The sequence below is a fragment of the Pomacea canaliculata genome, linkage group LG13 (genome assembly GCF_003073045.1).
Source record: "Pomacea canaliculata isolate SZHN2017 linkage group LG13, ASM307304v1, whole genome shotgun sequence".
Taxonomy (NCBI): domain Eukaryota; kingdom Metazoa; phylum Mollusca; class Gastropoda; order Architaenioglossa; family Ampullariidae; genus Pomacea; species Pomacea canaliculata.
Window position 1 is genome coordinate 947847 of NC_037602.1, and position 60948 is coordinate 1008794.

A 60948-nucleotide genomic window follows, 5' to 3' on the forward strand; every position below is an offset into this window, starting at 1 on the left:
TACAAGAATGCTTTATGATCTCAAACCAAAGAGTGGGTACGTGTGCACCCTGTGAGGGGCTCCCACACCCAATCGAGAATCGTGCGCGACCTACTGACCGGAAATGATTTGTGTTTCGATGATCGTACATAGCAAGCTGCTTTTGGCCATTTCCCGTGTACCAAAGTTATTTTTCCTTGCAGGCTTCGCCATTACACTCATTTCAAACATGACAGTATTTTTTACATAATGCGACATGGCACATTCCTTCCACACCAATGTCTCTGGCTGCTTCTCCATTTGACGGACAAAGCTTATTAGTTAAATAACCAACTTGTTACTGGCCAAACAAGTGGCAGTCCACAGACATTATCACACAAGATGATGTTGACATGACATTTAAAGGTTTGATGCAGACTGAATATCAGCTGGACCGTTTTCATTCATCCTTAATTTAGTATTTTCACCACTCCATGAACACTAATCACTCTCGTGCCTTTATGTCAAAAGTTTAGACATTGTTTTCTTTTTTTCCTTTTTTTTGTTGTTGTTGTTGTCTGTTTGGCCAAGAGTGTTGATGCACAAAAAATTATTTTTAACTACAAAAGTTCCAATTTTAAATAATCATTATGTTAAAATTAAAATAATACAAGATATGTAAGTTGCAAAGTCTTTCAGTGGATTAGTAGCAACAACCTCTACCGACAGGACGCCAGATATGACTCCACTTCATGATTTGAGAAATCTGTTTGACCAGACGTTTAAACAAAGAAAGTAATAATAAATGAGATTGAGGTATGTCACAAGCCTTCTGCGCTATATTTTGTAATTTTTTTTTTTTTTTTTTTTTTTTTTTTTTTTTGAGCTAGGAAGGAGACAGGGAAAAGTAACTGGAAGGGGAGGTTGAAAGACAGCAATTACTGTCTGAGTGCGCGCCACACAGGGATGGCCGGCCGGGCTTTGTTTTTTTTTGTTGTTGTTTTTTTTTTTAATCAACTGGTGTTGATAGGTTGTTTTGTTCGAAGAACAAAGGAAAGAGTGTTTGAGTGTTTGGGATGTTGTTGTGTGAGTTTTTTCCTTGACGGGGGCGGGGAGAAGTAACAGTCTCCTCGGTGTCATCAGTGTGTCCGGACGTTTGTTCTAACAAGTCTTGAACCGACTTGGTGTTGTAGTCCTGACCGGACTGTGCACATCCTGACCAGATTTGTGTTATTTAACAAGTCCTGAACAGAATTGGAAGTTAGCCTTGACTGGACTGGGCACATCCTGACCAGATTTGTATCTGTTGAGGTGAGTGTGTATCTTTGTTGATTGTTCGGTGAGCGTGTATTTAATGTTTGAAGAATGTTAGTTAAGTTTTGAACTTGCCATTTAGCTAAAGACTTTTTTCTCCAGGTTTTTGTGGGGTTTTTTTTTTCTCACTTTTGTTGTTTGATCTTCGCTTATTCATCGTATCCGCCTCGGGCTCACCAACCAGAGCTGAATTAGAAATAACTTCAGGAAGAGCATCGGTGTCAGTGAAAACTTTGTGTTACTTTCAAGTGGACATATCTGTGTTACCTAGAAGTGGAAACTTTGTGTTATATTCAAGTGGACATATTTGTGTTACCTAGAAGTGGAAACTTTGTGTTACTTTCAAGTGGATACATTTGTGTTACTTAGAAGTGGAAACTTTGTGTTATATTCAAGTGGAGACTTGGTGTCATTTTCAACTGGAGATTTTTTTTTAGGGGGGAGGGGGAATTGAATGGTCGGAAGGAACATAAGATGTGTTGTGACAGTAGAAGTGTTCGGACTGTGGGTTCGGAAATTTGGAATTTGTTTTTTTGTGCATGGACCAGCTGTGGAATGTGGCAAACATATCTCACATAAAATACAATAGAGAAGTCCGACATATTTTTGCCAAACACATCAACTTATCTATTGTAATTTAACAGCATTGATGCTAGAAAGCTCTGACAAAATCAACTTTTTAAAAATATGTAACAATTTAACATCTACATGTCAGTCCAAATTTTAAAATGACAACATGACGAGGACGATGTAGTTTAGCTTATAGTTTACTTATTTTATGAAAAAATAATGTATATTTAAAACAAACTTTACCACAGACAGTCACAATAATGTCTGGGTTTACTGTCGTGTACCTTGCTGTATGTAGGTGTTAAATAATTTACTGTATCATCTCTAGGAGGGAAAACGGGGGATAAAAGATCAAGGGAGAGAAAGAGAACGAATGTTGGGTGAATAAAAAAGTCGTAGTTCAGAGACGTTAAGCAACCAGTTCCTTAGTGCACTAACCTCAAAGTAAGGTTCATTTCAGCTTCCCTACTACAGTTTGTTGATCTCTTACCTCCTCAGGCCACCACACGGCCACGTGATAAAGTGCCGATCGTAAATTCACGATTACCACAAGCAGACGGTGATAACAAGTACGCAAAATTATTCTAAAAAATAAATAAATAATTAACAGTTAGTCTGAGGCGCCCATCAGACCTAGAGTTCGTTCATAGGGAGCTATTTATCTGCCTGACATACACGGCACAACGAGTTTTCTCAGTTGAAAAGACAACATGGCTGGCGCGCTGGATGGCCGCTCATTAAGAACTCGTTGAAAGCCTCAAGAAACGGTAGCCGCAGTCTGCCAAGTGTGGATAGAGATGATTGCGGTTGAAAGGTCAGGGTGAACTCCTGAGGCAGCAAGGGAGGGGATGGGGAACAGAGAGGGAAGGAGGCGGGATAGCAGACTGGAGGTTGGCATGCGATGAGCCACGTCCCTGTTGATGTATTTAATGTCACTACAGACAGTTCACTGAACTTTGGTTTATACACAATGTTCACACAGGAATACCTGTATTCACCTGTATTCACCTGAATTCACGAAGGGAGTGCGGATTATTTTTCTCCAGGTAGGTCCGGCTGTCCAGCTCTTCTCTAGCCGATGTTCACACCTGTGTTATGGCAACAGGCGCCATTTCAGTGGAAGGTCGAGCTGACCAGCAACCAGTCTACACATACAGACACTGAGAAGTTGAACTTTGCACATAAAGTTTGTAACATATATGAGTATTACAAAATAAATTACAATTTATTACAAGCGTTACAACAGAAATGCAGTTAATTAGCATGCATTTGTGCCTGCGTGCACTCGTGCGTTTGTAGGTGTGTATCAAAGGGAGTGGAAGGGTGACAAGGGGTGGAAAGAGTGGAGAGTCAGAGAGAGGCTATCGCAGCAAGCTTCGTTAATCAAACCGACATAATTTTTTAAGAACCTACTCCTGGCCACACCACACTGTCGCACGCAGCAGGTCAGCTTGCGCGGTTGCTGGTGATCCCACAGGGACCCACGGGGCCCTCGCTGCTCATTTGTCACTCCGATCACGTGACCCACCCGCCACGCTCCGCCTCGCACCGTTGCGTTAACAACCCTTGTGCGCATGCCCGACCTCACCCAGCTTTGTTGAGCGGGTGGCAGGGCCATCGAATAACCATTACTGATCATTACCCATAATTTGTCACCAAGAGGCTATCCGGGTGGGAGTACGGAAAAGAAGGTAATTAAAAAAAAAAAGAAAAAAAGGTGTGTTGGGGACGGGATCTGATCTCACGGCTACCGACAACTTATAACTTCAAAGAAAGTCGTTTCCTTGTTGTCAAAGAGGTACTTGGTATAGAAAAAATCCCAAGACTACATTTGTGTTTCTCTCGCCTACTGGTTGCTAAAGAAAGGAAAGGGTGCTGTACTTTGAAACATTGTCTGACGGGAAAACAGTTCCAGTCTCGACCCTGGCAGTTACCCTTCCTCTCAGATTTTATCTCATCGAATGTCTCGCTTCAACAAAGGCTTCATTACCAATTTCCGGTAAGTGGATTATGACACTGCTATCTTAGGAAATAACGATGATGATACATTGAGTGGGCTAACTGTGAGTGGTTTACTGGCTCTAGGCTCCTAGAAGAGCTTTTTCTTGTCACTGGGCCAAGCGAACGTGGAAGTGAGAGCTGCTATGAAGTAGTAACCACAAGGCTTTATATCAGTTTCATAAGGTTTGATGTAATTTATATCAGCTGCAGGTAATTCTTTTCCGAACTGAAAAGGACGAAATGAATGTCTCTGCCCTGTGACTTATATGTCCTGCATGTCTCCTTTACAAACATTTCGGAACATCTGACTGCAAAGGTTCGACAGCCACAAACAAATCGCAAACGTCTCACTTTCGAAGAGGCGAACCATCTGTGATATCATTTGTTTTAAATCGGAGAGGGAATCAACACCACGATGCCCAAACAATAAGGAAAGTGGAGAAGAGAAGACAGAAGAAGAGGAAAGATACAGGGAGGAGGATACATGGAAAGTGTGGACAGCGCTGGTGTGATTAACTCCCCATGGGCTTTGAGGAACCGTGAAAAATGGACAGAACTGGTGGCGAGGTCACCGTTGGTCAACGAGCATGAAAGCTGGGGGTCACATGACAGTGATTTGTCACTGGCCACCTTACAAACTCAGCTTCATCTCCATGTTCCGGTGAGATGGTCGAGGAACTCGGGAAAAATGTGCTTCTGGGGAAGAGATGGAGATGAGAAATGATGTTACAAAACCAGATGCGTAGGTAGAAATAGTAGGTTGCCATGAGAACGCTGTGGTAGGTAGAAGTGGTATTCGAATATTAACGTCTCTGTGGTAGGCCTGTAAGTCCAGATGTAACTGTGCTTTCAACATGATCATAGACTTACAAAATGGTGGAAGCAGCACACACACACACACCCACTTATCTTTTTAGTCTTCTTTGTCCTCCTAGTGCCGCAACCATACCACCCCAGCGGATCCGGTTCTGGGCCGAGGATCGATCTCCTCCTGGTCTGTCTCCGAACCCTGCGTTTCACCTGTGGGTTTAAGTCCAGAACTTGTCTGGTTAAACTCGGTGTCAAATTGCAATCAAATCAAATTGTCAACCGTACACTGCAGTCTATGCAAAAACTTATTAAATACATTTTTTACTAAAACAAGGATATCGGCCGGCAGCTCTTCCTTGCGATGTAAGTGTAGAAGCAGGACTGAAGTATCGTTGGAAGTCAGAGAAACATTGCAGTGTACTGCTGACGTCAAGCAATGTCTGTAAGACACAATAACAAACACGTTAATGCTTTGTACAAAGCCAGGATAGTGTGTTTTCACGAGCAAACCTTCGATGTCGCAGTTGAAGATGTGAAATATTTTCACGGGTGAGTCCCGTGCTGTGTCTTGGTGACCGTTAGCACGGACACTTCGTGTCGAGTAGTCACTGGGTCAGTGGAACTTATTCTCTCCCTTGTCTTGCTAGTGTCTTGCCGTCCACACAAAGTCCCCGACATTATGGGATAGCAATTGTCATGAACTGTGCAGGACCGGCCATCTTGTCACTTATTTCTTGTTGGTGTTCTTTGTAGGTACTGTAGTCCGTTTTCGATGTCCTCCATTGACTGGGCAGGCAACTCTGACCACGCGTACAATGATGTCTGGAGGGGAGAGGATCGGGTAGGTTGTTGCCGTCTGTCACTCCGATCTTGTTCACTCCATTGAGTATGACGTGTGTGTTACTGGCAGTTGGAGGGACCTAGGGGGACAGTAGCAGAGTGTTTGTGGTCCGTCGTGCACTAGTCATCTTCGTTAACAGCAGCCTCGTTGTCGATGACGTCACCGGTTCTGGGACGTGTGCGTCTCGGTTCAGCGGATTTGTTAATTGTTGTAAACGGCGAAGTTGACTTCTTCATGAACTTTAGACACGTTAGTTGGTAACGGCTGCATAGCCTGGTGGTTAAAGACGAGGTCTGAAGACTGAAAGGTGGTGTGTTCAAATCTGACAGTGACGTGAGTGAGTGAAGTGAGTGAGTGAGTGAGTGAGTGAGTGAGTGAGTGAGTGAGTGAGTGAGTGAGTGAGTGAGTGAGTGAGTGAGTGAGTGAGTGAGTGAGTGAGTGAGTGAGTGAGTGAGTGAGTGAGTGAGTGAGTGAGTGAGTGAGTGAGTGAGTGAGTGAGTGAGTGAGTGAGTGAGTGAGTGAGTGAGTGAGTGAGTGAGTGAGTGAGTGAGTGAGTGAGTGAGTGAGTGAGTGAGTGAGTGAGTGAGTGAGTGAGTGAGTGAGTGAGTGAGTGAGTGAGTGAGTGAGTGAGTGAGTGAGTGAGTGAGTGAGTGAGTGAGTGAGTGAGTGAGTGAGTGAGTGAGTGAGTGAGTGAGTGAGTGAGTGAGTGAGTGAGTGAGTGAGTGAGTGAGTGAGTGAGTGAGTGAGTGAGTGAGTGAGTGAGTGAGTGAGTGAGTGAGTGAGTGAGTGAGTGAGTGAGTGAGTGAGTGAGTGAGTGAGTGAGTGAGTGAGTGAGTGAGTGAGTGAGTGAGTGAGTGAGTGAGTGAGTGAGTGAGTGAGTGAGTGAGTGAGTGAGTGAGTGAGTGAGTGAGTGAGTGAGTGAGTGAGTGAGTGAGTGAGTGAGTGAGTGAGTGAGTGAGTGAGTGAGTGAGTGAGTGAGTGAGTGAGTGAGTGAGTGAGTGAGTGAGTGAGTGAGTGAGTGAGTGAGTGAGTGAGTGAGTGAGTGAGTGAGTGAGTGAGTGAGTGAGTGAGTGAGTGAGTGAGTGAGTGAGTGAGTGAGTGAGTGAGTGAGTGAGTGAGTGAGTGAGTGAGTGAGTGAGTGAGTGAGTGAGTGAGTGAGTGAGTGAGTGAGTGAGTGAGTGAGTGAGTGAGTGAGTGAGTGAGTGAGTGAGTGAGTGAGTGAGTGAGTGAGTGAGTGAGTGAGTGAGTGAGTGAGTGAGTGAGTGAGTGAGTGAGTGAGTGAGTGAGTGAGTGAGTGAGTGAGTGAGTGAGTGAGTGAGTGAGTGAGTGAGTGAGTGAGTGAGTGAGTGAGTGAGTGAGTGAGTGAGTGAGTGAGTGAGTGAGTGAGTGAGTGAGTGAGTGAGTGAGTGAGTGAGTGAGTGAGTGAGTGAGTGAGTGAGTGAGTGAGTGAGTGAGTGAGTGAGTGAGTGAGTGAGTGAGTGAGTGAGTGAGTGAGTGAGTGAGTGAGTGAGTGAGTGAGTGAGTGAGTGAGTGAGTGAGTGAGTGAGTGAGTGAGTGAGTGAGTGAGTGAGTGAGTGAGTGAGTGAGTGAGTGAGTGAGTGAGTGAGTGAGTGAGTGAGTGAGTGAGTGAGTGAGTGAGTGAGTGAGTGAGTGAGTGAGTGAGTGAGTGAGTGAGTGAGTGAGTGAGTGAGTGAGTGAGTGAGTGAGTGAGTGAGTGAGTGAGTGAGTGAGTGAGTGAGTGAGTGAGTGAGTGAGTGAGTGAGTGAGTGAGTGAGTGAGTGAGTGAGTGAGTGAGTGAGTGAGTGAGTGAGTGAGTGAGTGAGTGAGTGAGTGAGTGAGTGAGTGAGTGAGTGAGTGAGTGAGTGAGTGAGTGAGTGAGTGAGTGAGTGAGTGAGTGAGTGAGTGAGTGAGTGAGTGAGTGAGTGAGTGAGTGAGTGAGTGAGTGAGTGAGTGAGTGAGTGAGTGAGTGAGTGAGTGAGTGAGTGAGTGAGTGAGTGAGTGAGTGAGTGAGTGAGTGAGTGAGTGAGTGAGTGAGTGAGTGAGTGAGTGAGTGAGTGAGTGAGTGAGTGAGTGAGTGAAGTGAGTGAGTGAGTGAGTGAGTGAGTGAGTGAGTGATGAGTGAGTGAGTGAGTGAGTGAGTTGAGTGAGTGAGTGAGTGAGTGAGTGAGTGAGTGAGTGAGTGAGTGAGTGAGTGAGTGAGTGAGTGAGTGAGTGAGTGAGTGAGTGAGTGAGTGAGTGAGTGAGTGATGAGTGAGTGAGTGAGTGAAGTGAGTGAGTGAGTGAGTGAGTGAGTGAGTGAGTGAGTGAGTGAGTGAGTGAGTGAGTGAGTGAGTGAGTGAGTGAGTGAGTGAGTGAGTGAGTGAGTGAGTGAGTGAGTGAGTGAGTGAGTGAGTGAGTGAGTGAGTGAGTGAGTGAGTGAGTGAGTGAGTGAGTGAGTGAGTGAGTGAGTGAGTGAGTGAGTGAGTGAGTGAGTGAGTGAGTGAGTGTCAAAATGGGGTCAAAGTTTATGGAGTTGGTTACAGATATGCTCGAAATCGAAATGGGTTTAGTGAAAGGACATCTCAGAGTGCTTGGAAAAAATAACAGTTTGTGGTCAGTAGCATATACAACAAAATGCTATTGAAATCGACACAAACAACAACAACAACAACAACAACAACAACAGAGTCAGACTGTGTTCGGAAGATTTTCAAACTGCAATTCGTGAGGTCTTGAATAAAACAATATGACGGCCTTCAGGTCCCACCTTGAAGCTGCTCCATTTTATCTGTTTTATTAGCGAGTGTTTATTGTGCAACAGGGGAGGGCACAGTTTTCTCTTCGTGGTCCGGTCTCAGAATTCAAAACTATTCGGCGGACCAGCAACATACCAAAAAGCATCGCCGTGACTACACAACAAACCTAGTGAAAACAGGATGGGAATGTATAACGATGTTTACTTACTTACAGAATTTAGTGTCAAAAGTGAAGCTGCTTAAAGTCGCTTACAACAATAAAAATGTAAACCGTCTTTCCTCTGAGGCAGCCGCCGTTGATGCTCTCTCACAGTTCCATCATAAATATCAGACGAATTATTTGTTACTTTTATACCTTATCTATTTTAGAATGTTACGGACTGATGATTTCTCACATTAAGTCGTATTTGATAAATTAACTTTCCTCCAATCTAACCCTAAGAAATAAAAAAGTGATTTATGTTTACCTCGCATTGTGGCTGACAGGCGGTCTACAGACTTCCACGAGCAGTACTTTGTCCACCTCTGTTTTACAACATGAAATACGGTGCATCAGTATACATAACTAAAGCTCATTTAGTCTCTGAAGTTGCCCTGCCCTATAAGGAGTTCTTGCCTTAATAACACACTTCAATGAGCATTATCAAGTTTGATTTAGACAAGTTTAAAACTGAGTGTGTACTGAAAGAGTTTCAGCTGAATGAAAATTCATTTTGTGTTGCAAATACTTTGAACAGTCTCCTGTGATCGGTCAACATGCTTAATAAAAGAATGAAAGAAAAAATTGTTACAAATAGCAGGCTGATCCAACAAGATGTAAACATGAAATTGTAAAGGGAGATTAATAAGTCGACTTCGTCTTCCACGATACTGCTAGCTTTGTCTCCCCTGAAAATACTGGGAGGTGGTGTCCTTATGTAAATGAAGAAAAAATAGTAACATCTATCTTCTACATCATCATCTTCTTCTTTATGGTATTTGGATTTGGGAGGTTAGCTGTCTTTTTTGAGTCCCTTGAATTTGAACTATTTTAACGGTAATGCGCTATCCTCAGCTTAAACTTCTCATCAATTTAAATATAACACAACCGGCATTTTTTTCTTATTAATCTTCGGTTTTAGTGTACATTTACATGGCTGGTGGCCGCATTTAATGAGACAAATATATCTTTTTTAAGGACTAGAAATGACATCTGAGATACCAAAGTTTCGGTCGCCGGTAATTGTGATACGGGTGCATAGATACACCGACTGGCGTTTCAGACACGAATCTTAAGACATGTTAATTTTTTGATTGTATGTGAGTGGCGAGAGGAAAGTCTTCTACTTTTACCCGCTTTCATATTGCTTAACAGCAGAAACATATAGATGGATGCCCGCTCGTAGTACTGTATATATTACACTTATATAGAACTTTAGAACTTTCATAAATATGTACAATACATGCAATATATATATAAATAAAAATATATGATAGTTTCAATTTAATTGTTAAAGAAGCATTGGAGATTTTCAGATGTATTTGAATACCTATCAAGTCTAATAGTCTTATGTAAAAAAAAAAAAAATCAGCCGCAACAGTCAATACATCGAGGTGCAACATCTTTGTATGTATATATTTATAGAACAAATCTTCTTGAAGGATAACATCGCAAAACCACGACTGGTCTCTGATACACTGTCTCTCCATCTGCTCATATCCCTGCAACATTGCCTAGCGTGTTAACAAAAATTTCAATAATCTTTTCCTGATAAAAAAGATAATATTAAGTACCAGCAAAGAATGTGGTGCTGACTGTTGTCACTGACTGAGCGGAGGATGCGACTGATAGTCTAGACGGGTGTGAGGGGTCGGGTGGGGTCGAGAAGAGGAAGATCTACAAGGAAGACGCTCCGTGCATGGTTTGTACTCGTAGCCATCCACTTGTCAACCATGTGGAACATTCCCAAAAGTTTGATAGGAGGTTATATTAGCCAGAGACAAACAAACACCCGATTCACGAGCCATTGAGTATTGACAGTTAGTATTGACAGTTAGGAAAGTGACCGGCAAAATAGTGATGTCTCAGTCTCCGCATGTCTTAGGTCAAGGGTGAAGCAGGAAACAATAAGGTGCAACTTAAACAAAAATCATCTTTTTAGAAAACAAAAACGCAAACAAGAAGCTGCGAAAATCTAGTTTGTTTACTATAAAGAAGTGATGCTAGCCTGGAAAATTTTAGACAATAAAAATATTTATTCATTTTTATTTAGAAAGAAAATGACCAGCGAAATAAAATTTCATGTCGAAGATAGTACAGTTTTATATTTTTATCGTTTCTGCTCCTTTCAGATTATGTTTTATATGTATCAGGCAGGTTTGTATCATTGTGTTTGTCCTCTTTATTTATAAGCTCTCTAAAACTGATATTTCGCTTCTGCTGAACAAACACCAATCACGACATTGTGCATATATCAAGACACAACAAAAGCCACCCCATGGGACTAACCACTGAATCTGAAGACATTGTCATACTGACTGTCATTCACCACCAGAGAACGACTCCAGTTCGCAAACAAACAAAACATCACGTGCACTGAACCAGTGTGTGTGTGGATGTGTGTGTGTTTGTGCGTGCGCACACTAGTACAGCAAACATTCGTAGAATCTTCTGTAACTCACGGCGAGACAAAGGTAAAATGTAGATAACAAGTAAATACAAAAACACTTCTTTGGCCTGTGTTCCTGTGTCCACGCTGAGTGCAGAAGATGTGAAAGTCGCTCAAAGCGAGTCAGCAAGGAGACCGAGTGTTTAACAGGCTGGTAAATAAGTAACAACAACATACAAACTTACACAAACAATAAAGTCTGAGCTTTGTAAGAAGTTTCTCTGCTGGCAGAAGTCTCTTTATAAAGACTTGCTGTTAGTACTGGAGAGTGAGTGAAGAACGAAAAAGTGTTTAGTGTCAAACAGATAAGTGCGACTGTACTCAGGAAATTAAACATCGCATAAATAACTGAGAAATGTTCACACGGGCAAGATAAATGGTGTGTGGTGTGTCCGTGTATGTGTGTATGTACGTGTGTACGTGTGTACGTGTGTGTTTCAGCAAACATTTCTTGAGAAGCAACATCTAGTTAGACATATAAGTAATAAATGTTCGAAGAAGAACCTTCAAAGACCAAAGTATAATTCTGTTCATAATTTGGATAATGGAAAACTACTGGAGCTACTGTCTCAAAACATCAATGTAAACAAAGGAGTGATATTCGCTGCAAAAATTCACAAAATCCATATTTAAGTAAGACATTTTGATGACGATGTTTGTCTTCTTCTTTTCTTTCCTACATTTTCACCTGCTTTCTTGTATTTAAGCTCTCCGTGTAAACGTGCGTAAGGGGTGTGGTGAAGAACCCACCCATAAATATACATTTTGAAATCTGACATTTGTAAAACAATTATCCGTGCTGTTGATTACTCGATTAAATAGTTTTGCACTTGTAGCAAAGATTTAAAAACACAAAGAGCGGGTGGGTGGAGTTCTTTAAGTAAACAGTCTATTTCTTCAAAGAGGTTCACTGTAAGTGTTTTTGTTACATCGTACTATTTATGAACAGTTGCTGTACTTAGAGATGAGATGTGAGATGTGAACAATAGCACCAGCGACGCCCAAGAACACTAGTCGTCATGACCACGTGGACACAAGTCCCGGTCTTCACCAGGTCCGAGCAGACCGTGTGGGACACGAAGCAGCAGCAGTACAGCGGCCCGTGTCTGGTGGTACAGCACACTGATGTACATACATCCACCAGTCAGGACAACAACACCTACAAACAGGTGAGAACAGCTGGTGGTACAGCACACTGATGTACATACATCCACCAGTCGGGACAACAACACCTAAAAAGTGTTACTCGATATTCACTCCAAACTCACTTTTTCTTTCAATGTGTGTGTGTAGCAGACGTACATCCTGTGAATTGTTCTCGTTACGAGGTCATCCACGACGTCATCGTAGTGTCAACAGACGAATGAAAAAAGGAGGAAGGTGAGGAGAGAGATCTGTAGCAACGGTGGTAGTCGACGTGATAGAGGTGGTTGTAGTGATGATGGAACAAACAAATTAAAATTAATCTCTTCTGAAACTCTGTTTATTCAGGTCGAGCACTGGTTAACTATTGTATGTTCCGGAGCACTTATTCCATTGTTCACCCTCCTCGGTCTCCCTGGCAACGTCCTCAACGCCGCAGTCTTCTACAGACAGGGGCTAAGGGAGAGAATCAACGTCTGTCTTTTCGCCCTCGCCATCGTCGATCTTACCGCTATCCTCGTCTTTCTTTTATTCCATGGCGAGGTTCTCTACTGGGAGGTAATCAAGCCTTCCTACGTTCTCAGGCCCATCTTAATCGGTGAGTTAACGGGAAATATATTTAGATGCCTGTAAACTGATTTGATCGAAAAGGATGAAATTCTCTTGCAAGTTAGTCTCCATGCTTGTCGTCACAATGCAAAAATAAATGAACCCACTTAAAATCAGCAACTTATTACACATTGTGTGACATTGTTAATGCCTATTGTTGTGTTATTGTACGGAACATCCTGCATTGTATCCTTCCTTGTCCTGTCTGTCTTTGATATTCATTGACTTACAAATTAATTGCATTGTGGCCATAACATGAAAAGCCTTCCTTAAAAATGATAACGTATTAAATAAGGCAATTTATTTATAATTTGTTTTCAAAGGCCTGAAAGGTTCTGTGTGGGCCTCTCAGTTCCTGTCGGCTGTGATCGCCAGTGAGCGGTGTTTCTGTGTCGTCAGTCCCTTCCACGCCAAGAGGCTGCTCAAGACGTCCACCATGGCCGCCATCATCGTCGTGGGTTGTACCCTGTTGACTGGGGGCATGTATGCTATCGCGGGGCCCAAACATATCCTCGTGTGTAGATTCGACCCCCTGACGAACATAACAGAAAATGTGATTTACGTGACGACGTAAGTTCATGTGAAAGCTATGTAGTGTGGTTTTACGGGAGTTAGGCAAGGGAGAAAAGCGGCAAAGGTGACAGTACAGTGTCACCAGACAAGGGAGACAATAGCCTCAGGAAATTGGGGATGATAAGACAACAGCGTATGGACATACTTGTTACATCAACAACGCACAAACAGCCGAGTATTTCAGTAACTTTCATAGTTTATGAGAGAAATTGCTAACAGGCTGCTGATAGTGTCTGCTGGCTGACAACAATTGTCTCTCCTTGCAGCTTCAGTCAATCATATCGGCGGTACGAGCAGACGTCCAGATTGATTGTTGACAAGAGCCCTTGGTGTAGTTGCGGCTAGTGCCCCAATGCGGGTGAATAGGAACAAGAAAGTTATCAAACAGTTTTGCCACATTGCACAAGGTTCACCTCACTGTGCACGTGCACACAAGAAACTGGACTGAGACGAGAATAATGTCGTCCCAGAGAAGTCAAACAAAATGTCACGATAAAAAAAAAAAAAAAACACAAAAAAAAGCAAACAAAAAACTAAACAAACAAAATAACCCCAGTCCAGGACATCACTAGGATCACAAGTCAAACGATGGACTCGAAATTCAAAATTAACTAAAAAGAAAAAAAAAAAAAACCCGACAAAATTTAAAGAAATCAGAAATAGCCCTCTCAAGGCGGTAAGGCGAAGGGACATCACTTTTCTCAAGCTTTATATAGATGTATATAGCTGTCATCTAGTATAAGGGGAGATAACTGAATTAGTACCAGTGTTCTCATATTTCTCTCGCTCGCGTGCGTCATTCCGTCCTCTTTTTTTTTTTTTGTCCTTCTAATGGGTGGCTGCTCAAGTTACCACTTTGTGTGAATGTACTCTAGCGATATCGCACTTCACTTCATATTGTAGATTTTTTTCTATAGGAACATTTCATAACCAGCAACAATAAACAAAGACAACGGCCTTCCGTTAATAATAATAACCCTTCCAAATATCGGTTAGGGAGGCGAAAGATGAGTTTTACTGTCACGATGGTAAGGTAGAACATTTGTATCCGCTGTAACCACACACAAACACACACATCGTCTACTTTGCTGTATCAATAATATATCACAAAAGTAATTAGTAACATAATTGGATCCTTTCTTTGTCCCACATGTCCAGATATTACCTGAACAATAAAGCGGTTATTGACATCTTCGACGTTTTTGTCTACGCCACGGCGCTACCGGTGATATTCCTCGTAGTCATCATCGTCACCACTGTCATCACCGCCATCAAGCTTCGAGCAGCTCTCGCCTGGCGTCAGTCAACGGCCTCCCAGACGAAACAACGACGAAGACTTCATCTGAGGGTCAAGGTGACCTGAAGATGACCCGCAAGGAGGCGAGTGTGACCCGGATGCTGATGGCCACGTCTGTCTTGTTCATCGTGTGCATCACACCCAACTTCCTGCTGCAGGTGACCACGCTGGTGGTGCCAGATTTCAGCTTTGCAGGACGATACAACAGTCTGATACTTGCTTGCTGGAGGATTGTGGATTGTTTCTGGATGATGAATTTGTCGTTGAGTTTCTTCATTTACTTTAAAATGGGGTCAAAGTTCCGGGAGGGGATTAGGGACATGATGTGCCTTAGAAAAGGTTAGAGGTCACAGGGGCTGACTGACAACTGATGGTGTTTGGTTACAATATTTTGAAAGAAATTCTTGTGATATTTACAGTGCTCTTTCGTGAGATCAACCACGCAATAATAATAATAATAATAAAAATAAACAACAATAATAATAATATAGTTTAAAATGGTGCTTAAATTGTTGCACTGGAGCACAGAATCAAACTACTACTATGGGAGAATTATGAAGAATGTACAGGTGTGACTATCTTGCCTCCTGCTCCACGAGATTTCTAGACTTTGCTGTTGTGCTCAGTGAAATGCAGGTTCTGAGCCAATCACTATTTATTTGTTAGGATCCATATTTTTAATCGCTGGATCCCATCGACATCATAGAAGCCACAGACTGAATCTGAACAGTTGGCATTCCACACTTACATAGCAAGCTGAGCAATGTCAGCAGGTCAAGAGAAATATCGGTTATAGACATCGTTATTCACTCAAATTAACAAACGGATCTTCGTGTGCAGGTAGGTGCCTTTGCACGTGACAGTCGTGACAACGACTTTTCCAGTCAATGTTTTGTCTGTTTAGACACGCCTGACCACTTTCTGTGGGATGTTTTATCTTTACATTTGCTCTCAGATGTTGTTTCATTTCTAATTTACCGAAATTCTCCATAAACCTGTTTCTTGATAGCAACTATACATCCAGCCCTAAGTGTGGACACAAGCTTCACCTTCTGTGGACAGACATAAGTCTTGTGTATATTTATGTTTGTGTTTATGTGGCTGTGCTTAGTTATACTCCCGCTTTTTTATAAACGGATACAGTTTGCTGTAAAGCAAGTCTACACACTTTTATTATTATTCTTAAATTGTCCTGTAAATTTTTCTGGTCAGTTAATAGAGTGGAATGATGAATATGTAATCACCGGTATAACACAGTATTGCCAAAGAATAAATTTGTAAAAGCTTTGCTTTGTCTTCATGAAACGATACTAAGGACCTCAAAATCAACTTTGCCTTCCAAGCTAAGGCTGACATGTCTTTCTCTCTTCATCTACAAATATTTGTCTGAACTTTTATAAAGTGTTCTTACTGTGTCTTCACAATTTGTTTAGTTTTTATACGGACAGCTAAAAAGTACGAAAACATCCCAGTAACAAAAATGTGTAATCTATACGTGTTTAAAATATTTAATTTAAAGCTTTATAATTCAAATTATGTTTAAAGTGCATTTAAAGTATAACCATTTATTCAGCATAAAGCTCTTTTTGTAATAAATTGAGTTGTGTGTATATATTTGTGGATGTGACTTCAATGGCAGAGAAAAGCCTGTGACATGGTGTGAGACAAGCAGGGGAGGGACTACTCTAGCAGAACATTTCTAATAATTTTTCTGACACACTGACAAGTCATTATGAACAGCTACTAATGATGAGACTGCAGCAAGTGATGACATAGAAAACGACAACGAATTTAATATTATGGTCTGGCGTTTTCATGGTCCTACTGGACGCCCAGAACCTGATGGCGGGTTGTAGTTGCGGCCCTATGCCCCGCTGGGGGTGGAAAGGAATGATGATGATGATGATGATGATGATGATGATGATGATGATGATGATGATATAAATTATTACATTGTTATATTACAATTCTAGTCCACAGCATTGTAGAGGAATTTCATACCACCTCCTGTGCATCTCAGTATCTGCGGCCTTGAACTTAAAATCCCAACATCAAACCCTGACACCTGGAGGACACCACAAACTCCTGTCTGTTAGTTAAACTGTATCTGTGTTGTGCTTTCATACAGAGCTGCCTGTCACTACCCTCAGGGTTAAATAAAGTCTTTTGCTATCTTAAGGCATCAAGTGAAGATTCCACTACTCGTCAAGTAAGATGTGACAAAAACTGAGTTGAAACTTCCCACCTCATGAGTCGTTAGTCCTCGTGGAGTACAAAAGATGTCGACAGTTTGTGAAACCACGGACTGACTACAACCATGTTCTTCAAGAATCTAAGAAAGATGTAAACAACGGTTTAAATCAGTGCAAGTGGACTGGCAGGTGACATCATTGAAAACGAAGTGGCAGCTTTACCTGCTGTTAGTATTCAATTAAAAACTATTTGCAAATCAAATATTTCTGAACACAGGAAATTAAATGAAGACCCTAGGAGGAGGTCTACATGTCACCAGGAGGACATGGCGTACATCAGGAGAAAGTGAGGAAATGTATCAGTGTACGTGCATCTGTGTTAACACAAAGCTTGTGTTTGTAAAAATACTTTGTAACCTTTTGTGTAACAAATCTTAAATCTTAAATTTCTAAGAAAAAATTCCTTTTTGTACGGATAATATTTAACGGAAATTTGAGTGCTGTTATGTTAATTGTAATTGTCAGTGCATATTTGTAAGTAAAATGGCCAACAAAATTATCAGCACACAACACTTATTTTACTGCTGATTACTACTTGACAGCACAATTACCGGATAACATAAGTATTCAACATTAAAAGATGTAAAAATATTGAATACTAATTAACTGTATTAACATTTTGAATGGTTAGGAATTTTCTGAATCTACTAAATGTCCAAGAGAAACTTTACAAAACAACTAAAACTTAAAAAAAAAAACAGCAAAAAAAAAAAAAAAAAACAAACAAAACCCAGAAGGCTGTTCTGGAGAAAACTCCATAGAATCTACAAAAATAACATTTGAGTCGAAAGGTTAATGAGTGTTTCTGTATTCTAGATGTGTTTACGAATTTGTTCAGTATTTATTTCTCCCCTCTTCATATCTACCCGCGCGCTCAACCTTGGGTGGGAAGCATGGTATAATTAATCAAAAGCCCACATCGTTATCATGAACTGAAGAATACTATAACCAATTAATTTTATTTGAGATTAGCAGTGTGACGGCATCCATTCAGTAATGTTTATTCACGGTAAATGTTCTGTGAGCATTTTGTGATGCTCCCTGCATTTAAGGTGGCACCAGAAAACTCTTCCATAGATTGGAAGCGTAGAGGTACAGTTTGTATTCACAGAGGTGTAGTAGGTGCCATCAGCAGAACCGACATACACTGGTCGTCATGGCCACGTGGACACAAGTCCCGGTCTTCACCAGATCCCAGCAGGACGTGTGGGACATGAAGCAGCAGCAGTACAGCGGCCCGTGTCTGGTGGTACAGCACACTGATGTACATACATCCACCAGTCAGGACAACAACACCTACACACAGGTGAGAACAGCTGGTGGTACAGCACACTGATGTACACACATACTCCAGTCGTCAATGAATGGTCGTCACTGTTGTCATCAAAGTATCCCCAGTGACAGTGAGGAGGAAAGGAAAAGGGGAGGAGTGATGGTAGTTGTAGACGGTAAGAATTATCATGTCGTGGAGAGTCACGAGTTTCACATCCTCTGAAACAATCTCTATTCAGGTTCAATACTGGATGAGCATATTGTCCGGGGCACTCATTCTCCTGGTCTCCATCATCGGTTTCCCTGGCAACGTCCTCAACGCCGTCGTCTTCTACAGACAAGGTCTGCGGGAGAGGATCAACGTCTGTCTCTTCGCCTTGGCCATCGTCGATCTCGTCGTCGTCTTTGTCCTTTTTATGTTCCACTGTGAAGTCTTCTACAGGGAGGTAGTCGGACCCTCCTGGGTGGTGATACCTTACGTAGGCGGTAAGTTATTTTGTTTGAATTTTACGACAGCTTCATCCCACCAGACAGAATAATCTGCGCTGCATGAAGAGTAAGGCCATTTCTTGTTCCTTTTCAAGCCCTGAAAGGTTCTGTGTGGGCCTCGCACTTCCTGTCGGCTGTGATCGCCAGTGAGCGGTGTTTCTGTGTCGTCAGTCCCTTCCACGCCAAGAGGCTGCTCAAGACGTCCACCATGGCCGCCATCATTGTCGTGGGTTGTACCCTGTTGACTGGGGGCATGTGCGCTATCGTGGTTCCCAAACATATCTCTGTGTGTAGGTTCGATCCCCTGACTAACATCACGGACAGCATCATCTACGTCACCACGTAAGTAAACAGTATACAGTATGGTGTAAATTAATGTCAATTTCAATATAATTATATGTCCCTGCTAATATATTAGATATATTTATATACGTAATAGTTACCTTCGATATAATTATGTAAACTGTAAGTAATGTAACCCAATAATACCTATGCCTAGATATTACATAAACAACAAAGTTATTATGGACATCTTCGACATTTTCGTCTACACCACTGCGCTGCCGGGGATCTTCCTCTTCGTCATCATCGTCACTACTGTCGTCACCTCCATCAAGCTTCGAGCGGCTCTCGCCTGGCGTCAGTCAACGGTCTCCCAGACGACATCGACATCGTCTGATGGTGACCTGAAGATGACCCGCAAGGAGGCGAGTGTGACCCGGATGCTGATGGCTACGTCTGTCTTGTTCATCGTGTGCATCACACCCAACTTCCTGCTGCAGGTGACCACGCTGGTGGTGCCAGACCTCAGCTTCACTGGCCGCTACTACAACCTCATTGCTGCGCCTGGTCCAGTTGTCGACGTCTTCTGGACGATCAACTCGTCTTTTCACTTTTCTGGTGTATTTCAAACTGGGGTCAAAGTTCAGGTGCTTTGTGAAGGACATGGCAGGAGGTGAAGAGAACGAAGTGACAGAAGTCGACAACATTCAGTAACAATTAAATAAATAAATAAATTGTTCTGTAAAGCTATGAAACAGCGACAACACTACAACCAAAACACGCTCCAACTCTACCTTGATGATGATGACGATGATGATTATAAGAAATAATAACAGCAACAACGATGATGATGATTATATTAGAGGAAGTGAAGCTGGGTGTTCAGACGCCACAAGCAGCCAGACTAAGCCCCTAAAGAAGGGCTTCAGCATGACTGGAGGTCAGTGATGACCTGTCTCATGTGGGGCTAACACACTATCGGATGTGTCTATGGTTGGTCTTCTGAGAATGAGATACTTTGAGTGAGTGGAATCAAGGAAAGGAATTTATTATAAAATATTGTGATGCTCGGATTAGCATCAGAATACATAGATGGCGTCTTATGCTTTGGTGGATACAGAATAATCCTTGGGTCAGGTGATCAGACAGGACACAGAATGAATGTTGTCGATGATTACTAGCACAGAGTATTTCCTCTACTTGGATTTGTGTTACTACACCAATGAACTGTGAACAGTGTTGTTGCTATTTAGACTGACACAGTGCACTTTAGTAGTAATGTTCACCTGCTGTCTTTATGACATCTAAATACCCTACTGTAAACACCCGCTTTTACCATCTAAGTATCGGAGGCGGACTCCTCCCTCCAGCTGACCTCTTGACCTCTTGACCCTACTCAAGGTGTGCGGCTGCTGGCTACATCTCTGTTTCCGTCTACTCAGAGGTAAAGAGAGAGAGAGAGAAAGCTGCAGGTGTTCCTCTGTTTTATGTACCACTTCCGGTCTGCTTGGTTCCACTGACTGAGCAATGCCATCAAAGCCCCTGGTCACGTGGTCAGTGCAAGTCTCGCCTTATTGGTGCTGTATTGTTATACTACTGATACTGATGACAGGTAGTGATGAGGCTAAAAACTAACACAAGGAACAACTTACACATGTACTCGCCCTGTAATTTCAGGAGTGAACACATTGTGATTGCCGGGGACTGTCCATGGACAGCACAGGCCTAAATATTGGATTTTGTGCATTCAACAACTTTCCCAATCTCAAATCTTGACATTTCTAAAAAAAAAAAAAAAAAATCTTGCCAATGTACCACACCTAACAATAAACACAAACTAACAACAAACCTATTTCTTGAGCAAACAAAACCTCCAGGCAAAGCGTTCTAGTTATTCATGTCAATAATAAGCATTAAACTCAAAAAATATGCAGTTTCTAATGTTTTATTTTGAATGAGTGTCGAAGCTGCTGTCTCCAATAGGCAAAGCAAACTTTGGCGGCAAATAATGAGATGTTGGAAATATCCTCGCTCAAACTATCTTTAGACTGCAGGCTGCATGTACCTTTGGCAGGCGCCTTCCAGAAATTGTGTGTTCATCTTACTTTCTAGTATTGTATTCAGAATCCGGTTTTACAACTATAATAATCTTGCTACAAACATGTCTTGGTAAGTCTTAGTTGACACATACACACACACAAACACATTCACATTTAATTAAACAGGTACTGATGCAGATTTGAAATTCAAGAACACACCTTTATTGCTCAGGTAAACAAACGACAGACGACAAGGTGTGTGGAACCAAAGTTCATTGCAAGTAATGGCGAGTGTTCTTGACTGCCAGTCCCACTGCTATTCTGTCCTGTAATGCTAATTTGGATCATTAATTATCAATCCAGTTTGTCCGAGAGATATTCACCTGAGATCCGATCAACCGTCCTTCACTTGTCTAGTGACTGCTGCACCAACCTCCACGATTCAACAGCTTGAGACATTTCCACTGTGTTTGTGCATCTGATTGAAATAAATGATTTAAAAAAGCATCATAATATATAACTTATATATACTGTATACACTTAATTGGACATCTTTAGGTGATTTCCAATGGCTTTAGGATGACTGAGACATAAACACTGTAAGACAGACTCTTGCTGTTGTTGGTGTAACATTCCACACAGACAACAAGTAGCTGCCGAACAAGCTTTTAAATGTTTTCTCTTCACTGTTTACTGTTTGCTGCTTGTTGACCACAAAGAGCCTATGGATGCTGCAAACTACTGATGACAACATGAGGTTGCAGTACTTGTAACAAGAGCACCTAGTAGAGCTGTGAGCACTTCTGTTAACATTATTCTGAAATCCGTTTTTACAGCACAATATGACTCCATAAAATAAATACAAATGTTCGAGGAAACTCAGAAAGTCTGAGGTCTTCCCCCAAACATTTCCATCGAACAGTTCCTACTCTATTCCTATTCTACACATGTCCTCTCATCTTCCAGACTTTGTTTTCTGTAAACAAGGACATTTTCCTCTTTATCTCAGTCTCATGTTGTGGAAATGTTATTTCCCTCTCGCGACATTTGTGGGAAATGAAAGTTACATCAATCCGCGCCGAACACGAGACAAGGTACAGTTTACATAAACAACTTACACATCCCGTAAACAAGTTTAGTTAATTTATACCCGTGTTCGTTCTCTCGCATACATCACTGCTTGTTAGCTGTCTTTATCAGTACCTCCCCAACCTACTCATTATCTGCAGCTGCTGGCGAAGCTGGACTCATTCCACTGAGAATGTATATACTTAATTTAATGTAACCCTGTACCTCCTATCAACTTCTTTTCTTCATAAAGCTTTGTATGCACTGGCAGCACATGGACATTGTCTCTCATTGTCTCTCATTCCTGTAAACACCACAGCAAGAAAGGAATTACTTTCTACAAATGTCTTCACACCTTTATGCGTTTAGTCAAAATAAATCTGATTTTAAATATGAAAATTGTTTACTGTCTAAAAGGCATCAGTAAGCCGAGCTAGAATACACGGATCCTTGTATTCACAAGAACAGCTTCTTCATAGCATCACAGTAGCTACCCATCCTCTCAAAGGACCTCAACACAGAAAGCATCAGACTGGTTGTAGAACAGTTTTCGTGTTTGTAGAAATTTTCCCTAAAAACTTTCTTGACCCCAGTGTTTGGCTGCCTGCACACACACTGAGCATCACATCAACACGACCGCTGAATCTTACTAAATATTCACAGATTGAAATAACTGTAGGTTACCGGTTATTTCTGTTGCGAGTTTGTTTTCCAGCTTTTATTATTTATTTTTTTAGAATAACTTTTCCACATGCTCTTTATATTATTGGAGCTGGTCGAGAGTGAGAAGGTGAGTGACTGAGACATTTTAAACAGCTGTCGGGCTTATAAACAAATGCAATTAACGAAGACTAAACAATAAATATAATCTGTTAAAAATACTGAGGAGGACCGGCTCAGGATTCCGTTCGCCCAACAAGACAAACATCCGGGGCGTTGAGAGCAGTTCTCTGGACACGTGCAGGACGTCCTCAACCCTCGCCAGGACAAAGATGTTTGCAGGTGGCGCTGGGCGGCTCCGCGCGGTGTTGCTTGTTAAAGTGAGGAGGGAATATTGTGTTGTTATCTGTTGATGTAGCTTTGAAGATCAACAACCAGTATCGCGTTCTTCTACCCGCGAAATCTGACGCTAACGACAGTGATGAGAATGACGATGACTATGATGGCGATAATGACAATGAGTTCATCCGCACTAATCATGGCAGACTTTGTTCTAGAAGCTACGTTCACAATCTCGATGAGCAGCCAGCAGATTGCAATGAATGTTGGCAGAGGTAGTGTTACACAGACGGCACGACACTGCGTTCACATGTACAACGGACGTTCACTTGTACAACGGACGTTCACATGTCAGTTTGTGGCAGTTCGCCTGTCAGGCCAGAAGCAGGTCGTGGGAGTCTCGTAACATTCAACCTAACGTCTTTCAGGAACGGACGGAGCAGAGAAATGTTGGCGAAAGGTTTGTAACAGGTTTGATGGCTGGCAGGAATGAGCTCGTGATGACGCAAAGCTCAACGGAAGGTTTTGAGTAAAACCTGCGCATGCGCAACAGACGGAAAGCACCGGAAGCGATAGATGCGGTAGATGTGGTAGATGTGGTGCTGAGAGTACTGAAGCTCTCAGTCTGTCATACTGTAAAGTAGTTTTGTAAATAAATGTAAATAATGACAGGAATGATTTTCAGGTAAAAGGCTTTGATTGGCTGTTTGTGTGATGACGAGCGCCATGCACTTCCTCGTCTTTGCAGTCATCGCATCAATGAAATATTTCGACGAACAGAAAAATAACATTTCCTGTTTGTAAACAAACAAAAACCAGGTTTTTTTTATCGTCCACATATTGGTGTTTCATCAGGCAGAGGATGTTTGACTGTCGAGCCAGCAGCTGTGACTACATCACGACTACACTAAACAGATGTCACGTGCTGTAATCAGTCTACTGTCACGTGGTCGCTTCCCTTGCCTTCCCATGAGGTCTGTACACGATAGCAAACCCCTGGTATTAAAGGTATGAGGGAACTTATAAAAGTGAGTTTAGTGATTCTTCTTGTTTGGGCAAAGTACAGCTTATGGACCCGTTCAATGTACTCAGGAACTTGTATTATAAGACTGCTTGCGAACAATTTTTTCCAGTTAATTACAAAACGAGGCTGGTGTGTACACAAAGTTGCTGGTTTAACCGCGTTTCAGATTAACTACTGGAATGAGGCTGGTCTATACAATACTTCCGGTTTAGTCACATTCATTTTTAGGCTCGCCGAGACTACGGACAGACAGCAATCCACATACACACGTCCCTGATGTACTTGCAATGTCTCGTTCTCAACTAATAGTAAATTCTCCACACACAGATTCCATAAAAGACAGATAATCGATGATTCCTCTGACGACACACAAGAAGTATTCTAGAGAGGGAATGATTATTGCTAAGACTTCAGTGTCTGGTAAAGTCCGGTTTAAAATGTACATGCAACAAATCTCTCTACACAAGCTGCACGTGAACAGCTTTCGTATAAAATGTTACTTGTGATTATTAGCTGATCTAAAGCATAGAAATGAAGTCTTATGCTACTCATTTTAGAATAAGTCTAACCGTTTCCCTGAACTTTGAACCCATTTTAAAATACACAAAGAAATTTACAGAGGAGTTGACTACTCGGAAAAACGAGACAAGATTCCACAAGGCGGATGTGAGGTTGTAGTAGCGCCCCGAGTAGCTCAGGTCTGGAACGAGGATGGTGGCCACCTGAAAGACGAAGTTGGGTGTGATGCACACGATGAAGGACATGGAGGTGGCCAGCAACATGAGAGTCACACCAACTTCCTTCCTCGCCATCTTCCCCTCCAGGTCGTCTTTCATCGTCTGGGGAGACTTTGCTGTTGGCTTGAATGTCGTTGACCGACGCCAGACAAGAGCAGCGCGCAGCTTGATGGCGGTGATGCACGTTGTGACGATGATGACGACGAGAAAGACTCCGGGCAGAGCAGCGGCGTAGACGAAGACGTCGACGATGTCCAAAATAAATTTGTTCCTCAGGTAATATCTAGTTAAACATCACAACATCTAAATTGTCAATTTAGTTAAAAATAGAAATTCCTGATTGTCAGGTCGGATGTAGTAAATACACAATAACTACTGAGACTAACAGCGGAGAACTTGGGAAGAGGCTCAGCGATGGTCTCATCATACAGACAGACAGCCGTCCACCAACAGTAAATGTTTTTTTTAAAGCTACATCCCTATTGTCAAACCATAACATCTCAGTGTTTTCTTATTTCTCTTCTAGATACTTACGGTGTTACATAAACGATTTCTTCGGTGATGTTTGTTGTGAGATCAATCCTACAGGCTGTTGTGTGTTTGGGACCCGCGACAGCGCACATGCCTCCGATGAGAAGGAGACAGCAGACGACGATGATAGCGGCCATGGTGGACGTCTTGAGCAGCCTCTTGGCGTGGAAGGGACTGACGACACAGAAACACCGCTCACTGGCGATCACCGCCGACAGGAACTGCGAGGCCCACACAGAACCCGTGAGACCTGTTAGCAGCGCATGCGCAGTAAACATGAACACACACTGGAGGAACTATAGACACTGTAGACAAAAAGGATTAGATGGTGCCCGTAGCTGTGAAATGTTCAAAACCAAATTTTTTTACAAGCGAAGAAATTTGCGTAAAATATTTTGAAGCACACCATCGTTGCCTATCGTAAGACTCATGAAGTCAAAGGTGAGAGATCCAACATTACCCTATAGACACTTGGGTCTTTTCCTTCCCTCCTGCTTCATGAACAACACGCATCATAAAACGAGGATTGAAGAGACACTCACCAGGAAGGTAGGTCAGCATGACGAAGGAGGGCGCCACCAGCTGCCTGTACACGTGCTCGCCGTAGGAGAGAAACAGGACGACGACGACGATAATATCTACGACAGCGTGGGAGAAGAGACAGACGTTGATTCTCTCCCTCAGGCCCTGTCTGTAGAAGACTGCGGCGTTGAGCACGTTGCCAGGGAGACCGAGGACGGTGAACACCGGAATGAGCACCGCAGAGATGACCATGGTCATCCAGTACTCGGTCTGAACAGAGCAAAGACACTCAGCGAGACGACAGTCCTGGGAGAAATCTTGAATCCAGGGAAAGACATTAAGGGAAGCTTGCCACACACTCACACAGAGATAAAAACAAAGGTGGCAGTGGTAGGCACACGCTTACATCGCAGATAAACTTTCTAAATAAAGATGGTTTCAAAACTGACATTAGCAACGATTCTGGAAGATCGACTAATGACAGTGTGTGTAGCTAGCGCGTATGAAGAAAATGTTGTTAAGCCTACAGACATACGATGTCTTTTCAAAGAACATTTAGCATGGATAGGAAACAAATTTCAAACTGAAACGGTTTAAACATTTCTTTTGTTTCACTGTTTAGGCTGGTTTCACTTGTCCGCCTCAGTGGCCCCTCAGTGAATGTGGTCCAAGCGTTCATGTAGGTGTGGGTCGGGAAATGAGTATACGAGGGTTACTAACCGTCACATCCATTCCTTCATTAAACCTGACCTTTCTCGTTCTTTCTTCCCTTTTGCATTGTTTTTGGTCTACCCTACGATATCCAGCTGTTGATTGCTTGTTGTCACTACTGTCTGTCAATCTTTGAGACTTCTCTGATCTTTGTCATCTTCATCTTTTTGTTGAATTGTTTGCGTAAGATTTACTTTGCATGGTGTTACAAGACCATTTATTATTGTGGTTATAGGAGGTTCTGCGGTATTTTTGGAGGTCCTGCAGTGTGTTTTGAATTTCTACATGAATGCTTGCTGATTAAGAGTAGCTGGACATACAATGTGTGAGGACCGTGCTGCTAATTCTGGAAATTCTAGGAAGTTGTGTGTTGTGTGGGGTGGGCGGAGGTGAGTGGTCAGTTTTACACACTCCCCCTTTGTTGGGTGCCAGTGACAATCGACAACAGATTGTGTGAGTCGAATGTTTCATTATTAGTTGAACAGAGACATCAGGTGTGTGTGAAACACAAAGAAAAATGTCACATCGCACGACTGGATGATCTTCCTTCAGCCCCACAGATGTTGAGATTTGGTGTCGAACTGGCAAAAGAGTGTTCTCAGATATTCATACACAAACGACAGCGCATGTCTGCTTTCAGCAAGACACCAGGCAACCTGGAGAGTCCTGCTGACATCCTTGTCGTCTGCTTGTCCACAGTCTACACTCTACAGACTTCCCATGTGTCACAGTCTGTCTGCGAGTAAACCAAGCTCACGCTGACCAATGGGGAAGCTGCTGACTGTGTCATGGCATCGCTCAATACTTTTTTGTCCAATGGGTTCGCCGCAAGACTTCAGCACTAGTCCTGCATCTCTTGATTGGCTCTTGTCCATTGGTCCGCCTACGTCAGTCATTAGAGTCAGTTTGTTTTCTTCGCAAAAGAGTCAGCAGACATTCATCTCGGGTAGAAACTGATTGAGACTGGATTGTAAGTAAACCATCGTTTCACAACCCGACGATTTGGTTCATTCAGAAGGTCAGTGTGTATCATTTTAGCCCAATGTACCACTTTCCTTAAACACTTCCTCATTTAATTTAATGATTAATCTAATTTCACTTTCCAAATTAGGAGGACTTTATGTTTTTTTCAGGAGAAGGCTACCCGATCTTGACATGCGGTTTAGAGGTAAAGTGACACCTGTGTGAGATACACGTCCATAAAATGACCTGATGAAGTTTTTACCTGGTCGCTCATGATGTCATCCTTGTCAACAGACGCATCACCGCTGTGCTGCACCACTTGGCACGGACCCGTGTACTGCTGCTGCTGCTGTATGTCGGAGACACGGGTGGATGAAGTCCCAGCCCACGTGACCCCATCGCTACTACATCTGTGACGACGGAAGCGATGGAACTTGGTGTCATCCCTGGCAGCGTTTCCTGGCAACGACTGTCACAGCCTGCAGTCAGTGTGAGTCAAGTAACCAGCAGCACAGCAAGGAAATGTTAACAAAGTTCAGAGTGTTTACACTCAGTCGTCAGTCATCTGACAGCAGAACAATGAAGAAAACACATGAAGTGTGGCACTAAAAGCTACAATATCTCTATCTGTAAAATCTATCTACAAATATTTATGTCTGGTACCAAAAGCTTCACATATTTTCAAATTACGTGAGCTTCCCAATCTACAGATGACATTTTTTCCCAGGGTAGTTTTCTGCAGACACAGCTTTTGGCGGTTGTTGTTTGTTTAGACAGATAGTGACAGTGGCTTATATAAGGCCACCAGGTGAGCTGGCACAAACTCATTTTATAATTTACACAAACACACACGCACTCACGCAATCACACGCACACACCAGCTACAGTAAAGCAGACATCATGGGGCACATAATCAAATAATTCAATTATTTCAGTTTTACTTTCAGCTTTGACCTCCGTCCTTTAAAAACCACCTAATCGTTGTGTATGCTGCCTGTCATTGTCCTCATCTGATGAAAGGGTAGAGTGCATGGTGCTGTGACAACATTGTGACAGTCATTACGGCAATCACGAGGCTGGATAATGACTGGTGTTTGCCAGACTAATAACCATTTAACAGGTGAGGCATCAATGTTTTAATGATAGTTGATGAGCTGTAACTGTCATACCGATGGAAATTCATTTGAAAATTGTTTTGTTTGGTTATAATTACATTGGTTCTTGTCCACAATGGAAAAAAAAAACATTTTCTTTAATTAACAGAAGCAAGAAAGTTTCTTGATTATATTTTAGTTTTCTTTGAGTAAATCGCTTTTTTATCTTTGATTTTTTTCACAGTCGGTCTCGTGAAAACAAAACAAAACAAAACAAAAACAAAAACCAAGCAAAAAACAAACAACAACCCCCCACATACAGAGTAATACACTCATATAGTTTCTGGTTTTTTTTTTCTTCTTCATCTCTTATTTTGTTTTAATCCAGGTTGTACAAACTGTCTGTGTGTCGGTGTTCAGATTGGAGTCAGTGTCGGTTGTGTGTTTGACATTGTGTTCACTCAGTCAATCGTCGAGTCTGTGAGGTTTGCATATTCACAATTACGAATTATTAAACCTTTGTCAAGAATAAAATGCAGCTACTTTGATATTTACTGATTATTCGATCTTCACTTTCGTACAGCTTAGATTGTTTACATTATTTGTGGACTTCCTCTCTTCTGTTTGCTGATGTTTCATCTTTGATCTACCCCAAAGGCAAAGTGTCGGCACGAACGACTAAAACGATTGATGGTACAATCCTTGAGTGTTCACACAGCTTTGCTCCTAATGTTTTCTCTGAACTTTGCTGTTGCACACACCGCATACACACGACATGATTTTTCTATCAGCTCAATGAGTTTACTGACAAATATATCAAAAGTTTACCTCGCCATACAGTCAATGGCTTTGTAAATATCTTTAGAACAAGCCAAGTGCGTTGTCGAACAAAGTTTCCACTTGGTTTTAGTTTGCATAGTTTTCCTTTGAACATGGTGCAGTGAACATGGCGGTACCGGTGATGAGCATCAATGACCTCCCTGTTGAACCTCGTGTCCGCTTCATCTTCCACTGATTTCTCCAAGGTTGGTGTTGTCACCATAGAGACAGACAGCTGACTCTAGGCAAGAGCAGCGAGGAGTTTGATGACAATGATAGATGTGGCGATGAGAATGACAAGGAAGATCCACGGTAGCACAGTGGCGTAAAGGAAGATGTCGACGATGTCGAGAATAAATTTGCTGTGGCGGTAACATTACACTCATGTGCTCTGGAGCTAAATATTGCTGTAAATATTAAACTTCTCTCAGTCTTTAGAATGCTGTGTATCGACATGGTGTATATGTATACAACAATGATTTTCTTTGCCTTATCTGTCACTGCTGAATGTTGTCTACATGGGAGGACTATGGGCGACGGCGAAATTCCAGGGACGTAACCGAAGGACGTCCGTGACTTGTCCACGCGCTGCATTACGTCCCCTTTCCTCCTGCTACTGTACACTGTGATGTCCATGCCAGTGGCATCTACAGCCAGCTTTGAGTTTTAAGTAATCACTGGTGTTAAAATGGTTTAGGAAAGAAGAAGAAGAAGAAGAAGAAGAAGAAGAAGAAGAAGAAGAAGAAGAAGACATATCACGTCTATCACATATCTGTTCTCACCTGTGTGTAGGTGTTGTTGTCCTGACTGGTGGATGTATGTACATCAGTGTGCTGTACCACCAGACACGGGCCGCTGCGCTGCTGCTGCTGCTTCATGTCCCACACGGTCTGCTGGGATCTGGTGAGCACCGGGACTTGTGTCCATGTTGCCATGACGACAGATGTCCCTGGGTCCGGCTGGAGCCTTCAGTCGATGTCCTCAAGACGCTGCGCGCATCACAATGGTACTTGAATGAGTTTGTGTAAAGTCGATAGCAAAGATACAGAGCTCGGACATTTTGGTGGAAAAAGTGAAAATTCACTGCAAATATCTCAGAACACCAAAGTATTCTATTATTGACATTCCAAATGTCTTAATTGCTTAGTCGCTCGTAAATGTTCTAATCCCATTAAGAGCAAGCACACATTTAATGTTTTAGATGAGAGTGAGTGCAATGGAGGAAATAAAAAAAAAAGAGGTCAGTCCTTAGCATGCCTAACACACACAAGTCCGAACAAAACAAATACACATAGTCATCGATGTTTCTTGTGAGAATTATTCAGATTTTTTCACCGAGTGCCTTGGTCTCAGTTTACAGCAGTTTACAGCAGTAGATTCATTAAAGTTTGCTTTGTTGAAATCGTAAATATCTACAATTATATGTATCTATTCCATTTTGTGGAATACTTTATTATTTATATAAATTGGTAGTTTTTGCTTTGAAAATGTGCAAAAAATAATCTATTTTGTGTGTATGTTGAGAAAATATAGAGACGTTTATGAAGTCTGTGTGGCGGTTCATCTGTTTGTTTGCTCGTCTGTACAAGAAGTTGACGCTAACGAAGCAGGAAGGACAGTTTTAGTCAATTGTTTTGTCAGAAGGAATAGCAAATGCCTTTCCTAGAAACAGCTGGCTTGATTGTATCCAAAGTGGTTTTACAGACACAAAGGCGTCCTTATACATACAGTCTTGTTGGCAAGTGTGTTTGTGTCACACGCTCACATGCACGCCCAACACTCACGCAGCCACCCGGACATTAGAGAAATCCTTGTCAGAACAAAGACAACAACATCTTCCTCTTGCAGACCCTAAGTTTTAATTGACACAAAATTATAAGATCATAATTACATAATTATAAAATTATAAGACCCAAGTTTTAATTATAACAAGAAATGTTTCAGCACTCGCTGAGTAAAAAATAACCGATAAAAGTAATGGAAACAATATTTTAACCCAGTTACAAAGATTAATACTTAGAATTACATGACACTTCTAACAATGAATATTGTACTACCAACAGTTTGTGTCACTGTCACTGTCACTGACATTGTCACTGTCACGCGCTCACTCACAAAGCTGCGTTCAGTCACTGGACCTGAAGTTGTCTGAATCCACAGAATTATATCTATAAAATGATATATTTCCTACAAATATATAAGAAAAGGCGCCACCTGTAGGTGACAGACGTTGACCTCTCAGTACTGCCGTCTCTGGAGTCACTCGTGGAGTCTGTCAAAACTTCCCTCGTTTGACAAAAACCTCCACAGCCCGCATCTCCTACGATTACCTGCTCCTAGGGTCATTTGTTTGCGCCTATTAATTGTCATAAAAGATATTAATAAGCGAAATCTATATAAAAACGCAAAAAATTAATCAAATTGTACAAAAGCCGTAGTTATAAGAGGTGGCAAAGCTGCTCTGGGGTAAAGAAACCTGAAGTAGTGGGGCGGGGTCTGCAAACCGCTTTATAACTCCGGAAACAAGGTTCTCCTTGAGTTCACCATTTTACCCCGGGACTAACTCCAGCTTCATAACTATGTCGGTGTGTGCCTGGTGCCAGACTTGTAACTACTCAGAATCGCGCAGCATTTTCGTACTTTTCTCTGTGAAAAAAGAAACTAATTCGTCAACAAGAAAACTGTAAGATAACTTTATGAGAGTACACAATACACAACACAGGTACAGAACAGCTGTACAGCTGTACTAACTATGAGGTAATACTGATGTCAGAAGGACTTGGTATAAGCGGCATCAACAGTCAGGTAAGTCAGGCGAGGAACAACAGGAATATATATATATATAAATATAAAGAACTTTAAACACATCATCTAAAGCAGATTTTTTTGAGAGTTTTTTTTAGTATTCCAACGCTTTCAATTGTTTCTGCACTAAATGTCAGATTGTGGTACAATTGTTTACTCATAGTTGCATCTAAACTGCACTTCCTACCGATAGAGGGCACCATGGTGCTGCCTCATACAACGCCTCGAACTCTGACCTCTGTGATCTGGTCTTTCTCCTGGAAGTGGAGAACATGAACCTCAAGACTGCTACACACAGACTTAAGTGGAAATATACTGGCAACCACCTAGATGAATAGAAACACATTGAGGAGAGAGGATGCTGTAGTCTGATCACCTCTGACCTCTGACATCTGACATAACAGTGAGGTAGCTGAATGCCTTCAATGACAACATCGCTACAACAGCAAAGATGTTCGTGTTGACAAAATAAAAGGACGCGCGAATAGTGAAACCCTCTTGTAGCATCATCTGGTTCTCTTGAAGGCACAGAAAGATTAGATTATTGTTTGTTATTGACAATGTGGTTTCCTTCTCAAACAAGTGTAAAACCCATGGCATCACACAAGTACCCGTGTGTAGTATTCATCTACAGCGGTGTTTGCGAAACGCGGGGAAACGATTTCTTTATTAGAAATTTTAAGGTAGATGCCGACCGTCTATAATTTACCGCCTCCAACATGTAGTTCATATTTCCTGTCTCTTAATTAAAGGTCTGGCAGCTACTTGCATCTCATAAACTGCCGGAACCATCTAAAGGACAATAAATACTTTAGACACCGATTGTTCAACATACTCTAAAAATGTCATCATCATCACGATCCGCATCACTTCGTTGGTTCGTTTTAGAACACGGACTTATTCCTTCAGAGAACACTGATGACTATTTTCACTGCTGCCTCTCCGAGTGTTTAACATGGTCCTTAACCATGTCCCTGAACTTTGAACCCATTTTAAAATACACAAAGAAAGTTGAAGAGGAGTTTATCATCCAGAAGCAGTCCACAGCTCTCCATAAAGAAACGAGAAGACTGTAGTAGCGGCCAGTGAAGCTGAAGTCTGGCACCACCAGCGTGGTCACCTGCAGCAGGAAGTTGGGTGTGATGCACACGATGAACAAGACAGACGTGGCCATCAGCATCCGGGTCACACTCGCCTCCTTGCGGGTCATCTTCAGGTCACCTTGGCCGTCAGGATGAGTCTTCGTCGTTGTTGTCGTCGTGGAAGCCGTTGCCTGACGCCAGGAGAGAGCTGCTCGAAGCTTGATGGCGGTGATGACAGTGGTGATGGTGATGACGAAACAGGAAGATCCCAGGTAGCGCAGTGGCGTAGACAAAAATGTCGAAGATGTCAATAACGGTTTTGTTTCTCAGGTAATAACTGAAAAATAAAAGACAACATAGTTCTGATTGACATAATGCATTGATCCTCATCCGGTGAAGGGGACATTGTGTGGCCACCAATCGCTGTGCTCGATGCCTGACAAACCATCAAAATCACCCTTAATGGGCCCCTTCCATATTCCTTTTTTTTCTGTCAAACATTTTTAAGTCTTAAAGCTCCCCATAATTTCCTGCTCATCCCTTGAATTATCTGACTTTTATCTCCCTTGTATTTTTATGCTGTAACTAGAGTTATGGCCCTCTTCCCACTGCTTTATATTATAATGCAGGTTACATTTACCTTACACAGTAAGGTCCAACGTGAACTTACGTGGTGACGTAGATGATGCTGTCCGTGATGTTCGTCAGGGGATCGAACCTACACACACTGAAATGTTTGGGAACCACGATAGCGCACATGCCCCCAGTCAACAGGGTACAACCCACGACGATGACGGCGGCCATGGTGGACGTCTTGAGCAGCCTCTTGGCGTGGAAGGGACTGACGACACAGAAACACCGCTCACTGGCGATCACCGCCGACAGGAAGTGCGAGGCCCACACAGAACCTCTCAGACCTTTAAAACAAACAACACAAATCGTTTTATTTAGTAAATCAATCCTTTCTTTGACGAAGCTGTTTGATGAGATACAACTGTTGCAATATTTAATCAACTACAGATTAACGGCGTTTGCTTTCACGATTTTAATGTTGCAGATGATCAGAAACATAAAATGTTTCAAATTTAATTTAACATAACAAAATAGTTGACTGGATTGATTAACTTTTTAGTTGCTGTCACTTTCTAGTTTAATAATACAACAGGGGCTATGTTTAGCTTTGTGAGTAAGAGTGTTACTCTTGTTGCTTAATTAAGGCAACAAGTATTCCTTTCGTGGTGTGGTATAAGTCTGGAATTAAAATTGACATGGCATGCAAATGGCAATTACATTTTGTTTTTGTGTAGACACGAATTAATGCGCAAAGATCAGGATGACTGGACACACAGACGAACACGCCCTACACACACACACGTTTCTAGATACAAAGCTAACTTTTAAAATTCAGTAAAATTGAAAAGCAACTTACCCCCTACATATCTCACTAACACCACAGGGGACCCGCTTATAAAATTGTAGAAAATATCAGAGTTAAATAAAAAAAAGACGATAACGAAGACAAGGTCGACGATGGCGAGGGCAAAGAGACAGAGGTTGATTCTCTCCCTGAGACCTTGTCTGTAGAAGACGACGGCGCTGACGATGTTGCCAGGATACCAATGATGGTGAGCAGGGGAACGAGTGCCCCGCAGCAAACAACGAGGATCCAGTATTGAATCTGAACATAAAGCAGTTCAGGGGAGGTAAGCTTGAGGGCAGTGGCCTCCCCTAGCGATGTATTCCACTACCACAACCACAACCACAACCACAATCACATCACGACTATTATTCATCCAATCTTCTCTCATCACTTATTGTCACTTTGAGGACAACAAAAGCGACTTAAGGGAGACAATATATTGAGGATTATCCCACTGATTTGAAGTTTCATGCAGCACAAACACTGGACACGTTCTAAGGCTTGTTATCTCCTCTCCAGCCTGGTTTCACCTGTTTGTTTGAGAGATCTTGTTGACTGGAGGATGTGTGTACATCAGTGTGCTGTACCACCAGCTGTTCTCACCTGTTTGTAGATGTTGTTGTCCTGACTGGTGGATGTATGTACATCAGTGTGCTGTACCACCAGACACGGGCCGCTGTACTGTTGTTGCTTCATGCTCCAGGTATTTCTGTCGGAACTCTCCAAGAGCGGGACTTCTGTCCACGTGGCCATGACGACAGGTGTGTGTGGCTCTTGCCAGTGAAAACACCTACTGGAAGAATGCAAAATATGTCATGTCATAAAGGTCGTATATGAAAAAACTCTCAGGTGAGTCTAAGTCATTAATGTCTTACTGAGTATAGTAAACTGCATTTGTAAGAAATAAATACACCGAGAGAAAATAATGGCAAGATTGTTAATCTAACATAAATCAAAGGTACACCAAAGATCAAAGAGAGTGAGTGGACATACCTGTGGAGATTACCTGAATGTTTTGCTCATCTCGCTCATTTCCTGAAATCTTTACTTTCCTCGTGTTTTATAATAAACACCTTCAACATATTTCCATCTGCTTAAAACTTCAGTAAATGCAATTATTCCTGTGCCTGTTATTTTACTTTCTCTTATTTTCTTCAATTAAGTGGCATTATTTTGAAGCTTTGTTTACTCGTGTGTGAGTGTGAGATAGAATTGCTTTAGCTTTGACTGATGTATTTCTATATTATATTTCTACAGGTAGTCACAGCCGAGCACCAGAGAAAACCAATTTAATTGCTATGTACCGAAAGATAAATTTTGTCACAAATAACAGATTTTGAAATGTGATATTTACATTCGAAAACTAACGAATATCTTTGTGCAAAGACGTCTTTATGATGTGCACACACACACACACACACACACACACAGACATCGAACAACTCAATAAGAAGGAAGGAGGACACACTGTTATTAGAAAAGACAAATTATAGATTGAGCACACCAGCACTTACAAAGTTTCTTGTGTAGATAGTGACATACGCATAACACACGTTGACGCACTCAAGCTCTTGTACACACATACAAACACTAAAAAACTTCATAATAAATCACGAACCAATCGTTGTTATTATTATTTTACTTTCCCAGGTACAGCGGGATTGATTTGTGCCACGTGTAAGTTTTTACCACATTTTCTGTCTCTAGTACAGACAGTAGCAGGTAAAACTTAACGGTGACTATTTAGTGATAACAAATGTAACAAGTTATTCCACAGTTTTGACTGTTTTCAATACATACTCAATTCGGAAGCAAAACAAAGTATAGACAAGGCGTTTTACTAGGAGCGGAAGGGTAAGTACACCAGTAGGTAGCTAAACAGATGTTCCTGTAGAGGAATTGTATTTCTCTCATTTGTCAGTCAGTTTACCCGCGTGTCCGCCCGTCTCGTGGATACAACAGAAGTGTAAAACCCTCAGTATAAACCTATTGCTGCTCTTTCGTGACATTGATTATTTTCTTTATAATCAGGAAAGACAGAGTGGTTACGGAATTTTTAAGATACAATCGTTTGCGAGGAGAAGTCTCAAATGAAAATGAAATTACAGTATTTTAATGATAATATTAGTGGTCTGAAATGTATGTTATACAAATTTTGAAAATGAAATTGGTGGACCATTTTGGCAGGAGTCGTGGCTGGACAATTTATATATATACTCATAAGATGTCTGAAAATTGCAATAAAAGGAAAACCTGTTTAATTTTTTAAATTAAGAGAAGTCTCTTCAGAATTAGTGTAAATTATAGTTTTCTCTCTAACATGTCTACAGAAGTGTATTTTTTCGTAAGATAAAGCACCTTGAGTAGACCACGAGGCATGTCGACCTACCTGTCACCTGTCCACACATACAACACTGTCAGTGAGTGAAGTCCGTTAACACTGTAGCAGCAAAAGGTGATGTCAATGTTATAATAACAGCCGACGATACTATGACAATGACAATGACAATGACAATGACAATGACAATGACAATTCTTTATTTACGAGGGGTATGTTTAGCCGGTCATTGACAATTGGTAAAGCATGACATCTTTCATAACAACAATAAATTAACTGGAAGGGAAAAGAGATTAGAAACATTTTGTGACATTGATACAAGTTTTACTTCTCTCTGTCACTGGCAGGATCTGTGGAGGGACGTGTGTAACGATTCTGAGTGAATGTGTTCATCTGTTTGTCAAGGAAGACAAGACATCACCCTGTTGTCACACTAGTCTAATACACTCCGATATACATAAATATGCAGCGTGTGACTGCATGGGTAAGTTATTTATTCCTACTTGTAGTCATCTTAAAACGGAAACAATATGGTGGTCTGGTGCTAACTTTTAATTAACACAAATGTTGTGAGAAAAATCGAACACTTTGGGTTCATGTCAGACACGATATCCCACATCTACACGGTAAACATGTGGGAATCAGAGATATCATTTGGTATTTCACATTTTTAATTTATTTCTTGTCATTAGGCCAGTAGCTATAAAATGTATTTTAAAAGCCCGAAGAAGAAGGAAGACAGAAGCTTTTCCTGGTATTTTGCAACTAACCTTACATATTTATATCAAGAGCCAAGAAAAACACACATTTGCTTCTTTCTATTATTATTATTATTATTATTATTATTATTATTATTGTTATTATTATTATTATTGTTGTTGTTGTTATTATTATTATTATTATTATTATTATTATTATTATTATTATTATTATTATTCACAGGTTGTTCTCTATTATTTTAACCTCTGACGACCAAACATATCTACAAGCGATGACCTGAACGTTGACCCCATTTTGAAATACACGAAGAAAGTCAAGGAGGAATATAACATCCAGAAGCTGTCCACAATCCTCCAGAAGGCGGCTATCAGACTGTAGTAGCGGCCTGTCTGGCTGAGGTCCGGCACCACCAGCGTGGTCACCTGCAGCAGGAAGTTGGGTGTGATGCACACGATGAACAAGACAGACGTGGCCATCAGCATCCGGGTCACACTCGCCTCCTTGCGGGTCATCTTCAGGTCACCTTGACCCTCAGGGGATGTCGTCGTCGTCGTTGCGATGGACATCACTGATCGACGCCAGGCGAGAGCTGCTCGAAGCTTGATGAGGTGATGGCGGTGGTGACGATGATGACGGACAGGAAGATCCCTGGCAACGCAGTGGCGTAGACGAAGATGTCGACGATGTCAATAATAGTCTGGTTCTTCAGGTAATACCTAGACATACATCATTCCGTTTATCGAGTTACAGTGTATGTTAATTACTTGAGTATATCAAAAGCAGACATTACTAACTGTAAACTATTTATCACTCTGTGTGCTGGTGTGGCCGACACTGGCTGACTGTATGACAAGCAGACATCGTGTGCCTGTGGCACTGCTGACCCCTCATGTTCACACCTAACCTTTATTTCCTTTCATATTTATTAACTATATAACAGTAGTTGTCAAGGCCAAATCTCTCGCTGAAACAAAAATTATTAGTAAAGGAAGCATGAAAAGGATTAGTTATTGAGGGGCCTAGCTTAAAATTTGGGAAACACGCAGGTAGATGTTTGTGTTTTGTGGCTTGAAAAATCACGTGTGGACACAGAATACGTGTGTGGTTCTTGTGTCTGTAACACTTACAATGTTACATAGATGATATTGTCAGTGATGTTAGTCAGGGGATCGAACCTACACGCGGGGATATGTTTGGGGACCACGATAGCGCACATGCCCGCAGTCAACAGGGTACAACCCACGACGATGATGGCGGCCATGGTGGACGTCTTGAGCAGCCTCTTGGCGTGGAAGGGACTGACGACACAGAAACACCGCTCACTGGCGATCACAGCCGACAGGAAGTGCGAGGCCCACACAGAACCTTTCATACCTTGGAAAGTAAGCAACAGTTAGTTCAAAATATAAAATATAAGATAATTGTGGTGTTTATTATAATATTAATTTCTCAATCCAGGAATGCGCTATAACTGTAGAACTATCAATCAAACTATTCACACAAGCAAAGTGATGCTAGAATTATCATTAAACTCCTGTCGATCATCTTTGAGTAATCTTTACATGAAACCTTGGGTTAGGAGAATGACAAAGCACAGAAATGGATCTCAAACTCTAAACAAAAAGGGACATAAATTGTATATCTTGTTTTGACGAAATTTGTCGACCTTAACAAGACATTTGATAGAGCCTTTAGAAGAGGCTGTATTGTGTCTTGAAGAAAATTATCTAGTAGGATTTGATTGAAGTCATGGAGAATCTGCACAAGACCTCAAACATCACAGGGAGTCTAAGACGACCATCTAGGACAACAGCAGCTCTCCGTGGGAAGCTCGTATCTGGCCTGTAGCTTTTACCATCTTGGAGAAAGTCTACATGAGTACATATCTTTATTGGTGGCAGATGACATCTTACGGTTCGCACATGACATTGCTTTCATGGAAGGCAACAAGAAATGTATGCAGCAGGTCAATAGTTTCAAGCAACTAGGAACAACCCTAAGTATGAAAGGTCAGCGACCCAAGGACACGTCCCCACTACAAAGGTGACAACAATATTGGGGAGGGTGAACAGGATCTGGCTTCTCAGCATCATCAGATTGGCTTCCAATTGCCAGGGTAACCAGAATGTGGCAGGATCGTCCCATACCACACCAAAAACCTTAAAGTAAACAAACAAACTCACCCAACACGTACGGCAAGAAGATCCAGGAGGGTCCGATTACCTCCCTGTACAGGAGTTCACTGCTGGCTATGAAGATATCAATGACAACGATTATATCGATGACTGCCAGGGCGAAGAGACAGAGGTTGATTCTCTCCCTTAGCCCCTGTTTGTAGAAGACGACGGCGCAGAGGACTTTGCCAGGGAGACCGAGGATGGTCAGCAGTGGAATGATTGCTCCGCAGCAAACGATGGTAGTCCAGTGTAGGGCCTGGAAATAAATGTCAGGATGGGTGACCTTTGTGAGAGTGACTGAGGTCGTCATTTGTTTGTGTGCAGCCGCCAGCACGTCGACTACCACAACTACAACCACTGCAACCGCTACAAGTACCGTTACCTCCTTCACTCTTTCTCCTCCCATGTCAACTGTCACATCTATTCTACTTTGAGGACAGTAAAGACGACGATGCCATTAAACTTGTACAACAGACACACCACAGTCTTGGTTCTCACGAGTTTCGTCGTTGTCGATGAGAATAGCCTCATAAGCGGTGATTTAGTCATGATGGCAGACACTTACTCAGCTCCTTGTAATCTGAGCGGTACTGCAATTGTTAGTATCATCTGTATTTCTTGCAGTGGCATCAGTGAACTCAGCAAATAGTTGTGTCTAACGAAATTCTGTTACAGAAACATTACTGGACAGATGTTCTCAAGTTTCTAGTTGTTATTTCTTCTAATGCAAGTTCTCTAGCTGTCGAAGAATATTTTGGGTTTACATACAGGTGTTTACGCATGCACACAAGGACACGCCTATAGGTAAATATCAACAAAGCAGGCAAGAAAAGCTAACAGATATCACGTGACGCTGATTACACACGCACGCACGTAGGTACTCTTCCCCCAACCCCCCACACACGTACATTGGAGTTCGGACAAGAGAATGAGGAGGACTTCTGGGTAGGTCTGCTCTAGACTTATCTACACCCTTTTCTTACCTGTTTGTTGTCCTGACTGGTGGATGTATGTACATCAGTGTGCTGTACCACCAGCTGTTCTCACCTGTTTGTAGGTGTTGTTGTCCTGACTGGTGGATGTATGTACATCAGTGTGGTGTACCACCAGACACTGGCCGCTGTACTGCTGCTGCTTCATGTCCCACACGGTCTGCTCGGACGTGGTGAGCACCGGGACTTGTGTCCACGTGGTCATGACGACCGTTATGTCAGACTGGTGACAGCGATCACTCTACCTTTATAATACACTCTGTACACGTATGATACAGACTTATAAAAGACGTTTCCGTTAACTAAGCGTGGGCGAATGTGAGCCTGTGAGAACACACACACACAGACACACGCTGTATGGTAAACTATCCTTTTTCTAGAATATCAGATGTAATATTAGCTGCCCAAACATTTACAGAGATATGAGTATACAGGTTTTCATTCCTGCTTATGGACACCAGCACACACACGTACACACACACACACACAAGCACACACAAGCACACACACACACACACGCACACGCACACACAAGCACACACACACACACAAGCACACACACACACACACACACACACACATATATTTACTGTTAGCAATGTTTGTGACAACCATTGTAGTATTTTCAGAGATGCTGTTGATTTTCCCCAGATAAACATGACTGCGCTCTTTTAAGCATTTGTTAAACATACTCTTAACTGTTAAGATGGTGACTACAATTACAATGGTCTCTTTCATTTTATTTCCCAGAAAATTATATTTATATCGAAGAAAAAAAAACTTTTTTGAAAATGAATATTTTCTCTCAAAACCACGTCCTTTGCGTGTGTATTTTGAGATTGTTTACCTATCTTTGATTAGTTCTCACCAAACACAAAACCAACAAATTTCATGTTATTATTTCGTTGTAGTGGAAAGCTATTTTTTTAGAATATAAGATTTAAGATTTGTACCCAGGCATTTACAAAGAGATGCAAATATATGTTCAGCACCAGCACACAGTAGCTTGTTTTGTCTACCTCTTTCTCCAGCACACCTGCAAGTACATCTAACAAAGGTGACACTTGTCAACCCAAAAAGGATGGTTGTAAAATATTTGAGACATTAGACTACTTAAGAAAAATCCTCATCTTCTACTTGGACAACTCTTTGTGTTTGTGTGTCTGTCGTCTGATGTCCTGCTCTGGGAGACGATTCAAGTGTTGTTAAGACGACTGAGCTGTTTACACATTTGTTTATACGAGGTACCGTTTGTTGGTGGTCAGTCCCCTCGGTGTCTGCTCATCATCAAACAGGTTTTTGACTTGTCAGTGGCTGAGGTTTGTCCGTGAGGGAAGTATAGAGAGACATGCTCTAGACACAGTGAGGCACTTACTTTGCTCTGACCCTTGGCCTCAGAATATTCTTCTGTGGCTTAATCATCAGGTAATGTAGTTTGTGTGCATCATTGTTTTGCTGTAGACGGTTTTGTTATGAAATGTGTGTCGAGTGCCACGGTTGCGCGTGTGTGTGAGCCAGCCAGGGTACATGCTGCTTCTATTAATCATTAATTATAATCGTCAACCATTTTTTTCAGTGTAGTTACTGATCATTGGTATCTACATTTCAGATAATAGCCTTCTGTAGACAGGAAACTTGAGGAAGAGTTCACACAACTAAAATGTGCACCATTACTTACAAAGTTTAGAGTTGCACAAGTAAGTGGTAAGAAAAAAAGAAACATGATGTGAAAGAACAATCCTATCTACAGCAACAATACCCAGAGTGAAAGAATCTGTAATGTCAACAGGGACATCAAATACTGGACAGTGAGAAACTGAGAAACGACATGAACTAGAGATTGAAGACAATACAACCTTTACTTCATACATCATATTGCAAGTGTGATCAAGAGGCTACAGTGAGTTAGGCCACAAAAGGTAAAAATTAAACAAAGAATTTCTGCCACTGTGCCACAGGTCCAAGCATTATAATATACAATTCATAAACTAAAATAAGAAAAACATTAAACCTAAAGTGTATCACATTGTATGAAAGTTGTTTGTACACATTTACAAATATCTTCCCCAGTAAAGCTAAGGAATTCAAAGCGTTAGCTGCTCCATGCTTGGAGAGAGAGGAAAAGCAAACCCGAAGCTGTGTCTAAGTACAAAGACTCTGAAATCGCTGTGATGCCTAAATATTAAATTAGATGATATGTAATAAAAAACACGCTAAATACTGTAATACAGTAAAACATCAATGCAAAGTATGTATACAGTCTCTGTGTATGATTACATGTACATAGGAACTTGAATATGTATGAATATATAAACTGGTCCTAATAAAAATATATTATTTTAACATCTTTTAAGATTGACTTTTATGAAACAAATATAACTGCAACATTATAGGCGTTGATAGTGAGGAAGATATCTGCCTCAATTCGAATTACAGATTTTGAAGTCTAAGATTGATCCCATAGGGTGCGACATTGCCAAGGTCTTTGACCCAGAAGACCTCGCTGTCGTCGCCCGTCCTCAGGCCGTTGGCGGGCTGCAGCAGCTGACCCGTGGGGTTGCACGTGCTGCACGTGTTGCCATGGAACCACCAGCCCCCGCTGTGACGACTCGCGCAGTTGACGCTGCTGTCACCGTCGTTGTCGTTGTCGTAAGTGCTGAAGTTGGCGCCGCGCAGGTCAGACAGACAGTCGCCGGCAGGTTTTTTCCCGAGACTGAAACTGTCGAAGATGAACTGGTACAGAGAGTCCTCGCCTTTGACAACAAAGTTGTTGTAATATGTGTACAGCTTTGAGCCGTTTGTCAGATCCATCTGTGTTTGGACACAAATACACAACTTTTAACTTTTAAGAAAATAAAACCGACTTGAGCACTTAATTGGTAAGATTTATGATAAATGATTAATGATATATCAAGTTCTGTTTATGTATTTATTTTTATGGGAAAATGGTGCGAAAAACCTTGCGTGTTCTTGATGACCACATAAAAGGTAAATGAGAACATGCTGTAGAGGGTTAACTCATCACTCCGATGTATGATTACTCACCAGTTGCATTTCTTCTGCAACATATGATGTTAAGTATATTAAGCTCTTCATCGCAATTGTTCTTTCGGTATATACTTTAGAGAAATTGAATCCTTTTAATCAGCACATTGCTCTCCAGATGTAGAATATGGCGACCTGTGTAGACATGGATCAACTGACTCCCCCTGTTGTTACATAATTTAAAAGAAGTCAAACACTCTGTCACTTGCTATCGCCCGTTGTTCAAGCTTATCGCAATTCATTATTTTTAAATTCTCTGACAAAGAACAAAAGTTTACTTATTTAGTGCAGGAAGTACCTACCTGGACGTTGAGTTGGTACTTCCGGTTCTGTGACGTCAGAATGTGCATGTTTTCCAGTCCCAGCCAATGGGTGTCACTCACATTGCCGAAGCCATCGCGATACTCTCGCCAAGATCTCGTGAAGTTGACTTTGTTGTTCCGTCTCGTCATTAACGTCGACATTTCATTATAACAGGTCACTGGAAAGGCCACATTGTCTGTAGGGCGTATCATCCGAACGACTGCACTGGCTTGTCCACTAATTTTGTAATCAGAGCAATCTGAAAAGAAATAAACAACGCCTTGTGTTTACAATGTTTACTGTCATTACCTCACTCCAATACTGCTCACGTGGTTAATGCTGGGGAAAATAAACAGATTTCTTAGTCTCTCTGGTCTTGATTGGTTATCTGACAAGTGTTTGATGATGATGACGATGATGATAATAATAATAATAATAATAATAATAATAATATAATAATAATAATAATAATAATAATAATAATAATAATAATAATAATAATAAGAGATGACTGTAGATGTAACAGTAACGACTCCAGAGAATAAGGTGAGTGACATCAGGAGAACACTGGGAAGATATTGAGTGATCTTGAGAATATGAAGGAATGTGATCACATGTAACTACAAGAGGCTGACCATCACTTAGTTCATTCACTGCAGCTCAAGGGCTGTCAGAGCGAGTGAAGTGGGGGAGTGGACTGCAGCCAGTAGAAACAACAGTTCGCACTTCAAAATAACCTTACATAAATAACTTTATGTACATTATATACATTATATAAATAACTTTATGTACATTACGTACACAATAAAATAACATTATATAAATAACATTATAAATAACTTTATATAAATAACTGTATATACATTATACAAATAGCATTATATAAATAACATTATACACATTATACAAATAACTTTATATAAATAAATTTTATACATTATATACAGTCCTGTTGCAAACCAGAAGAAGAATACAACCCAGTAGAAGCACGTGTAAGCATGATGGAGAGACATGAGAGGTGTAATGCTGCCGGAAGTACCAGAAGTCTACAAAATGTTCCTCTTAAAGTTCACTTGACTGATAATCACAGAACTCAGGTCAGTCAGTACATGCTAAATATAGAATAGTGATGTCATGGTACAGGGGACGGGAGGTGGACTATGGGCATGACGTCATGTAAGTTCTGCGTCATCACACCTTTGACGTCACTGTTTCCTTTCTTTTGTCGTCAGTGGTAATCAGACATGGCGCTGTGTGTGTTCGACTGACATGTTTGTTTGTTGTGTCTGCCCGGACAGTCGTAGAGCAGCGGTTGATAACTTATCACTGTATTATATTTATGATGTAAATAGAACAATTAAAAAAAAAATCCAAGAAAGTCGAAAGCAGGAAGCGTCACCTCTCATGGGTCCTAGCTCGCAGTTATCTCCCATAAAGCCTGGCAGACAGTCACAGGTACCAGCGCTAGGTGTCCCTCCATTCTGGCAAAGTTCTTTCTGAAACATTTGGTCTTACAATTTACAATTACAATCTTTTACACGAGGAAATTTAAATCATTTCAGTTGATAGCGTGTAGGTTCTGGAAAGTATATTTTAAACTTTTGATCTAAACAGACTTCATGAGTGATGTTTCCAAAATGGCCGATGAGTTCTAACGTAAATTCATATTCTACTCACAATGTAGTATAACTTGAGTAATCCACAAGGACAACTACAGGTAGTGCTCATACGCTAGCAATATACAGATAAGTACATAATCTACATGTTCACAACAGTGAATAAGTTCTCTATCTCTCTCAACATATACATACTTATATCTCACACACACACACAGAGTAACAGTAGTCACTGTAGTTGCACTACATTACGTGACGTCAGGCTGACACAACATAACGGTCACTAGAGCAGATCACGTGTATGGTACGTGCAATAAATGCAGTCAGTGAGAACTACTCACGTGACGGCCCATTATCAGAAATAGTGAGGGAGGTAATCGATGGAGGAACAAGTCCTAAAAGTTCCAAAAAAGTGCACATTCTATTTTTGTAAATATTGTATTCTTGTATTACATAATATTACAATTAATTTGTGGGAAAATGATAAAGTGTGATAAATTTTGTTTATTATACTCCTGGTTATTTTTGAATAAGCTTTTTATTTCCTTTGTCTTTATCATTCGAGGATGAAAATGAAAAAACAAATGAAGCACCAAATTAAATGCTGAGTTTCAAATGTCAGGAACGCTTGTGTAGCAAAGTGTAGACAAAAATATGGCAACATGCACTAAGCACAGTAAGTACACCTAGTTACCTTCTGTAAATACACCGCGGCGTCAGTAATGACCTCCATGTTGACACAATCCGCCGCCGCTACCTGTTGCGACAGGTGACAAGTCTTGGCGGCACGATCAAAGATGACGGAGTTACATGATGGCGACGAGGCGCAGACAACAGTGCAGCTCAAGATGCTGGTGCTGGTCACAGTCTGCTCCACCTGGTAATCTCGGGGCACGTGACGTGGACAGGTGGGCGGCTTGTGGAATTTGACTGAGCTGATGGCAGTCTTCTGACAGAGGGACAGAGGCGGCTGGCAGCAGGACAAGAACACAGCGATGAAGGTTCCTTTAAAATACATCTTGACGAGAAACGACAGCAAAACGATGTCAGTGGAAACAATATCAACAAGGTGTTCGGACTGATTGTCTCAGCACTGTCACTGATGTACCTCGACAAACACCCGCTGATATGACAGGTGTCCCTTAATAAAGGTTGCTGATATTGCCTTGGAGCGTGTTTGCACAGCTTTGCCGACTGTTGTGGGGATAAACAGTAAACAAGCGCAAGGTTCATCAAAGTTCAGCGAAGTTTAGCAAAAGTGAAATCGTTTAGCTTTTCTTTTCTGAAGGGTTCGCGAAAACACTTGAAAAGACTTAAAATGATTCAGGTACACAGCAAAGAAACAAACCATCTGTTGCATACACACACACACATGCACACACACAAAGTTCAAGTGCTTACAAGTGCTTACAAGTGCTTGCACGGAGCAAAAGTCGTGCTTGGGAAATGCCTGACCTGCTGTTGGCGGATTTCCTGTTCAAGTCTTTCACCTGGAGTCTGTTGTTCCTGTGACAAGACCACGGGACGTCCACGTCTCTGGAATATTTCCCAATGGCTTCCATGGAGATGAAAAATGGTTTTCTTAGTTTACAGTTCGCTGTTAATCTTTCGCTGTTACATCTTTCAGGAAAATGCTTTCAGCTCAGTCGTGTTCTCTGTCTTCCATCTGTCCATCTCAGGTGCTCCGACAGTACAAGGTGGTCAAAGTTTTCTTTTACTCAAGACCAAATAAATCTGTCCTGTTAATTTCTTAAGATTTCTAAGAACAAAAATGACTCGACGGCTACAGTTTTTTTTAAAGTTTATATGTTAATCGTGTGCACAGTCACAATGTCTGGTCATCCTGTCACTTCTTTTATTGTTTTTCATCTTTCCTCTTTTTCTCTTTGATTCTTTCTTCTGTGTACAGCTCTTAACTTTCTCTCTTTGCTCGAAGTACTCAAAACATTCCTTGTACTTTGTAATAAACTTTGCTCAGTCGCTTGCTGATCAAATCAGAGAAAAAGGTATCAATGTCCAGTGAAAGGGGGAGACTATACAGTAGTCAGATTGTTGTGTCTGTCTTGTAGATAACATGTACCACGTGACTTGCTATCAGTCAGTGAGTGCGACCTGCTGTAGGACACACTACAGTCGTCAGTTCCGGTCTGTAGAACATCTGGAATTGTCATCGTCCTCCGTGTTCTAGAAGCTGGCGGAGTAGGGCTGCGCATGTCAAGGTCTTTTTTTTTTTAAAGGTCAGCAGGTTGAGCAGAGTTCAAGTGACTTTTAAAGTGTAAATGACTTTCGCTTGGGTTTAAATATTTTTGAATCTGAGGCCAGATGTGTTTTTGCATTGTATTTCTTCTCCAGCTGCAGGGACAGCTGTGCATACAATGTACAGTATCATTAGTGTCATTAGTGCTTCCTGCCCTCTGTGGTGTGGATGTCCTGAGAGTGGATTTAAAATTTGAATAGTTTTCGGTCTGTATCCTTTAGTATCCTTTAAACCAGGGGTGGGCAATTAATTTTACCAATGGGCCGCATGAGACATAGGGATGGTTTTAGAGGGCCGGACTAATATAGTTAACTCAGTTTTACCCAATACTGTATATCTAGTATATATACTGGCAGGCGGGCCAGCGTGCGGGCCGGTCAGAGACACAAGGCGGGCCGGATCCGGCCCGCGGGCCGGCCTTTGCCCAGGTCTGCTTTAAACAATAGTAAATACATATTTGGCTGTTATTCAAGCCTATATGTATACATTTGAATGTATTTCAATGTGTACCATGTTTATTATGACAGGACATATTCCACTCTACAACACTTTCAAGCACATAAAAAATGTAAAGTTTGGATAACAGAAAGAAGAAGGAAAGAAATGGTGTGCTTATTGACTGTGTACTGTTACTGTTGACGAGTCAATGTTTTTCAGATTTTAAGGTAAAAAAATACTTAAAATCTTTATTTGCTGATAGAAAAAAGGTGTTGAACTCTTAAAGGAACTTTGCTGATCTTGAAATCGTTCAGCTCAGTTCAACAGGAAGAGTATCCGGCTCGTCAGAGTCGAGGAGTGTCTGAGTGTCTGAGTGTCTGAATGTCTGAATGTCTGAGTGTCTGAATGTCTGAATGTCTGAGTGTGAAACAAACCGAATGTCCTGAATGTGCCGACACTGACAGTGTTGAATGTCTGAGTGTCTGAGTGTCGAGGAACTTGAGCACAAAGAAGTTTCTAGAATGAGGTGTATTGTTCTTTGTGGTCAACGATTTGCGCGAGACTTGAAGAAACAAGGTCATAAAAATAATAAAGAAAAGTCTCGGCTAGAGAAGGGAACTTCTGAGGAACATTGATTAACTTTCGCGTACTGTAACGGTCTGATCTTCAAACTTTCTTCCGAATGTTGAGATCACTTCACCACTGTCTTCCTCCTCATCCTCACACGCACACACCCAAACTCACGGACACACATGCAAAGATAGATACGAGTAGAACGAACGATTGAACGAACGATTGAACGAACGAATGAAGTTTTTATTGACATAGATCACGTAGTCTCAACATTCCGGTATATTGAAACAAAATGATTGTTGTATAGTATATCATAATACAGCATTAGAATAATATTATATCTAGGGTACTACATGGTCACCAAACATTTCCACTTATTGTAGATATTGTCTAAATAATGTAATACAATAAAACATCAATACAAAGTGTACAGTCTTTGTATGTATGATTACATGCACATATGAACGTGAATACATACACAAATATACACTTGTCTTAACACAAAATATTATTTTAACATCTTTTAAGATTGACCTTTAAAAAACAAATACAACTGCTACATTAAAGGCATTGATAGTGAGGAGGAGATCAGTCTCAATGCGAGTTACAGAGTTTGAAGTCTAAAGTTGACAAAAGTCGGTTGGGGAGCCGACATTGCCAAGGTCCTTTGACACGGTGACCATGACCTCGCTGTACGTCGCCCGTCCTCAGGCGTTGGCGGGCTGCAGCAGCTGACCCCGTGGGGTTGCACGTGCTGCACGTGTTGCCGTTCAAATGGTACCACCACCACCCCCGCTGTGACGACTCGCGCAGTTGACGCTGCTGTCACCGTCGTTGTCGTTGTCGTAAGTGCTGAAGTTGGCGCCGCGCAGGTCGGACAGACAGTCGCCGGTAGGGTTGAGTACGGAATTCAAACTGTCGAAGTGGAACTGGTACAGAGAGTCCTCGCCCTTGACAACGAAGTTGTTGTAAATGACGTACAGCTTTGAGCCGTTTTTCAGTTCCACCTGTGTTTGGACACAAATGCACAACCTAAATGTTGTCAGAAAAATACTTGTCACAAAAATAAAATCAGTTGTTACAAAATACTGACGGCCCGCTGTTGACAACATTTTAAGTTCAGCAGCACGGAACAGCCGACATGAGCACTTATTTGATAAGATTTATAATATATTATTAATGATATATAAAGATATATAAAGTTCTTTTTATCTATTTATTTTTATGGGAAAATGGTGCCAAAAATCTTACATGTTGACATGGAAACATGTTTTAGAGTGTTAACTCATCGCTCTGATGTATTGTTTACTGACCAGTTGCATTACCTCTTCAACATATTAAGGCAGTGGTTCTCAAAGTATTTCGGACCGCGGACCACGTTACTTAGGTAAAATATATGGCGGACCACCAAGGCCTAAAATCACTTCTGTACTATGAATTTCAATTTTAAATTGCGCGCATTTGTTTTATTAGATTAATTCAAAAACTAAATTTCCATTTGTAGAAAGTAATATAGTAATAAGTTGACATAAACTGTCCTACGGCCTAACCTCGTTCTTTGTAATTAAAATGTTGGTCATTCGGTGGCAGAAGGGAATGTTATGCGAGGTATGGAATGAACGCATTTTAAACATCTACCTGGATTTGCTGACATATTTGACAACTGTCAGCCGCGGACCACCTGACTTATGTCCGCGGACCACACTTTGAGAACCACTGTATTAAGGTCTTCGTGGCAATTGGTCTTTCAGTATATACTCTACAGAAATTGAGTTCTTAGCGCATTGCTCTCCAGATGTAGAATATGGCGACCTGTGTAGACATGGATCAACTGACTCCCCCTGTTGTTACATAATTTAAAAGAAGTCAAACACAGTGTCACCTGATATCACCCCATTGTTCAAGCTTATCTCAATTCATAAAGGTTTTTTCTTTTAATTTCGCGCACCCTGACGAAAAAAGAGAAAAGCTTACTTATTTTAGTGCAAACATTCTTTGTTGCGAAAGTTTGTACCTACCTGGGACTAATTGAGTCGGTATTTCCCGGTTCTGTGACGTCAAATGTGCATGTTTTTCACCTCGAATCAGTCCAGCAGCCAATGGGTGTCGAGGACTCATATCAACCGAAGCGACATAGGACACCACGCGATACTCTCGCCAAGATCTCGTCACCTGAAGTTCATTGACTTTTTGTTGTTCCGGCCTCATTCATCAACGTCGACATTTCATTATAAGCAGGTCACTGGAAAGGTCACATTGTCTGTAGGGCGTATCATGACGAACGACTGAATTGGCTTGTCATCACTAATTTTTGTAATCAGAGCAGTCTGAAAAATAAACAACGCCTTCTGTTTACAATGTTTTCACTGTCATACCTCTAACTCCAATACTGTTCACCTGGTTATGCTGGGGAAAATAAACAGATTTCTTGTCTCTCTGGTCTTGATTGGTATCTGACAAGTGTCTTTGTTGATGATCGATGATGATGATGATGGATGATGAGATGATGATTGATGATGATGATGATAATGATTGTATGATGATTAATATATAATAATCAAACAAAATTTGCTAAAGTGCATCGCAAACAATTAGTAAGAAGATGTAGAACAATCACAAGCACAATAGTTTTATGTAGAACATTAACTCTCTAAAAATCTATCCACTCGAAATGATAACAAGATGCTCAGAACATTGGAACTAACTAGTGAATAACAAAGATGTTAAAGACATACAAAATAGCAACGAAGGGAAGATGTAAAAAGGAAGAGCAAGCTGAGACTCAGGCAGTAAAGGGAGATACATACTTTTTATGTGCTTTGTAGAGTGTTTGTAGCAGTAAGACTTCAGAGAATAAGGTGAGTGACATCACGAGAACACTGGGAAAGATATTGTAGGTATGATCTTGAGAATATGAAGGAATGTGATCACATGTAACTACAAGAGGGTGACAGTCATTACAGTTTATTTCCAACTGCAGCTATGTACAGCGCTAGGGCTGTCAAAGCGAGTGAGCGGGGGAGTGGACTGCAGCGCATAGAAACAACAGTTCCCGAAATACTTCAAAATAACCTTACATAATTAACTTTATGTACATTACGTACACAATTAAAATAACATTATATAAAATAACAGTTTTAAATAACTTTATATAATAACTGTATATACATTATAAATAGGCATTTATATAAATACCGTGATATTATACACATTTATATAAAATAACGTTCTATAAATAAAATTTTGTATCATTATCTGTATACAGTCCTGTTGCAAACTCCGTGCCCAGATACAGAAAAAGCAAAAAATACAAATCCTAATGTCTCATACTAAAACCTAAGTAGAAGCACGTGTAAGCATGATGGAGAGACATGAGAGGTGTAATGCTGCCGGAAGTACCAGAAGTCTACAAATGTTCCTCTTAAAGTTCACGTGACTGATAATCACAGAACTCAGGTCAGTCAGTACATGCTAAATATAGAATAGTGAAAAGATGTGGTACAGGGGACGAGGAGGGTTGCAATCCACTTGGACTATGGGCATGACGTCATGTAAGTTCTGCGTCATCACAGCTTTGAACGTCACTACTGTTTCCTTCCTTTTGTCGTCAGTGGTATCAGACATGGCGCTGTGTGTGTTCGACTGACATGTTTGTTTGTTGTGTCTGCCCGGACAGCCGTAGAGCAGCGGTTGATAACTTATCACTGTATTATATTTATGATGTAAATAGAACAATTAAAGAAATCCAAGAAAGTCGAAAGCAGGAAGCGTCACCTCTCATGGGTCCTAGCTCGCAGTTATCTCCCGTAAAGCCTGGCTGACAGTCACAGGTACCAGCGCTAGGTGTCCTCCGGTCCATCTTTGTGCAAAGTTCTTTCTGAAACATTTGGCTCTCTCAAGGGTACACAATTTACAATTACAATCTTTTAACGCAGGAAATTTAAATCATTTCAGTTGATAGCGTGTAGGTCTGGAAAGTAATTTTAAACATTTGGTCTTACAATTTACAATTATATACTCCATCTTTTACACACTCAGAATTTAAATCATTTCAGTTGAAATCTCCACAAGGACAACTACAGGTAGTAGTTAATACACTGGCATATACAGAGTAAGTAATAATCTATCATGTTGAAAAGATGAATAAGCTCTCTCTCAAACTGGCTCTATACATACTCATATCACACCACACACAGTAACAGTAGGTACAGTAGGTGCACTACAGTACGTGACGTCAGCTGACACAACATAAACGGTCACTAGAGCGGAGAGAAGATTCACGTGTATGTACGTGCAGTAAATGCTGTCACTGCTCGGGGAACTCTCATTGTTATTAAACGTGACAGTGGCCCATTATTGACACAATAGTGATGGGGAGGTACTCGTCTCCCTTTCATGGGAGGGAACAAGTCCTAAAAGTTCAAGAAAGTGCACATTCTATTTTTGTAAATTGTATTCTTGTCGGGAGGCCAGGAGAGGATTACATAATATGTACAATGTGGAAAAAAGAATGTTTGTTGGAAATGGATGAAAAGTGTGATAAATTTCTTTGTCTTTTTCGGGATTATACGATAATATTTATAATAAATCTGGTTATTTTTCAATATTGCTTGGTTGCGAAATTTTTTTTAAAAATATTTTCCAAGAGGATTATAACTTCTTTGGAGTAAAGAAATTTGTCTTTATCAGAATAGGAGATTCGAGGATGAAAATGAAAGAAAAAAGCAAATAACAAGGGAACATTCTATTCTCATAGTCACTCACCCTCCAGGAAGTGCTGAGTCCGTGTTTCAAATGTGAACAGGAGGTCGGCACGCGATTTTTGTGTAGCACTGTAAGTGTAGACAAATGTGTGTGTGCATATGGCAACATGGTTTGGTTTCTTTGCACTAAGCACGTACAAGTGTTTTCGCGTATCCTCAGAAAGAAGAGTTACCTTCTGTAAATACTTTGCTCTGTCATGCGCTCCGCGGCGTCAGTAATGACCTCCCACTCCATGTTGACACAATCCCGCCGCCGCTACCTGTTTGAGCGACAGGTGACAAGTCTTTTGGCGGCACGATCAAAGATGACGGAGTTACATGATGGCGACGATGCGCAGACAACAGTGCAGCTCAAGATGCTGGTGCTGGTCACAGTCTGCTCCACCTGGTAATCTCGGGGCACGTGACGTGGACAGGTGGGCGGCTTGTGGAATTGACTGAGCTGATGGCAGTCTTCTGACAGAGGGACAGAGGCGGCTGAAGCGGACAAGATAAGCGATGAAGCTTCTTTAAAATACATCTTGACGAGCGACGACAGCAAAACGATGTCCAGTGGAAACAATATCAACAAGATGTTCGGACTGATTGTCTCAGCACTGTCACTGATGTACCTCGACAAACACCCGCTGATATGACAGGTGTCCTTAAATAAAGGTTGCTGATATTGCCTTGGAGCGTGTTTGCACAGCTTTGCCGACTGTTGTGGGGAAAATAAACAGTAAACAAGCGCAAGGTTCATCAAAGTTCAGCGAAGTTTAGCAAAGTGAAATCGTTTAGCTTTTCTTTTCTGAAGTGTTCGCGAAACACTTAAAAGACTTAAAACCCATTTAGGTACCAGCAAGAAACAACAACCATCCTGTTCATTTGCACCGGACACACCACACACACACACACATGTTCCTCTGGTCACACACACACACACCACAGAGCCACACACACACAGCACACACACACACACACACACACACACACTGCTCACACACACACACACAACTACAACACCGCTATTTTTGTGCTGCTGTATGCAGGTTCGACAGTGCCACAGTCTTCACTTCTGTGTTTGTCCAATAGTTCCAGCAGTGTAAGTTCAAGTGCTTACAAGTGCTTACAAGTGCTTGGAGGGAGCAAAAGTCGTGCTTGAGAAATGCTTGACCTGCTGTTGGCGGATTTCCTGTTCAAGTCTTTCACTTGGAGTCTGTTGTTCCTGTGACAAGACCACGGGACGTCCACGTCTCTGGAATGTTTCCCAGTGGCATCCATGGAGATTAAAAATGGTTTTCTTAGTTTTCTGTTCGCTGTTAATTTATATCTTATAGCTCAATCGTGTTCTCTGTCTTCCATCTGTCCACCTCAGATGCTCCGATAATACAAGGGGGCAAAGTCCTTTTTTTGTACTTAAGACAAAATAAATCTGTCTTGGTATTTTCTTAAGATTTCTAAGAACAAAAATGACTCGACGGCTAAAGTTAATTTTTTAAAGTTTATATGCAAATCGTCTGCACAGTTACAATGTCTGGTCATCCTGTCACTTCTTTTATTGTTGTTCCTCTTTGATTCTTTCTTCTGTGTACAGCTCTTAACTTTCTCTCTTTGCTCGAAGTACTCAAAACATTCCTTGTACTTTGTAATAAACTTTGCTCAGTGCTGACAAATCAGAGAAAAAGGTATCAACGTCCAGTGACAGGAGAGACTATACAGTAGTCAGATTGTGTGTCTGTCTTGTAGATAACATGTACCACGTGACTTGCTATCAGTCAGTGAGTGCGACCTGCTGTAGGACACACTACAGTCGTCAGTTCCGGTCTGTAGAACATCTGGAGTTGTCATCGTCCTCCGTGTTCTAGAAGCTGCCGGAGTAGCGCTGCGCATGTCAAGGTCTTTTTTTTTTAAAGGTCAGCAGGTTGAGCAGAGTTCACGTGACTTTTAAAGTGCAAATGACTTTCGCTTGGGTTTAAATATTTTTGAATCTGAGGCCAGATGTGTTTTTGCATTGTATTTCTTCTCCAGCTGCAGGGACAGCTGTGTATACAATGTACAGTGTCATTAGTGTCATTAGTGCTTCCTGCCCTCTGTGGTGTGGCTGTCCTGAAAGTGGATTTACAATTTGAATAGTTTCCGGTCTGTATCCTTTAGTATCCTTTAAACAATAGTAAATACATATTTGGCTGTTATTCAGGCCTACATGTATACATTTGAATGTATTTCAATGTGTACCATGTTTATTATGACAGGACATATTCCACTCTACAACACTTACAATCACATAAACAAATGTAAAGTTTGGATAACAGAAAGAAGAAGGAAAGAAATGGTGTGCTTATTGACTGTGTACTGTTACTGTTGACGAGTCAATGTTTTTCAGATTTTAAGGTAAAAAATACTTAAAATCTTTATTTGCAGATAGAAAAAAAGGTGTTGAACTCTTAAAGGAACTTTGCTGATCTTGAAATCGTTCAGCTCAGTTCAACAGGATGAGCATCCGGCTTGTAAGAGTCGAGGAGTGTCTGAGTGTCTGAGTGTCTGAATGTCTGAATGTCTGAGTGTCTGAGTGTCTGAATGTCTGAATGTCTGAGTGTCTGAGTGTCTGAGTGTCTGAGTGTCTGAATGTCTGAGTGTCTGAATGTCGAGGAACTTGAGCACAAAGAAGTTTCTAGAATGAGGTGTATTGTTCTTTGTGGTCAACGAGTTGCGTGAGACTTGGAGAAAGAAGGTCATAAAAATAATAAAAAAAGTCTCGGCTAGAGAAGGGAACTTCTGAGGAACATTGATTAACTTTCGCGTACTGTAAGGGTCTGATCTTCAAACTTTCTTCCGAATGTTGAGATCACTTCACCACTGTCTTCATCCTCATCCTCACACGCACACACCCAAACTCACGGACACACGCAAAGATAGATACGAGTAGAACGAACGATTGAACGAACGAATGAAGTTTTTATTGACATAGATCACGTAGTCTCAACATTCCGGTATATTGAAACAAAATGATTGTTGTATAGTATATCATAATACAGCATTAGAATAATATTATATCTAGCGTACTACATGGTCACCAAACATTTCCACTTATTGTCCTAGATAACCAATGAGAGCGTGCAACAGTCATGTTGCCTGTAGAATTTTAAAGACTTTTTAATTATCCTTTTATTATCACTTCAGTGAAAGGGCTTCGTGCTGAGCAGAAGAAGTTGTCGAAATATTTTATAATACTGGTGTTAATGACAGTAGTGTTGTAAATCTCAATCGTTGTATGTTGAGCACAGTGTAACAGTGTATCACCCTGGATGTTTACGAGGCTACTCTGACCTTACTTGTTTAATATATTCACTATGAAAACATTGTGTCGAACAGGAAAGCATGATATCAATAATGGAAGATATTTAACATTGGCAACACAGGGAGTAAGCAAACCTTTCTTTCAAGACTCGCTAAAATGCAGGAGGTTGTAACAGTAACCGTAGCATGCAAATCACAAGTCACCTGCTTTCATCCCCCCCCCCCATAACTTTAAGCACCTATACATTCAAGTTCGTTTATTTAAATGCTGAAATTAAGCTCTTAAACCCATGTGACAATGTTTGGTCTTTGTCGTTTTTGCTTTCGCTCGGTCTTGCTAACTTATTCTGCCCTCGTTGAGCTTGACTGAAGATTTATAAAGGAGAAAACCTTTAAGGTAAGTAAAGTGAGAGCAATCGACTCACACACTTGTACCGTGGTAAAGACGCTCTCTTCAAATGATTTATATATATTTTTAGCATAATTTCTGCAAAAAAGTGGTAATAAACAGTCGGTCACAAAACCCTTGCTTTTATAGACACGTGACTTCTGCAAAAGGTCGTTAATAAAGCTCAATCAACTTATGTGATGTCAGATTTCTTTCCTAACGAAGGTCGCACGAGTAAGTATATATGTAAGTATACATAGAAAACAAAATGAGTGTATTCACCAAGATCTGTGAAAGCAACATTTTGCTCTGTTACTAATTATTAAAATTATTTGGCGCCCCACTAGTGCTTTATCACAGGACCTCTCTGTCCTTGCATACAGCTCCCTGAGAAAATGTGCTTATGATGAAGGGACTGCCACGACAAAAGTTCCAATAACTGACGATAGATAGCCCCACAATAAATGTGACGAGAGCTAGCCTCATAATAAATATAAATGTGAGGAGACCTAGCCCCACAATAAATGTGACAGAAGGAAACCCATCAGATCATGGAATGCCTGCACCCATCTGTCTGGCTACCTGAGAAACAAATCTCACAAGCAAGCTGGAGTCGTACCACTGGCACACTGTGGAGCTGGTGACAGTCCGGTGGACTCACTCTGGAAGACAGAAGGAAGGAATGTCGCAAGACCTGGACAGTGAGGAAGACATGGAACTCGAGCATATAACACTCATTCATTCAAAAGGAAACGGCTGTAATCATTGTTCAGAAGTAAGTTGCTGGAGCATTATGTAACAATAACTATTTAGAAGGAACTGGCTGTCATCAGTTACATCCCCATTTTAAGCAGACTGAAACTTCAGTCAGAAGGCCAAGGTGGGCTCAAATGATGACTGATGACAGCCAGACACAGCAACACGATTAGATGCAACCAGTGACAGAGGTCTGAGTCTTCGCCGAGCCTTCGATTATTAAACCCGATAACCTTTAACCCCAGAAGGATCGAGTACGATATCCTTGTACTGTTCTAATGGTTTGGTCTAGAAATAAATCAGTTCTCCACAGATTCATGTGTAGCGCTTCATAAATCCAAACATGTGGATGAAAAAATACCCTTTATGTATTACCATGTCTATGTCCAAAGAGTAGTTTATCTTAGTATTGATGCAGTGATGGTGTCAATGAGAAGATAAAATCTTATTTTTAAAACAAAGTGTTGTCTAACATTTACCAAGAGGTCAGTCCAGATGCCAGCATAGCAAAATATCCTTTAGTGCTTAGGAAAATCACTTAGTCCCCTGACCTTCGTCGATAAAGTGAAGTCCATGTTCAAAGCCGACTATCCTTCCATGTTCTCTAGCCCTAACCCTCACACTAGTTCAGCCTGACGACGATCAACGTAGATACTAGTTTCTTTATTGTCGAGGAAGAATAGGTTCACTGAACCCAACCTTGATTTTAAGTATTTTAGCACTTGAGGGCATGTGGTACACCGAGACAAAATATAATTACTTGCCACGGTCCTACTGGTAATGAAAGGTCACATCAAGTTTTGAAATATTTCATCGGGAGCTAATATTATTGTTGTTATTATTTATTTGTGCTTATTATCGTGTACATTTCACAAAATGATGCAGGTGTTATGGATACAATTTTATTCCTTCAAGGAACACTGATGACCTTTATCGTTGTAACCTCTCCTCTTGTTTAACATTTCTTTAACCATACCTCTGAACTTTGACCCCATTTTAAAGTAGACAAAAAACGGGCAAGACGAGTTCATCATCCAGAAGCAGTACACGATCCTCCAGCAAGAGGATATCAGATGTTGGTAGAGTCCTGTCTGGCTGAAGTCTGGCACCACCAGCGTGGTCACCTGCAGCAGCAAGTTGGGTGTGATGCACACGATGAACAAGACAGACGTGGCCATCAGCATCCGGGTCACACTCGCCTCCTTGTGGGTCATCTTCAGGTCACCATCAGAAGATGTCGATGACGCTGCTGTTGTCGTCTTGAAGACGGTTGACTGACGCCAGGCGAGAGCTGCTCGAAGCTTGATGGAGGTGATGACTGTGGTGACGATGATGACGGACAGGAAGATCCCCGGCAGCGCAGTGGCGTAGACGAAAATGTCGAAAATGTCGATAACAGTTTTATTCTTCAGGTAATAACTGGTTATAAAGGACAAAATAGTAACAGATTAAATGACAAGTTCAGTTAGGTGTATGAACCTAAAGACACCTTTAACAACATACAGTATTTTCAGTTTAGAAGTGAGCAAAGAATGAAACATTTTCCAGGCAGATGTACTGAACGATTGTTTGAGCGATTCACTATTTGATTGCCATCGTATCAACAAACCCTGGGGGTAAAGGACGCAGCATTCACATCGTGTGCATACAGATCAGGGCAGTAAAGACAAATGGATTACAATAATGTGGCATATTAAAAGAAACTTTATAAGACAAGGGCAGACACTCCACACATTTATTATTTAGGCTCAATTGTCTATATGAGGATTGATGCCAGAAAGCTTTCCACACTAGCGCAGACATCAACGGCGGTCACCTAACCCAACCCTGAAGCACATGTGGTAATACAAGTCAGCGGGGTGATGATTTTTTGTTGACTTACTTTGTCACATAGACGATATTGTCCGTGATGTTAGTCAGGGGATCGAACCTACACACAGAGATATGTTTGGGAGCCACGATAGCGCACATGCCCGCAGTCAACAGGGTACAACCCACGACGATGATGGCGGCCATGGTGGACGTCTTGAGCAGCCTCTTGGCGTGGAAGGGACTGACGACACAGAAACACCGCTCACTGGCGATCACCGCCGACAGGAAGTGCGAGGCCCACACAGAACCAAACAGTCCTGTTGAAAGCAGACAACAATAAGCTTTCTTAGACAATTGCTGTTTGATGAAACTTACCAGAGATTTCAACCTTTCAACGGTGTCTACTCATAGTACAGTGTCTACTGACACTGCACACTATATGTAGGTGTTTACTAACATTGGATTCTGCATTGTACAGTGTCTACTCACACTTCGCACTACATTGTTCACTCCTTCATTTTCATCATTGTTGTCGCTCTAACCTCCACCATTGCCCGACTTTCTGGCATCTAGTGTCAACGACCCTTGTGTACAGCAGTGGCTTAACACAAAAAAGCACATGGCACAGAACTTTCTGGAACTTAAATGTCCGGTCTGTCATCGACACAGCTTACTTGTAGACAACAAGGAGAACACAAAGGACAAGTAAAACTACAGGACACCACACAACTCGTGTCGATGACAATAAGACTCACCACATATTATCGGCGTGACTACCCAGGAGGGACCACTCACTTGCCGGTACAAGAGTTCACTGCTGATGATAACAATTACCATGACAACAATCAGGTCGATGACAGCAAGCACAAAGAGACAAAGGTTGATT

General features: G+C 41.4%; 4 protein-coding genes across 4 annotated transcripts; all 4 read right to left on the reverse strand.

Annotated features, from left to right (window-relative positions):
* Positions 1-24472: 24472 nt before the first annotated feature.
* On the reverse strand, positions 24473-30236 carry LOC112554334 (putative G-protein coupled receptor F59B2.13). The gene is made up of 6 exons (XM_025222072.1): positions 30084-30236; positions 29321-29542; positions 27651-27857; positions 25735-25984; positions 25196-25442; positions 24473-24944 (listed from the first exon to the last, which is right to left on the reverse strand). Exons 1-6 carry the CDS (start codon positions 30234-30236, stop codon positions 24473-24475), a joined length of 1551 nt encoding a protein of 516 aa, XP_025077857.1.
* Positions 30237-37891: 7655 nt separating this feature from the next.
* LOC112554728 lies at positions 37892-41095 on the reverse strand. The gene is made up of 4 exons (XM_025222709.1): positions 40891-41095; positions 39850-40099; positions 38794-39040; positions 37892-38382 (listed from the first exon to the last, which is right to left on the reverse strand). Exons 1-4 carry the CDS (start codon positions 41038-41040, stop codon positions 38232-38234), a joined length of 798 nt encoding a protein of 265 aa, XP_025078494.1. The 5' UTR covers positions 41041-41095; the 3' UTR covers positions 37892-38231.
* Positions 41096-42702: 1607 nt separating this feature from the next.
* Positions 42703-46915, reverse strand: LOC112554727 (microfibril-associated glycoprotein 4-like). Its single transcript, XM_025222708.1, has 5 exons — positions 46494-46915; positions 45583-45679; positions 44183-44442; positions 43881-43894; positions 42703-43554 (listed from the first exon to the last, which is right to left on the reverse strand). Exons 1-5 carry the CDS (start codon positions 46815-46817, stop codon positions 43266-43268), a joined length of 984 nt encoding a protein of 327 aa, XP_025078493.1. The 5' UTR covers positions 46818-46915; the 3' UTR covers positions 42703-43265.
* A 2922-nt stretch (positions 46916-49837) lies between these two features.
* LOC112554335 lies at positions 49838-60708 on the reverse strand. The gene is made up of 3 exons (XM_025222073.1): positions 60133-60708; positions 59222-59669; positions 49838-50074 (listed from the first exon to the last, which is right to left on the reverse strand). The coding sequence occupies exons 1-3, from the start codon at positions 60264-60266 to the stop codon at positions 49838-49840; spliced, it is 819 nt and encodes a 272-aa protein (XP_025077858.1). The 5' UTR covers positions 60267-60708.
* Between the last annotated feature and the right edge of the window lie 240 nt (positions 60709-60948).

What these genes read in the sequence shown, in the direction of transcription:
- LOC112554335 (XM_025222073.1), bottom strand. Translation starts at nt 60,266, where the DNA reads ATGGCCGCCATCATCGTCGTGGGTTGTACCCTGTTGACTGCGGGCATG. An exon ending in AATATCGTCTATGTGACAAA is followed by an intron (nt 59,670 to 60,132) that starts GTAAGTCAACAA and finishes CTTTATAACCAG; the next exon opens with TTATTACCTGAAGAATAAAA. An exon ending in GGTCAAAGTTCAGAGGTATG is followed by an intron (nt 50,075 to 59,221) that starts GTTAAAGAAATG and finishes GTCCAAACACAG; the next exon opens with GTGGAACTGAAAAACGGCTC.
- LOC112554727 (XM_025222708.1), bottom strand. Translation starts at nt 46,817, where the DNA reads ATGTATTTTAAAGGAACCTTCATCGCTGTGTTCTTGTCCTGCTGCCAG. An exon ending in CCGCGGTGTATTTACAGAAG is followed by an intron (nt 45,680 to 46,493) that starts GTAACTAGGTGT and finishes CAAATGTTTCAG; the next exon opens with AAAGAACTTTGCCAGAATGG. An exon ending in CGAGCTAGGACCCATGAGAG is followed by an intron (nt 44,443 to 45,582) that starts GTGACGCTTCCT and finishes ATTTCTTTTCAG; the next exon opens with ATTGCTCTGATTACAAAATT.
- LOC112554728 (XM_025222709.1), bottom strand. Translation starts at nt 41,040, where the DNA reads ATGACCACGTGGACACAAGTCCCGGTGCTCACCACGTCCGAGCAGACC. An exon ending in CTTCTTGCCGTACGTGTTGG is followed by an intron (nt 39,041 to 39,849) that starts GTGAGTTTGTTT and finishes TTACTTTCCAAG; the next exon opens with GTATGAAAGGTTCTGTGTGG. An exon ending in AATATCATCTATGTAACATT is followed by an intron (nt 38,383 to 38,793) that starts GTAAGTGTTACA and finishes ATGTATGTCTAG; the next exon opens with GTATTACCTGAAGAACCAGA.
- LOC112554334 (XM_025222072.1), bottom strand. Translation starts at nt 30,236, where the DNA reads ATGGCAACATGGACACAAGTCCCGGTGCTCACCAGATCCCAGCAGACC. An exon ending in ACAACAACACCTACACACAG is followed by an intron (nt 29,543 to 30,083) that starts GTGAGAACAGAT and finishes GCTCTTGCCTAG; the next exon opens with AGTCAGCTGTCTGTCTCTAT. An exon ending in ATGACATCATGAGCGACCAG is followed by an intron (nt 25,985 to 27,650) that starts GTAAAAACTTCA and finishes TGCTCTGTTCAG; the next exon opens with ACCGAGTACTGGATGACCAT.